The sequence below is a fragment of the Salvia miltiorrhiza genome, chromosome 5, assembly GCF_028751815.1.
Source record: "Salvia miltiorrhiza cultivar Shanhuang (shh) chromosome 5, IMPLAD_Smil_shh, whole genome shotgun sequence".
NCBI classification, from domain to species: domain Eukaryota; kingdom Viridiplantae; phylum Streptophyta; class Magnoliopsida; order Lamiales; family Lamiaceae; genus Salvia; species Salvia miltiorrhiza.
Genome location: NC_080391.1, coordinates 45875195 through 45947283, shown reverse-complemented (window position 1 = coordinate 45947283; position 72089 = coordinate 45875195). Strand labels below are relative to the sequence as shown.

The window sequence follows — 72089 nt, the reverse complement described above, 5'->3', positions numbered from 1 at the left end:
GGCAAGATTGACATATAGCTCTAAGAGCAAGATTTCAATTATTTCCGGCATGAGTCCACTGAGTGCTTTTTGGTACTCAGCCCTGCATGTATTTCTAAATGTGCAGGTCTGGCTTGGCGCGAGGATGGGTGAAGGCTGTTGGAATTGTCAGTTGACCGTGTCCTTCTATGTCTCATGCTTATCTTATTGCTATGACTCTATAAGTTATTAAACTCCCTGCTATATGTCTTCACACATATAGTAACGCATCGCTGCACAACTCTGATGAAACTCTTTATTTAATTTGCTGTTGCCTGTAATATCCCATAAGGGGAAAATACTTCTCAAACCCTTGCCAAGTTTCAACTGCTTATTATGTTTTGTCCAAGCGAGTAATTATTTTAGTCTTAACATCTTTCTTGAAAATGAGTAAAGTTGCAATTGCTTCCGCTAAAACAAGATGTATTTCTATTTCTTTCACCATTTCTTTTATTAGTCGTACGATACTTGGTATACGCTATCACTGGCTATATCGGGCTGCGACAATAAGGGTGCTCGACGGGATGTGTTCCGGAGCATTGGGTCCCAAATGGGAACTTGGCTGGGTTACGCCCTCAGTCCAAGAAAGCGGGAGTAATGGATCCGTCGGTGGCTAAAAGGTCTGGGATCACAGCGAGTAACAGAAAGGGAGTGTGACATGTGCGCACAAATGAAAGAAAATGTTTTAACATGCTTAGAAGTACTTCTTTCAATTTAAAACCTTCTAAGTCATGTCAAGTATGATTGGATAAACTGTCTTTATTAAAATATGAAATGTTTCAGAAAATGCATGCCCACTAAGTACATTAGTACTTAGCCCAAAAATACTTTCAAATGTTTTCAGGTTGGCTGGCCGGTGCTGACGGGACGGAGCTGAGGCTAGAGTTAAATTCCTATGTTAGACTTCCGCTGTAGCAATTACTCATATCAGTCTTTTGTTTTCCCAACTTAAGATCTTCATGTTAAATTTCAAATGATATACCTGACCGAGCTTAGACTCTTCACTACTTAATTTATGCCAATGAATGTCGGTTGTCAGAAGCATGAAACAAAACTTGTGATCCAAAGGGGCATAGCCCGACTTTCTATCCTATTTCGGGTTTTTACAAGGTTGTTCCTTGTTTATTTTTATGAATTATTTATACCTCGATTATATTTATTCATTCAAGAATTGGGGTGTGACAGAATGGTATCAGAGCATGAGTTTTCTTTCATGTTTCTGATAACCATAAGCTTTTGATGTTGAGTCTAGAATAGTATCTCTAGACTTCTAAGAATTTCAATAGCCCTCAGCTCGCCGTCACACTGCCGCAACTAAGGTACGATAATAGTTTCAAAAATATACGTATATGTATTTCAGATGTTATGAAAGTTTTCAAGAAAGTGTGCGCTTCAATGAATGATGCTATGTGAATTGCTTATCGTTTTCCATATGTTATAAGTTATGAATTGCTAATCGCTTTCATATTGTTATCTTGGGTCTCCGACTCATATAACCAAGCTCAGTATCGTGTTTGGGACAACCCGAGCCCTTAACGATAAGATAAGTAAGTATCGTGTTTGGGACAACCCGAGCCCTTAACGATAAGATGAGTTAAAGTCGTGTTTAGGACTTTTGAGCCTTTCACGAATACCAGATGTATTGTCGAGTTAGATTATTTGAATCTTTCCGGCACCAGCAAAGTTTTCATGAAAGGGACTTTAAATGTCCATATATGTTAAGGTTTCAAAAGAAACAAAAGTATGTAAGTATGAATGAATGAGGAAGCTTTATGTTGTCGTTTTAGGCTAGCTGCCTATACAATTAGGGCACGTTTGATAGTTTTATTAAGATAAGCTAAGATAAATAAAATTTAAGATACGTAACATGCATAAAATAAGATTAATAATATATCTTAATGTTTGATAGACCAAAACTAAAATGTAGATAACATGAATCAATTGTTTGGTGATTTATATTAAAATTTAGATTAAGTAATCAAATTACTATTCTACCCTCATATAAATTTAAATAAAATAAATTCAAATTTTTGTTTTAAAAAAGTCAAATTATCTATGGCAAATTGGCAACCACAGAACAATTCTCTATAGTCCCCACACGTGTCTCCAACCCCTACCCCCACACCCCTCACCCCCAACCCCCACCAAATCGGAAACCCCCAAAACAATTACTCCATCTCTCTCTGTAACACCTCCATCCCCTACCCCCCACCTCCATCCCCACGCATGATTTTGTGAATGTCATATTCCTTCTTGATGCAGAGAATTAAGAGGAGTTTAACAAGATAATTGAGGGAGCAACTAGGATTTTGGTCTCTAAAATCAAAGATATTCAATTTTTATACTCCATTTTCTGTTCTTGAATCCCCCAAACCCACCACCAATTCAATTTTATCTTCTTGTATCTCACCCAAATCTTCCAACACAAATCTTCTAACTTTCTGTTCTCGAAATCTGCACCCAAATCTTCCAACACATATGCGTCGAGATCAAGGCCGGTGAGCAGGGGGCGACGGCTGCGACGCGACTGCGACGCTCCACCTCGTCCTCCGCCGCGGCAGCTCCCATAGCTTCAGGCGAGTACTTCTTGAGTTTGCAGCAAAAATTGAGAAACTCGCAAATATGGGGAGAAATTTGATTTTGGTGAATTTTTGAGTCAAAAGTAGAGGGCTTTTTTGGGAGATGGAATTCATTTCAAAAGACTGGAAAACGTATCAGATGGGGGGTGGGGTATACGTAGTCGGGATTTATCCGTGTAAAGAGGTCCGGGCCTTTGCATAATCCCAGGCCGTCTGTGTTACGCGCAAAGCCACCAAACTCCAATGAAAAGCTGTATTAACATGCTAATACAGCAATATACAGGGCATCAAACACGCCCTTAGAATAATGGGTCCTCTTACAAACCGTTTGAGTACCACCCAAGAATGCTTTGAGAATGTTAATCGTGATGGCACCGCTTGATCGATTTAAGTAAAGACTGGTAAGATAGAAATGTTTAACATAGAGATGTTACAACATAGAAGCACTGCCTTAAGACTAAGGATTCACTTGAGCTATTTCAATAGCGGTGAGATTAAGTTTTTCACATAAGAACTTATGTTGCTTATGATTATGATGTTAGTCGTGATAGCTTTGCTAGAACGGCATAGAATGGACTTTCAAGGTATCAATGACTGATGATGAAGTACTTGTTAGTAAGTGTTTTAAGTTAGAAGTTTGACCAGAGCCTTACATGAATAAGAACTTGACATGATTGAGAGCGAAGCTCCCATTTGACTGAGTGATTTGTTTTGTTGGGTCTGGCCAGCCCACATGACTAAGATCTCGGTGATTGTCAATTAAGATTTTTGATCTCAAGGTAGAGCATCATCCCAATATATAGACTCGCACTATATAGTTGTCATAATAGAATATCCTTTTATCACGATAAGTATAGTAGCGATTAGAATTACTCAGTTTGTCATTAGTTTTCAACCATTAGAACGATGCACTAAGTATCAAGCTGTCTTTTGGTAATCAAAGCGATTTTTGGAATCCCAAGCGAAGAACTGGAGCAGGTAGTGAGTATGATGAAGTTTTCAACCAGCTGTCAATATGTGGTCCACATGGTGGACAATAATAAGAAATGCGTAAAGGAGTTCGTAAATGAATCGCGTCATGAGATATTCAATTCCCCTAGTAAACCAGGGAGATATTACGAAGGAACAAGCAATGAACGAGACCCTCACCACCGAGTCACTACAACAAATGGAGAAGGAAAAAGTTCATGCACAAACAAGATATGTACACCACCTCAAGATGGAGGTAAAGAAAAAGGAAATGGAATGAAAGAAATAGAGGAAACTCCGAAATGGAAGGAAAGCAATGGAACTTAAGGTATAACCCGACCCCAGGGCTAGTAGGCTCAAGCTAAGAGAGTGAATGCTTTGGCTAGAGTGCCAGAAGCTACAGCAAGAATAAAGTTGGAACGCCACCACAATGGAATCTTAGAAACCCACATGGAATAACCATTTGGAAATGGGAAAATGAGTTTACATGGCAGAAGGAGTGCCATTAATCCTCGAAGTGAAAGTTACGAAGACAATGAGAAAAGTTTGATGTTAGAATTCCCTAGTCAATCTGAGAAGGTGACTTAGGACGAAGGAAACAATTAAGGAAGTTCAACAGATTTGAGAGTACAAAGATATTTTTCCCAATGAATTACCAAATTTTCACCAGACCTAGTTTCATGCAACATAGTATGTCACTATGTGGAGCACTAATGCAAGATGTCAAAGAAAAGATGATACACTAAGGATGTGTATTGATTATAAGAAGTTGAAACAAGCTCATAAGAATAGATATCCCCTTCCGAGGATAGACGACCTGTTAAATCAGTTGAGAGGAGCCGGTGTGTTTTCCAAGATTGACCTAAGATCTGGTTACCACCAACTCAGGATGAAAAGAGAAGACATCCCAAAGACAGCGTTTCGAACGCGTTATGGACTTTACGAGTTCACAGTGATGCCCGTCGATTTAACGAATGCCCCAGCAGTTTTCATGGACCTAATGAACAGAGTTGTCCATCAGTATCTCGATAGTTTTATCTTAGTGTTTATCGACGACATCCTCGTATACTCTAAGACCGAAGAACAACATGAAGAGCACTTACGCATCGTACTCAAAACCCTGCGCAATGAGAAATGGTTTACCAAATTCAACAAGTGTGAATTTTGGTTAAAAGAAGTTATGTTTCTCGGTCACATAGTGTCGACTGAAGGAATCAAAGTAGACCCCGCCAAGATTGAAGCAGTCAAGGAATAGAAGGCACCATCAAATGTCAATGAGATTAGAAGTTTTATCGGTCCAGCAGGTTACAATATAAGGTTCATCGAAAGATTCTCGAGATTGGCTAGGCCAATGACTCGGCTTTTAAGAAAAGGGACTAAGTATGTTTGGTCCGAAGCTTGTAAACAAAGTTTTAAGTAGCTAAAGACTAGGTTGACTACTGCATCAGTATTAGCAATACCAGGGGAGAATGAAGAATTTGAGGTGTACACTGAAGCCTCGAAACTAGGATTGGGTTGCGTGTTAATGCAAAACAATCAGAAAGTGATAGCATACACGTCTCGTAAATTGAAGCCCCATGAGCTGAACTACCCAACTCATGATTTAGAACTAGCAGCAGTTGTGCACGCACTGAAGATTTGGAGACACTACCTCTATGGAGTTAAGTGTGAGATCTTTACAGATCATAAGAGTTTGAAGTACTTATTCGAGCAAAAGGATTTGAACATGAGACAACGAAGATGGCTCGAATTAGTAAAGGATTACGATTGCACCATCAGTTACCATCCAGGAAAAGCGAATGTAGTAGCTGACGCCTTGAGTCGAAAGACGAAGGCTAAGCTAGGGTATTTCATTACCCAACAGAAGGAGCTGATTCGTGAGTTTGCCTCACTCAGTTTAGAGATTGTTTATCCCCTAGATTCAGTATCGGGTTGTGTAGCTGCGCTGACAGCTAAACCTGATTTGAGAGAAAGAATTGTGCAAGCACAAAAAGAAGATTGGTTCTTGGAGAAGATGCGTCTCGCTGCAAGAACGAATAAAACGAAAGGATTCACTGAAGCAAAGGATAATGCACTTATGGTTGGTGAAAGATTGTGTGTCCCACAATAAGAAGAATTAATGAATGAGATTATGAGCAAGGCTCATGATACTCCATACACTGCACATCCAGGCAGTACAAAGATGCACCAGAATTTAAAGAAAATTTTCTGGTGAACAAGAATGAAAAGAGATATAGAGTCATAGTAGACCGATTATCAAGGTCAGCGCACTTTCTACCAATTCAAATGACAATTGGATTGGAGAAACTTGCAAGGTTATATGTCAAAGAGATAGTACGCCTTCACAGTGTACCTGTATCTATCACGTCAGATCGTGACACCAGATTCACCTCACGTTTCTGGAAAAGTTTACAAGAAGCAATAGGCACTCAGCTGAACTTCAGCACAACGTACCATCCTCAGACTGACGGACAGTCAGAAAGAACGATTCAGATTCTAAAATTTTCGTTGCGAACAATTATCGCAGACAAAGGTAGAAGTTAGGAAGATTTGTTACCTCTCGTAGAATTTGCTTATAACAACACTTATCAAGCAACATTTGGAATAATCTAGATGAGGTCTTGTATGGCCGAAAATGTAGTTCACCACTTTACTAAGATGAAGTGGGTGAAAGAAAGTTGTTAGGTCCTGAACTGGTCCAACAGATGGTTGAGAAGGTCGACCACATCAAGCAAAGAATCAAAGAAGCTCAAGATAGACAAAAGTCTTACGCCGATAAACGCCGATCGGAGTTAGAATTCAATGTTGGGGATCGAGTTTTCCTCAAAGTTTCTCCCTCAAAGGGAGTTATACGTTTCAGAAAGAGGGGCAAGTTACGACCCTGTTATATAGGACTTTTTGAGATCCTAGATAAGTTAGGCCTTTGTAGCCTATAAGTTGGCTCTGCCACCAAGCATTATGGATGTATACAATACGTATTGCATCTCGCAATTAAGAAAACATGTGATTAAGCCAGATAAAGTAGTCCTAGCCAGGACTAAAGTTATGAAGAGAAAACCAGTCCAGATACATGATCGCAAGGTTCAAGTTTTATGAGACAATAATTTTGTTCTCATTATGAAGTGGGACCATCACAGGATGGAAAAGGCCACAAAAGAAATGAATGAAATGAAAGTCAAGTATCCCATGCTAGAATACCAGATATGTAATTTCGGGGACGAAATTTTTTTTTTTAAGGAGGGAGGGATGTAATACCCCGTTTCCTCGAGCTAAGTTTAGAATAATTTTAAACTTAGATTTAAGATGATTCACGCCGGATTGAGAAAAAGAATTTATTTTAATTCCAACAAAAATAATTTACAAAAAAAACATTTGTAAATTTAGTTATTAAATTTATATGCATTGCATATTTATTTAATTTAGCATTCAAGTATTTTCACGAGCTATTTATTTAGCGAACCCTGAAGTATTATTACAATCCCGATATTTTATCCTGAGGGATTTTATTAGTCCAATCAACACTACACCCTACACCATACCTTGTCTTTTTAAACAACCCCCAAAATCAGCTTTAAGCTTTAAGCCATGCCTAAAGGCAGGCTGTCTACACTCTTTCCAGCCACCCTACCAGCCCCAAATTTCACTTTCCAGCCATGCCTAAGGGCAGGCTGTCAAATTTCATTGCTTAAGCACGTTCAAGCCAATTTCAGTTGGCATTCTCAATACCCAAAATTTTCAGACTTTCTTTTCACAGCAAGAATTCAAGTGCAGAGCGGCCATAGCTCGATTCCAGCAACCAAACCAAGTTCCTAAAGGTTCCCTCTTGAACTCTTCGTCTCATTAGCTTTTACAGCTTTAATCAAGCACTTCGTTTGTGCCATTCCAGTAAACCAATATACCCAGCAACACATATGCACAGCACCGCATATAGCATTCTCAGTAATTAAACAAAATGGCATTTCAAATGCATCTACATACACTCTGTTTATATATGTGTGTTTACATACAAGCATGAGTTTGTTTTTAAAAGAAGAAATGATAAAAATGGAGTCTTGAACTTGGGTTGTCTGTCGAGTCTGGGCAGAAAGTCGACGGCGGTGGCTCGGCGCCACTGTCGGTCTGACCGGAGAAGAGAGAAGGTCGGGGGCTGTGAGCGGCTCATCGTCGTTGCTCCGGCGAAGTTTTGAGATAGATAGTCGAAGGCTGAGTCTAGGACTCCGGCGGGCGGCTCTTGCAGCTGCTTGTCGGTGAAGAGTTGAGCGAGAGAGAGTGGTGGTGGTTCGCCACTGTAACAGGCCGAGAGAGAGAGCAGTTGAGGGAGGCGGCGGCGTTGTCGTCGTCGCCCAGGAGGAGAGTGAAAAGGGGGAGGGGATCCGAGGCGGCGGCTTTGCTGCCGTTGCTCTGGATCTGAGAACGGCGGTGGCCATGGCTGTCCTGTGGTCACCGGACTGATTCAGAAGAGAGAAGGGAGCTGGAGCCTGTCGCCGCTTGCTCCGGCGAGCTCCAGCGGCCGTGAAGTCCGAGCAGTTGCGAGGGAGAGAGGCGAGCAGTCGTGAGGGAGAAAGAGAGAGACATGGGAGGGGTTGAGAAGTAAGAGGGCGACGGCGGTCGGGCGGTGGAGGCGGCGCTGCTACCGCTGTCGGAAAAGAAGAGAGGGGGGGAAGAGGGTGCTGCTGCGCCGCTTTGTGTGTCTGAGTGTGTGCGTGTGATTTGGGGAGAGGGAGAATAGTAATAGGGTTGGGGGCTTGTGGGTGTTGGGCTTTGGCTATGGGCCGATTTTATTTAAAGTATTCGGGCCTTTGTTTATTTATTTTTGTGGGCTGCGAATTTTTAAGAAGTTGGCCTTTACATTTAATTATTTTGGGTAGCCCATAATTTAATTAATTAGACTTAATTAGTTTGATTAATTATTTTAAAGAAGATTTGCATAATAATATTATATTATTATTACGTGCATATTTTAAGTGATTACTTATTATATGCTAAGCATGACATGCATTTGCATATGCATTTTTGCAAATAAAAGTACTCATGATTTAAATTGGTTTTCATTATAATTCCAATTATTAAAGAAAGTCGAGTAAGAATATTGTTGGTGTCCTTAACTCAAGAATTTAGTTTTCAATTATTTATTTACTAAATTTTGAAAACCCAGCTAAGTGAATCATAGAATGTTAAGCACTACACCATGACTTAAGATTAGATTCAAGGAGACCTATTAAGAATAGAATTTCTTGTAGGCTTTGTGGACCAAGGGGATTAGCACTGCTTTCCCAAGACAGGTTATGTGATTATGATCTTCAGGCTTTGCCTATCCAGGTGGGCTTACTTTCCAAATGTACAAAGTATGATTGAGTTATTAAGCTCTAAATGTTTCAATGAAATGCAAATTGTTTATTTAATGTAATGAAAACTGTTTATCCAATAAAATGTTTATGTGCACTCTGCTCTGTTTAAGGCTCGCATAAGTTAATCGATCGAGGTTCTCTCTTGACCTAACACGTTATTTGAGAATTGTGTACACCTATTAGTTGACCTGGTGGGTTGATCTCCATCGGGCACTAATCATGTATGAGGCGTTATAAGGGTGCTCGACGGGATGTGTTCCGGAGCATTGGGTCCCAAATGGGAACTTGGCTGGGTTACGCCCTCAGTCCAAGAAAGCGGGAGTAATGGATCCGTCGGTGGCTAAAATGTCCGGGATCACATCGAGTAACAGAAAGGGAGTGTGACATGTGCGCACAAATGAAAGAAAATGTTTTAACATGCTTAGAAGTACTTCTTTCAATTTAAAACCTTATAAGTCATGTCAAGTATGATTGGATAAACTGTCTTATTAAAATATGAAATGTTTCAGAAAATGCATGCCCACTAAGTACATTAGTACTTAGCCCAAAAATACTTTCAAATGTTTTCAGGTTGGCTGGCCGGTGCTGACGGGACGGAGCTGAGGCTAGAGTTAAATTCCTATGTTAGACTTCCGCTGTAGCAATTACTCATATTAGTCTTTTGTTTTCCCAACTTAAGATCTTCATGTTAAATTTCAAATGATATACCTGACCGAGCTTAGACTCTTCACTACTTAATTTATGCCAATGAATGTCGGTTGTCAGAAGCATGAAACAAAACTTGTGATCCAAAGGGGCATAGCCCGACTTTCTATCCTATTTCGGGTTTTTACAAGGTTGTTCCTTGTTTATTTCTATGAATTATTTATACCTCGATTATATTTATTCATTCAAGAATTGGGGTGTGACACATACCATTTTTACAAATTTTCAAAATTCAAATTATTTTTGTATTTTTTTTTAAATTCGTGCTATTTTTACAAATGACTTTAAAGTTCAGGCCATTTTTACAAATGACTACAAAGTTCATGCCATTTTTCTGTATTTTTAAAGTTCGGGTCATTTTTACAAATGAATTTAAAGTTCAGACTATTTTTTTGTATTTTTTAAAGTTCGGGCCATATTTACAAATGATTCAAAAGTTCGGGCCATAAACTACAATGAACCCATTTGGATTTTAAGAGGCACAAATTGAATAATTTAGAAAATTAGTAATCCTAAATTCTTGTAGTGCCACGTAAGATTGTAAATGCATGGGATGAAAGAGATATGTATCCTATTATATAGTAATTGATAGATAGATAGATAGATAGATAAATTGTGATATGGGCTATAAATATTAAGAGTTATATATTCTTTCAGATTTACTTAAATGAAAATATTCATTTATTATAAATTTAAGTTAATTTGAAGGCTTAGCTCACCTGGCCACCGGGTCCTCACTTAAGTGATGAGACCTGGGTTCGATCCCCCTTGGGAGCGAATTTGGTGATTGGAGAGATAAGGTGGGCTTGGTGAATTCTTGGAGTGTTTGGGGAACTAATTGCTAACATCTAACATAACTTTATTCGATCAAAAAAAAAAAAAAGTTAATTTGAAGGCTATAAAGTATAAGATAAAATAATAAATTTTTAATTACTTTTAATTATTATTTTAAATAAGGACTATAAAGAGTATAATGGGCCTATGAATAAAATCACCCATAGCGAATGTGGCTAGGCCTAATTTTTCTGAAAGTGTAAGCCCATACAGGACAGCCTAATCCTTCTGCACGGTTGCTTGTTTAATTTTTTATTTTTAGAGAGGTTAATTGTTTAATTGTTTGAGACTTAAGACCCATAAGCTGGTCTTCAAACACCAAAACAAAATTACAAATGCGTTCTAAGACGGTTTCTAATAAGCTTTTTATGCTTAATTAATATGATAATATCTATCTTTAGGATTATGTTTAGTTTATAATTCGAACTTTGACCCTACAGTAATTTTTTATTATGAATTAAAAATTCGAATGAGAAATTTGACAAAAAATTCGAATGAGAAATCATGGAAATCATAAAAATTTAAAAAATCGAGTTGGAAGTTCGACCACAAATGAATTAATAGTCTGTATCAAATTTTTATCTAACTAAAGCTTACGTGGATTGAAATTTGACAAAAATTCGAATGAGAAATCATGAAAATCATAAAAATTTAAAAAATCGAGTTGGAAGTCCGACCACAAATTCTGATCCACTTCAACTTTAATTGGTCAAAAAATTCGAGCTATTAAATGAACAATGTAGATAAATATTTACTATATTTATATATTTTAAAAAATCGATCAAAAAATCACCATAGGGTTTATATGGAATAAAGTTGTGGTCATTTCATTTTCCAAGAAATTAATACTCCCTATATCTCAACTAGCTTGCTAGATACAAGATTTGAGAGTAATATCTGCTTACTATAGTTATAGGGAATAATATACTCCCTCTGTCCCGTCCAAGATGCTACATATTTTTTTTCGGGTCGTCCCAACGAAGATGTTACATTTCTATATTTGGCAAAAATAAGGAATTTTAAACACTTAATTAACACTAATTAAGTATTTCTCACTACAAAAAAGCGCCGATTTACCGGCAAGATTTACCGGCGGCAGCTCCGCCGCCGGCGATTACCGGCGGCCTTCCGACGGCGGAGCTGCCGACCCGTAGTTTTTGAATATATGGAGTTAATACAGGCGGCAAAATCGCCGCCGGTGATCACCGGCAGCCTCGTCGCCGGTAAAAATATCAGCCGCCGGTTAATGTCAATTAATTTTTTTTTTAATATTTAACAAATAGCGGCGGCATCTGCCGCCGGTGATTAGCGGCGGCAAGATTGCCGCCGGTAAAAAGAGAATGCGGGTCGGGCTTTAGCGGCGGCAATGGGCCGCCGCTAATTTTTAAACCCAAATTCGGGCTTCAAGCCCTAACCCTCTCCAGACCAGATCCCCCCCCCCCCTCCCCTCCAGCCCCCCTGCCCTGCCCTGCCGCTGCACTGCTGCTGCCTGCCGCCTGTTGCCGTCGCCGGTTGCCGCCGTCGCCTCCGTCAAGGTAAGCCCCTCCTTTCCTTCTCTCTCTCTCTCTCTCTCTCTCACCCTCTCACCCTCTCTTCATCTTTCTCCTCCTAATTTCAGGCCAATCCTGCCGCCTCACCGCTCCTGCCACCGCACGGTTCCGCCGTCGACTCCCACGGTACACTCTCGTTTTTAATAGACTTTTATTTATTTGTTTATTTATTTATTATTTATTTGTTTGATTAAAATTAAGTTAACTCTAATTAATTTATAGGATGTTTAAAGTATGACTAATTGAAATTAATTTGCTAATTAGATTAATTTTGAATTGATTTAACTATAATTACTTTATATGATGTTTAAAGTATGATTAATTGAAATTTAAAAAATCGAGTTGTAAGTTCGACCACAAATGAATTAATAGTCTGTATCAAATTTTTATCTAACTAAAGCTTACGTGGATTGAAATTTGACAAAAATTCGAATGAAAATCATAAAAATTTAAAAAATCGAGTTGGAAGTCCGACCACAAATTCTGATCCACTTCAACTTTAATTGGTCAAAAAATTCGAGCTATTAAATGAACAATGTAGATAAATATTTACTATATTTATATATTTTAAAAAATCGATCAAAAAATCACCATAGGGTTTATATGGAATAAAGTTGTGGTCATTTCATTTTCCAAGAAATTAATACTCCCTATATCTCAACTAGCTTGCTAGATACAAGATTTGAGAGTAATATCTGCTTACTATAGTTATAGGGAATAATATACTCCCTCTGTCCCGTCCAAGATGCTACATATTTCTTTTCGGGTCGTCCCAACGAAGATGTTACATTTCTATATTTGGCAAAAATAAGGAATTTTAAACACTTAATTAACACTAATTAAGTATTTCTCACTACAAAAAAGCGCCGATTTACCGGCAAGATTTACCGGCGGCAGCTCCGCCGCCGGCGATTACCGGCTGCCTTCCGACGGCGGAGCTGCCGACCCGTAGTTTTTGAATATATGGAGTTAATACCGGCGGCAAAATCGCCGCCGGTGATCACCGGCAGCCTCGCCGCCGGTAAAAATATCAGCCGCCGGTTAATGTCAATTATTTTTTTTTTAATATTTAACAAATAGCGGCGGCATCTGCCGCCGGTGATTAGCGGCGACAAGATTGCCGCCGGTAAAAAGAGAATGCGGGTCTGGCTTTAGCGGCGGAAATGGGCCGCCGCTAATTTTTAAGCCCAAATTCGGGCTTCAAGCCCTAACCCTCTCCAGACCAGATCCCCCCCCCCCTCCCCTCCAGCCCCCCTGCCCTGCCCTGCCGCTGCACTGCTGCTGCCTGCCGCCTGTTGCCGTCGCCGGTCGCCGGTCGCCGCCGTCGCCTCCGTCAAGGTAAGCCCCTCCTTTCCTTCTCTCTCTCTCTCTCTCTCTCTCTCTCTCTCTCTCTCTCACCCTGTCACAGCCCGCCCTAACTAGGGATAGTTAGGCCGAGTGATCCACGACTAGGGATGGGGTTAAAGAAGAAGGGGAAGAAAAGGGGCGTCATTTATAGCCGTAAAACTTACTCATCTTAATAAAACTCGTCATTTTTATTCATTAATACTCAATTGAAAACAGTCTATGAAAGACTGCATAAAAGTTAATTAATATCATTAATCAAGTTATACATCATATGCAACCATTCTCTTAAGACTCAAAGTATGACATAACATACTATAACATCAACAACATCTTGCAGCGGAAAGTAGCTAGACATATGTATGAAGACATATTCTAGACAGGTTAACTATTTATTAACAACCCTGGAGACTCCGCTCATTGCAGCACCATCATCACATCAGCTCAACCTGCACATTTAGAAAACATATGCAGGGCTGAGTACAAAAGCACTCAGTGGGCACGTATGCCTAGGTATAAAAATACATGCTTCAAAACTATAAATTGTCATGCCATCATAATCAGTACAGCAAGGGAGTTTTTCGCTAAAAAGGCCCAAGCTTACTAAGTTCATTTGTGATTCTTAAAGTTCGTCTGATCAGACTAAGTTCTTTTGTAATCTATCATATCTGAAACTGTGTGCCGGAGAGGTGGCCACCTCTCACGGTCACTTGACCGGCCAACCCGCTAGATGACTCACGGTCACTGGTGTACACTAGTCCTGGCAGGATAGCTATGTAATGCCCCGCTCTTTTAAATATATATTAGATTAAACATGTGCATTAGTTATAAAATTCTTTTAATTATTTATTGTGACTATTTTATTCAGATAATATTATTTCAGCAAAAGTCTGTATAAGAGATACAGAGCTGCGATTTAATATTCAATCATGAATCAATCCAATAATTAAATTATTGGTTTAGCTACACGTTTGAGACCTTGCATTACCAGTTGATTGATTTAATCAATAGTATTAGAAATTTTAGATTTATAACCGATTTCATAAATCGTGTTATTTAAATCGAATTGTTAGAATTATAACTTGAGCTTATGTGAATAATAATTTTATTATTTCACGCTATATGTGTTTAGTATTAAGTCGCGAATTAATTTCGACTTTCACGTATTAAATCTCAAGATTGAGGATTTAATTTATATAAATACGACGAGTATTTATTAAACGAGAATTGGAGAATTATTACAGGAACTATGAGAAATTAGATCACGATAAATAGTCGAATCACTACACTATTACACCAACCCCTCCAACATATATGTAACACCCGGTATTTTCACTACAGTATATGTTATTAATATTATTTTCTATTTTCTATTATTTAAAAGAATAAAGAGAAGTAGAATCACTGAGATGAGATGAGATATTATTAGTCGACTTATTGCTCGACTAATTGAAGTGACGAATGTTATTTAATTATTTATCTATGAGCTTTCTTATTTTAATATTATATAGTGAAGGGATATTTACAAGGTTAGCTTATGAAGGAAGATTTTCTCCTCCTTTTCTTCCAACAAAGTCGTCCCCTTTCCTCTGCCAAACCCTTAGTTTGTTTTTTTTTTAATTTCTTTGATTTCAAGAGGCACTCCAATTATACAAGAGGTTATCCAATAGCGCCACTGCTCGGAGCTTGCTCGACGTGCCGCGACGTCTCATCTCTCCCGACGAAGCGGAAGCTGCCGTTGCTCTGGTTCGATGATGCTGCGTCTTTCTTGGCCGGGAATCGACGCGCCACCGTTGCTCCCTCCTCGGTTCTCTCTCTTTACAACTCAAGGGAGGGTGGGGTCTTCTTCTAGGCTGAGCCCTAGCTGCACTTCCTCGTTAATCGCCATCGCCGTGTTCTGGATTCTAGCAGCGAAAGTTACGCCGCTGCTGTTCCTGGCAATTCCCATCTTCTCGTCGCTCGGCGTCGATCCACGGCTCACCCCCATGGAACAGGGACCGCTGCCTTCCCTTAATCACCTAAAGCTAAGCCCTTCTTCCTCTTTATGTTCTATGGGGTAAATTCAAATGATGTTGTTGTGTACTAGTTAACCCTAGTGGAGTTGTGGCTCTCCTTGCTTGTTCATAAGTGAATTTGGGCATTCTTGAGGTAAGATAGCTAAATATTTGATGCTTATGTAATTGAACTCTTGGGAGCGTGGAATGTGATTATGTGATAAAAATTGGGGGATATTGGGCATGTTACTATGTGTTGAGCCAATTTTGATTTATGAATAAGGGAAGAACTACTTTTAGTATTGATTGGAGAAGTTGTGGTGATTAATTGTGTTATAACTTGCTTGCTTTGTGTTGATGAGTTAAACATGAGTTAAATTTCAAGCTAAAGCATGCTAATGTGTAGTAAGATGATGTAATTGAGTTCCTATGGTTTGTATTTGACAAACGTATGAATTATATGTTAAGTTGAAACAAAGGGGCTTTGCTGTCAGTTTTCGGCTTGACAGGGCAGTATGTTTCGGGGTACTTTTGATGATGTTTTCGTAGTCCAAATAACTTGAAATTTTTACTGTAATAACTTCATCATGTGTAGTCGTTCTCTGCAAAATTTCAGCTAAATCCGAGACCAATAGACATGTCAAACTATTTTCTGAAATGTACTGCACGGAGCAGCAGAGTTCAGCGGCAGATTCTGTCTTTGGTCATATAACTTCTTATCCACTTGAGATATTGTGTTTTTGTAAATTTCTGAGAAATATAGACGTTAATAGCTTTCTAAAGAAGTGAGGTTTATATTTTTCTTTGAAGTGGTTGATTTTATATAATTTTTTCAAAGTTAGGATTCAAATGGGTATGTTTCTTAAACTTGTGATTGGTAGTTAATGGAGATCCTAAACTACTAAACTCAAATTAAGGTTTTATTGTTCTAATTACCTATTAAGGATTATTGATTACTAAGCTTGTTAATATGATAGTTGATGGATATAATTATGTTTATATGATTAATTACTTTGGGATTTTATGTTTTACATGTATGGTTAGTTGTAAACTGATCTCTATGAAATGGATTTGTTTACTTAAAACTTTCTCAAGTAGAGGAATTCCTATAAGATAGGAATATTAGTTTATACTTTCTTAAAGTTCATAAGAGTTAGTATATTGGTTAGTTTAGTTGATTCAACCCTAGCTCTGCAGAAGATTAAAAGTTTATTGGGATGTTATTTATAGCTAATTCTTCTTATCTAGTTATCCAATCTTATTTTAGAATCTTGCTATTATGAAGGTGACAATAGCAATGATAGATAAGTGAGCAAGAGTTCCTACACCGTTAAGCGTATCAGGTGGGCATTACTTTCATATATATCAAATGAGTTTAAATGTTACGTTCAAGCAAGTTATTTCATGACTAAATTAATTGAAGTTATTTCAAATATTGTCTTGCCATAAAATATTTAAATTTCAGTATGATATCTATCTGATGTGACTTTTATTATGCAATCGAATTCGGGTCCTGAGCAGTTGATAGCTATCCTGCCAGGGCTAGTGTACACCAGTGACCGTGAGTCATCTAGCGGGTTGGCCGGTCAAGTGACCGTGAGAGGTGGCCACCTCTCCGGCACACAGTTCCAGATATGATAGACTACAAGAGAACTTAGACTGCAGTCGAACTTTAAGAATCACAACTGAATTTAGTAAGCTTGGGCCTTTTTAGCGAAAAACCCCTTGCTGTACTGCTTATGATGGCATGACAATTTAAATCTTTACGAAGCATGTTATATTTCATAGTAGGCATATGTGCCCACTGAGTATTTTTATACTCAGCCCTGCATGTATTTCTAAATATGCAGGTTGAGCAGCTGATGGAATGGAATGATGTTGAGCGGGTGTTCTTTTGACATTTCAAGAAATGTAACCTTGAGTATACATCTTCATATGTATATCTCACACGTTTTTCCGCTGCAAAACACTTTGATTAGAATAACTCTATGTTATGAAGTTGTGACACGTGTTATTGGATAACCCACCTTAATCAGTTCTCCTTCATGTGTATGTTTTATAAGTATCCAAATGATCATATATGATCCTAGCATCTTATCTATGAGTGACATTCTCATATACCTTAATGTTAAGTAATTGTCCATTTCCATTTCTTATTGTTCACCCCAAGTCATAACCCCGGCTAAATTTGTCATTAAGGGTTGCGGGCTGTGACAGAATGGTATCAGAGCGGTTCGTTCGCTCTGGCCCTAGAAACCTTATTCTAAAGAGTCGAGTCTAGTTTGATTCTTTAGACTTACATGGGTTCATATGGCACCGCTCAACACTCCATTGCATCGTGCTCAATCAAGGAAAGAAGGTAACTGCAGTTTCAACGTTTTAAAGATGTTAATGTTCTAAAATGCTTCATGAATATGTTTATGTGAAGAGCATGTTATGATGGAATGTTGAATGTTTTGCCTTTCATGGCATATTTTTGCAGTCTATGATGTTATGATCAGATGAATGATAGAAAAGTGACATATGTTTTCCCAGAGAACATAGATTGTTATAAGTTGCATGATCACAATTTTAAAAGAACATAGACTACTAGATTAGTAGTATATCTCTACAATCTAGATTCTTAAGGTGATGATGTAGAAGAATGAAAGAGAACTTAGAGCGTTTCAGCTCCCTTAAGAAAATGATGGTTCTTTTGAACTACAAAGAGGATTGAAAAGATATGTACGAGGTAAAGGAAAAGCACAGAATGACGATACGCGACGAATTCAAGGTAAACGTTGCATCAAAGGTTGAACCATAGTCTCTACGTTCAAATGTTCAAGTGCGACGGAATATCAAATCGACTTTTGCTATAGGACAGATTTTAAGAATAGTGTGTTTTGCCTGTGTACGTATGTCTGTGTGTATATGTCTTAAGAGAGGTTTGGGGTTTGAGATCAATAGGATAGAGAACCTTAAGATAAGTTTAGTTGTCATAATGAGCTTATGATTTGTTATGTATAATATGTTCATGGCTCTTCAAGTTCGGGACGATGTTTCCCGTGTGACTGGGAGGTGATGATGTTGGACCTGGCCAGTCCACATGATCCAAATCTCAGTAGACGTCTTTTGGGTTGAAAATCCATGTGTTTCAACTTTCGATTGAAAAGCCAGATGGGCTCTTACTCGAGGTCATTTTGTTCGACCTTGTAGTTAATCATTTCATACCCTCTGGTCAATCTTTTGATTCTCTTGAACAATTTCTACAACACCTTGTCTTGATGTTGTGTTGAGTTTGAGCCTTGCAACTCGTGAGTTGTCATAATAGATCCCCTTGTTTGATAAGACCAAGAAGTGTTAGTCTACCGATGTAGTATACTACCCAAATTATGGCTTCGTATAATTGTGTCTCATTGTAATTAGTTGAGATTATTAGTCTTTGTCCTATAAATGATATCGACCACTCATTATGATAGAAATTCAGAGTTCAAGCTAAGACCGTAATATAGTGTTCGAGTACGAGGACTTAAGTTAATTGGTCTATGATAAGTTTTAAGATAAATTCATAGGAAAGTGTTATTCATGTGATAGGTAACAAGAAATGGGTTGATGACTATTTTAGTCTTTGGAAAAAAGAATACCCCGTAGATGAACCCTAGGAATGAGGTAGGAGCAAAATGAACCGCCGAAAAAGGACGAGGGAACTTATTCTCAAGTAAATCTCGTGTATATAAATTGGAATTAGGAATCCAATTGATATGAGGAGAGACCCGAATCTATTCTAGATCGGAAAGTTAAAGTACTAAGGAATAAGTCGATACCCTTAGTAATAGTTCTTTGGAAGCACTATGATCAAGAAAAGGCGATGTGGGAACTCGATTCTAGCATGAATGAGAAGTACCCAGAATTATTTTCTGTGGTACAAATTTCGTGACGAAATTTCTTTTAAAGTGGATAGTATGTCATACCCCGACTTTTAATCCCTGATTAAGGGCTTAATTATTAATAATTAGGATTCGGCATCCATTTATAATAAAAACTGGTTTGATTTATCTGATGTGATTTAATCATTATATATGTGTTTTAATGTGCTTAGTTAAAGGAAAATTTTTATAAATGTGGTGCATAAGTTTTAATTGGTGAGTTAAGTGTATTTATATGAGCCACATGAATTTTAAATTATGCATGAAGTCATGAATTTTATCTAAATTTGATAGTACATGTAACACCCCGTACTTTTCCCTATGTTGTGAGATAGTGTCTTAACACTATTGAGAATACTGAGATGTCAGAGAGATTGACTGTCCTATTAAGAAAATAGGAATAATGAGTTGGAAATAGAGTCGAGAAAGAAAGAGTGAAAAACCTTGATAAAAAAAAAAAAAAAAAAAGAATCGGTCGGAGAGACGTCTAGTTTGTCTGTGTTTGCCGACTGCTTTGACGTGATATTATGTGAAATTACGTGACTGATTGATTATGTGAGTTTTGTTACGTATGTCATTGTGAGCAAGTTATTATGATTTTTATTTGATGACTTTAGCACTTGGAATTTTAATTAAGTTTTCAAAGCAAGTGCAGTTTATTTTTACCGAGAAATCAAAGAATGCCGGTTTATGAAATTTTTTTCAAACAAAATATTTTCAAATCATTTTTCCTATGATGAGGAATATTATAATTGAGTGAGTGCACTAATATTAGTGCCATATTTATTTTAAATATTGGTCACAAGAGTTTTGTAGCATTGCATTAATTAGTAATTAGTCTTTTATGATTTTGTTAATGTAGCTTAATACATGATTTATTCTAGACTACACAACCTTACACACACATGATTATTTCAATCTAATAAGCATGTGATTAATTTCCTTAGCCTTACTTGAAGTGGACGTGTGGTATGAAGATGAAGGGAAGGGATTAGTATATAGGGGGGGACAAGTATTAAATGGTGAATAGTGTTTGGTCTCCAATCATCCTTCCTAAGCAAGACAAATTCACTTCATTTCCCTCATTTTCTTCACCATTCGGCCACTCTCAATGTCTCTCCCTCTCTTCCGATTTTGCTCCAAAAGATCACCATAGATGAATCACCAAAGCTTCCAAGTTCACATCAAGATCAATTCCTCCACCAAATCAACATAAACACATTTCAATTCTTGAAGATTTCAAGAGGACCGTGGGGTTTGGTTTGAAGAGTGAGAAAGGAAAACTTTGATTTTTGTTTAATCTTGGGTAAGTGATTCTTATTTTTATAGATCTAGATTGTATGATGTTATATGTGAGTATATGATCATGATTGAGCAAGAAAATCACCCAACTTATTTCTATGAAATTTTCGAAAATTAGGGGCTTGAAACCCTACGAAATTTTGTTGTTTGTTTTCTTGAATTGGCTTGAGTTATATGATGATTGATGATTATTGAGTTAATATATATGAATATCTTGATGATTAGCCATGAGATATAGATTTTTCTATTAGGTTAGTTTACCTAAAATTGGGATGTTGAGATCCTATGGATCAATTGATGTATTGATGATGGATTTGAGTTTATGAGATGATCTAGATGATTAATGATGGATGAGATTGAAGCTTGAGGTTGAGAGGTGAAAAAATGAAAAGTGTTAGTTTGAGGAAGAAGATGACATACATGTGTATCTATATGTGATCTTGTTTTATGATGTTGATTGTGCTAATTGGCAACCTAGGATGTTAGATCTATGATTTGATCAATAGGTTATACATGATTAGTGATATTTTCAAAAGAGTTTAGTTTAATAAAAATTAGGACTTTTTGCCTATATGTTATTTAAGTTATTTTGGCTTAAGATATATGTATTTGAGCATGATATTAGTGTATAATTATGTTTGAGTAAGTCTTTTGTTGGCTAAGAAATTTTTGACTTAGTTTAGTTTGTATGAGTTTTTGAGTTTTCATATTTTGAGAAGTCGATGATTGATAAAATGAGGTCTAATTGCTTTATGACCATTATGTGAAAGTTTGTCATGTTTTATTAAGAGTTTTATGATGATACATGAAGTTTCATTAGAGTTTAGTACATGATAAAAGGGAATCTATATGTGTATAATGATTTATATGATGAATGAGATCATGTTTGAATAATTGAGTAATTTTGTGCATGAAAATGAAAAGATAATTTTAATGATGCGTTCATTGAAACGTTTTACTAGAGATTTGAGGTTATGATGTAAGAAGAGAGTCAAGATTTGAGTATGATGAGCATTATAATGTGCCTGAATGTTTGTGAGTGTTATATGTGTTTAAAATGAGCTTTGATGAGTTTCCTTGAAGGAATGTTGAGTTGAGTATTTTAAGAGTTTGAGATGAGATTTTGGTGAATTTCGTAGGCCTACTGACCTACTGTGATCGACGGTTTTTCAATGTCAAAAAGCTTTGAAAATTTTATACCAAGTCTCTACATGAGTCTTGAGAACATCGGTAAAATTTCAAGTCATTTGGACTTCGTTTACTATTTTTATAAAATACAAAAACCGAAACTGCACATTACTACCGAGAGTTTCAGAGAGCAGGGGAAGAGTCATTCATTTCAGTAGCTTCCTGTGTGATCTAGCTTTCCAAAATTTTATGGTATTAACCTTATCGTGTTAGCTAGATATCCACAAAATTTGAGCTCAGTTTGACAACATTTACTATTTTTCAAAAATCCAAGTTTTCGATTGCTCAAAACTGCCGAATATGGTAGACTGTAGTAAAACAGTCATATCTCCTACAATACTTGGAGTTTTTGACTGTATTTTTTTTTATATGAAAATAGACTCGAAGACCTTTCTTTTGGTATGAGTCTCGAGTCCAGGAGGTGTCGGAGTAAGAACAGGTTAGATTTTGAAGTTGAGTCAGTGTAAAAACAGAGCATGTTTTGATAATGTTTGATTGTGTTTTCTTATGTGCCTTATGTGATTGTGTTGTCTATGTGTTTGAATGAGATTAGAAGAGCTTTATAAGAGATAAGAAGTTGACATGATTGGGGGCGAAGCTCCCATTTGACTGAGTGATTCATCGTGCTGGGTCTGGTCAGCCCATATAACTAAGATCTCGGTGATTGTCAATTAGGATTTTGATCCTGAGTAGGGCGTCATCCCAATGTATAGACTCACACTATGTAGTTGTCACAATAAGATCTTATTTTACCACGATAAGCACAGTAATGACTAGAATGACTTAGTTGCTGTCAGTTCTCGAAGTACTAGAAGGTGATATTCTCACAGTTAGAAAGATACACTAAGCATCAACCTATCTTTTGACTGACAGTCGGTATAAACAAAGCAACTTCTGGAATCCCAAGTGGAGAACCAGGGCAGATAACTAGTATGATAGAGTTTTCAACAAAATGTCAGGACGTGCTCCAAATGTGGGGGACACTTATGAGAAACGCGTGAAGGAGTTCGCAAACGAATGGCGTCATGAGATATTCAATTCCCCTACCAAGCCAAAGAAATATTACGTAGGAGCAACCAACGAGCAAGACTCTCACCATCGAATCACTGCTACAAAGGGAGAATGGGAAGACTCCGACACAATCTGGATATACACCACCTCAAGATGTGGTGAAGGAAAGAAAATGGAATGAAGAAAACAACAGAAAATTCGAGAATAGAAAAAGAACTTTAGAATAAGACTTAAGATCCAACCCAGCCTCAGAGCCAACAACATCACACTAGAAGGGTGATTGTTTCGGCTAAAGTGTCAAAAGCTCCATCAATAGGAATGTTCAAAGGAAGCAAGTATTTGTTTTAAACTTCAGAGAACTTGAGCACTATGTCTCATTAGCCCCAAAGTTGAATTACTTGACTTATGACTTAGAACTCGTTGTGGTTGTGCACGTGTTGGAAATTTGGAGATACTATCTCTACGGAGTTAAGTGTGAGGTCCTTATAGCTGACAAGAATTTGAAGTGCTTTTTCGAGCAAAGAGATTTCAATGTAAGACAACAGAGACGATTCGAATTAGTGAAGAATTATGATGGTACCATCAATTGGAAATTAAGATAAGATGTTTCACCACTAAATATAAAGTACTGATTGGTGATTGCCTTATTCGGTTTAGTAATTGTTCACCATCCGGAGACAATATCAAGCTGTGTAGTTGCATCAATAGTTAAGTGTGAATTGCAAGAAAGGATTATGAAAGCACGAAATGAAAATGGATATTGGTGAGAAAATGTGTCTCGCCTCAAGAATAAGAAAAACGAAAGGATTCACGAAAGTCAGGAATAGTGCACTAATGGTTAGTGGAGGATTGTGGATGTATACACTGAATATTACGTCTCGCAGTTAAGAAAGTATGTGATTAAGAACGATGAGATAGTCCAAGCTCAGGGCTTAAGTTATGAAGAGAAATCAGTTTAGTGACTAGATTGCAATGTTCAAGTGTTACGAGGCAATAATATTGTTCTCGTCATGTAGTGGAACCATCACAGGATGGAAAAGGCTACAAAAGAGATGAATGAAACGAGTGACTAGTATCACAAGCTAGAATACCAGGTATGCAAATTTCGGGACGAAATTTATTTTAAGGGGGGTAGTATGTAATGCCCCGCTCTTTTAAATATATATTAGATTAAACATGTGCATTAGTTATAAAATTCTTTTAATTATTTATTGTGACTATTTTATTCAGATAATATTATTTCAGCAAAAGTCTGTATAAGAGATACAGAGCTGCGATTTAATATTCAATCATGAATCAATCCAATAATTAAATTATTGGTTTAGCTACACGTTTGAGACCTTGCATTACCAGTTGATTGATTTAATCAATAGTATTAGAAATTTTAGATTTATAACCGATTTCATAAATCGTGTTATTTAAATCGAATTGTTAGAATTATAACTTGAGCTTATGTGAATAATAATTTTATTATTTCACGCTATATGTGTTTAGTATTAAGTCGCGAATTAATTTCGACTTTCACGTATTAAATCTCAAGATTGAGGATTTAATTTATATAAATACGACGAGTATTTATTAAACGAGAATTGGAGAATTATTACAGGAACTATGAGAAATTAGATCACGATAAATAGTCGAATCACTACACTATTACACCAACCCCTCCAACATATATGTAACACCCGGTATTTTCACTACAGTATATGTTATTAATATTATTTTCTATTTTCTATTATTTAAAAGAATAAAGAGAAGTAGAATCACTGAGATGAGATGAGATATTATTAGTCGACTTATTGCTCGACTAATTGAAGTGACGAATGTTATTTAATTATTTATCTATGAGCTTTCTTATTTTAATATTATATAGTGAAGGGATATTTACAAGGTTAGCTTATGAAGGAAGATTTTCTCCTCCTTTTCTTCCAACAAAGTCGTCCCCTTTCCTCTGCCAAACCCTTAGTTTGTTTTTTTTTTAATTTCTTTGATTTCAAGAGGCACTCCAATTATACAAGAGGTTATCCAATAGCGCCACTGCTCGGAGCTTGCTCGACGTGCCGCGACGTCTCATCTCTCCCGACGAAGCGGAAGCTGCCGTTGCTCTGGTTCGATGATGCTGCGTCTTTCTTGGCCGGGAATCGACGCGCCACCGTTGCTCCCTCCTCGGTTCTCTCTCTTTACAACTCAAGGGAGGGTGGGGTCTTCTTCTAGGCTGAGCCCTAGCTGCACTTCCTCGTTAATCGCCATCGCCGTGTTCTGGATTCTAGCAGCGAAAGTTACGCCGCTGCTGTTCCTGGCAATTCCCATCTTCTCGTCGCTCGGCGTCGATCCACGGCTCACCCCCATGGAACAGGGACCGCTGCCTTCCCTTAATCACCTAAAGCTAAGCCCTTCTTCCTCTTTATGTTCTATGGGGTAAATTCAAATGATGTTGTTGTGTACTAGTTAACCCTAGTGGAGTTGTGGCTCTCCTTGCTTGTTCATAAGTGAATTTGGGCATTCTTGAGGTAAGATAGCTAAATATTTGATGCTTATGTAATTGAACTCTTGGGAGCGTGGAATGTGATTATGTGATAAAAATTGGGGGATATTGGGCATGTTACTATGTGTTGAGCCAATTTTGATTTATGAATAAGGGAAGAACTACTTTTAGTATTGATTGGAGAAGTTGTGGTGATTAATTGTGTTATAACTTGCTTGCTTTGTGTTGATGAGTTAAACATGAGTTAAATTTCAAGCTAAAGCATGCTAATGTGTAGTAAGATGATGTAATTGAGTTCCTATGGTTTGTATTTGACAAACGTATGAATTATATGTTAAGTTGAAACAAAGGGGCTTTGCTGTCAGTTTTCGGCTTGACAGGGCAGTATGTTTCGGGGTACTTTTGATGATGTTTTCGTAGTCCAAATAACTTGAAATTTTTACTGTAATAACTTCATCATGTGTAGTCGTTCTCTGCAAAATTTCAGCTAAATCCGAGACCAATAGACATGTCAAACTATTTTCTGAAATGTACTGCACGGAGCAGCAGAGTTCAGCGGCAGATTCTGTCTTTGGTCATATAACTTCTTATCCACTTGAGATATTGTGTTTTTGTAAATTTCTGAGAAATATAGACGTTAATAGCTTTCTAAAGAAGTGAGGTTTATATTTTTCTTTGAAGTGGTTGATTTTATATAATTTTTTCAAAGTTAGGATTCAAATGGGTATGTTTCTTAAACTTGTGATTGGTAGTTAATGGAGATCCTAAACTACTAAACTCAAATTAAGGTTTTATTGTTCTAATTACCTATTAAGGATTATTGATTACTAAGCTTGTTAATATGATAGTTGATGGATATAATTATGTTTATATGATTAATTACTTTGGGATTTTATGTTTTACATGTATGGTTAGTTGTAAACTGATCTCTATGAAATGGATTTGTTTACTTAAAACTTTCTCAAGTAGAGGAATTCCTATAAGATAGGAATATTAGTTTATACTTTCTTAAAGTTCATAAGAGTTAGTATATTGGTTAGTTTAGTTGATTCAACCCTAGCTCTGCAGAAGATTAAAAGTTTATTGGGATGTTATTTATAGCTAATTCTTCTTATCTAGTTATCCAATCTTATTTTAGAATCTTGCTATTATGAAGGTGACAATAGCAATGATAGATAAGTGAGCAAGAGTTCCTACACCGTTAAGCGTATCAGGTGGGCATTACTTTCATATATATCAAATGAGTTTAAATGTTACGTTCAAGCAAGTTATTTCATGACTAAATTAATTGAAGTTATTTCAAATATTGTCTTGCCATAAAATATTTAAATTTCAGTATGATATCTATCTGATGTGACTTTTATTATGCAATCGAATTCGGGTCCTGAGCAGTTGATAGCTATCCTGCCAGGGCTAGTGTACACCAGTGACCGTGAGTCATCTAGCGGGTTGGCCGGTCAAGTGACCGTGAGAGGTGGCCACCTCTCCGGCACACAGTTCCAGATATGATAGACTACAAGAGAACTTAGACTGCAGTCGAACTTTAAGAATCACAACTGAATTTAGTAAGCTTGGGCCTTTTTAGCGAAAAACCCCTTGCTGTACTGCTTATGATGGCATGACAATTTAAATCTTTACGAAGCATGTTATATTTCATAGTAGGCATATGTGCCCACTGAGTATTTTTATACTCAGCCCTGCATGTATTTCTAAATATGCAGGTTGAGCAGCTGATGGAATGGAATGATGTTGAGCGGGTGTTCTTTTGACATTTCAAGAAATGTAACCTTGAGTATACATCTTCATATGTATATCTCACACGTTTTTCCGCTGCAAAACACTTTGATTAGAATAACTCTATGTTATGAAGTTGTGACACGTGTTATTGGATAACCCACCTTAATCAGTTCTCCTTCATGTGTATGTTTTATAAGTATCCAAATGATCATATATGATCCTAGCATCTTATCTATGAGTGACATTCTCATATACCTTAATGTTAAGTAATTGTCCATTTCCATTTCTTATTGTTCACCCCAAGTCATAACCCCGGCTAAATTTGTCATTAAGGGTTGCGGGCTGTGACAGAATGGTATCAGAGCGGTTCGTTCGCTCTGGCCCTAGAAACCTTATTCTAAAGAGTCGAGTCTAGTTTGATTCTTTAGACTTACATGGGTTCATATGGCACCGCTCAACACTCCATTGCATCGTGTTCAATCAAGGAAAGAAGGTAACTGCAGTTTCAACGTTTTAAAGATGTTAATGTTCTAAAATGCTTCATGAATATGTTTATGTGAAGAGCATGTTATGATGGAATGTTGAATGTTTTGCCTTTCATGGCATATTTTTGCAGTCTATGATGTTATGATCAGATGAATGATAGAAAAGTGACATATGTTTTCCCAGAGAACATAGATTGTTATAAGTTGCATGATCACAATTTTAAAAGAACATAGACTACTAGATTAGTAGTATATCTCTACAATCTAGATTCTTAAGGTGATGATGTAGAAGAATGAAAGAGAACTTAGAGCGTTTCAGCTCCCTTAAGAAAATGATGGTTCTTTTGAACTACAAAGAGGATTGAAAAGATATGTACGAGGTAAAGGAAAAGCACAGAATGACGATACGCGACGAATTCAAGGTAAACGTTGCATCAAAGGTTGAACCATAGTCTCTACGTTCAAATGTTCAAGTGCGACGGAATATCAAATCGACTTTTGCTATAGGACAGATTTTAAGAATAGTGTGTTTTGCCTGTGTACGTATGTCTGTGTGTATATGTCTTAAGAGAGGTTTGGGGTTTGAGATCAATAGGATAGAGAACCTTAAGATAAGTTTAGTTGTCATAATGAGCTTATGATTTGTTATGTATAATATGTTCATGGCTCTTCAAGTTCGGGACGATGTTTCCCGTGTGACTGGGAGGTGATGATGTTGGACCTGGCCAGTCCACATGATCCAAATCTCAGTAGACGTCTTTTGGGTTGAAAATCCATGTGTTTCAACTTTCGATTGAAAAGCCAGATGGGCTCTTACTCGAGGTCATTTTGTTCGACCTTGTAGTTAATCATTTCATACCCTCTGGTCAATCTTTTGATTCTCTTGAACAATTTCTACAACACCTTGTCTTGATGTTGTGTTGAGTTTGAGCCTTGCAACTCGTGAGTTGTCATAATAGATCCCCTTGTTTGATAAGACCAAGAAGTGTTAGTCTACCGATGTAGTATACATCTTCATATGTATATCTCACACGTTTTTCCGCTGCAAAACACTTTGATTAGAATAACTCTATGTTATGAAGTTGTGACACGTGTTATTGGATAACCCACCTTAATCAGTTCTCCTTCATGTGTATGTTTTATAAGTATCCAAATGATCATATATGATCCTAGCATCTTATCTATGAGTGACATTCTCATATACCTTAATGTTAAGTAATTGTCCATTTCCATTTCTTATTGTTCACCCCAAGTCATAACCCCGGCTAAATTTGTCATTAAGGGTTGCGGGCTGTGACAAGCTATCAACTGCTCAGGACCCGAATTCGATTGCATCATTGGCAAAGCCAAAGCAGATAGATATCATACTAAAATTTAAACATTTTATGGCAAGACAATACTTGAAATAACTTTAACTCAAAGATTTTGTCATGAAATAACTTGCTCAAAGGTAGCATTAAACTCGTTTGATAGATATATAAAACTGAAATTAACAGTTAAATCATCTCATGCATTCATTCGTATAAGAGGCCTACGACAAGCAGGGGATCTCTATATACGTATAGTAAAAGTAATGCCCACCTCGTTGTGTCTCTGTATCAATGAGTAACGTCACTCTCTCCCTCAAGTCGTTACTTCCCAAAAGGACCTTCATCGTTATGAAGAATTGGTGAGAAGTTATAAAAGAAACCTCGATTAATAATCTAATCTCTTTTATGAAACATTAGTATCTCTAATGTTCATCTCTCTTGATTGTTAATCAATATAACAATTATTATCTCTCGTCATTACTCATTAATTATAACATCCTTATGTTATAATTAGCAGCGCTTCAATTAAAAGAAATATTTAACACATCGAAAAGTCCACTTTCTTAGCAGATCTATTCGCTCTCATCTCGTCTAATTAACCGATTAGAAAGTTAAACTTTCCATTAGGCATGTATTTGAGTCACGGGTCAACAAGAATTGACTATGCTCAAATTCTAATTTCACTATTTCGGCATGACCTATTCATATATAATGTCAGCCACGAGATTTCAACGCGTGAATCTCACTACGTGAACTCGTCTCTCGACTCAAAACTTAACATCTTGACATCTTTTCAACGCAAACCAAACAATTCAAAATCATCAAAACTCTTTATCAGTAAACTATCATTTATACTCGACACCAATTGTTCGAGTGTCAGATACCAACATTTATGTGCGTTAATCATAACTCTCACAACTCACACCATTTAGTCATATCGTATCATCCATCAAAACAAATATAATCAAGTTGTTTTCTAGAAAGTTTTGCTGTTTTTGTGTCATCTTTAAAAATTCATAACAACCAACTCAATCATCATAAACTCTCATACCAATTGATCTCAAAAACTCCATGAAGTGTAGTTCACTCTAAAAATGGTAGTTAACCAAAAAGGTTAAAGGTTTTTGGAGATATTGCTCTTTTAGTGCAGGCTGTCAAAGATTGACAGTTTCTGCCAATTTTGTTTAGGCCATTAGAAACCAAGGCAAACCTTAATAAAATTCCATCAAATTTAATCATCCAAAACTAAAGGTATCCTTGAAGATTTGGTTAAATTTTCACAAGAGAAAACGTTCATATGATCTGCCAAATAAACAATGAAACTCATACACTTTTACTGTTGGACAAATATGACAGCAGAACAGGGCATTTTTGAAATAATAAACTGCTCTGTTTCAGAGGTCATAAAAATCGAAATCTTATGTTTTTAGAAAAGTATTGAAGTCTAGTTTCGTTTAAAAAAAACGGTGATGCAAAATCCTTCATGGATTAATAGATATAAACGTTTTTGTGAAGTCTACCAATAGTTGACAGATTCTGTCAAGGATTTTTCAAAATATCTTTAAAATAGCAAACATCATCCAAAAGACATGAAATTTTGCAGCGACGAAATACACATATCATAGATAAACATACTAAAATTTCAGAGCCATCAAGCAATGAAAACTCATCGAAACATAAGCTTGAAACTGCTGTAAAATTTTGACAGAATTCCAGTTTTAATTTCGTTCAACAATTATCATCCATAAATTGTAAATCAATTAGCATGCTCATGTGATATCGTAGAACACATATACGCAATAATATTCATTATGCAACGTCTCAAACTTCACGAATTTAAATAATCATACTCTAAAAATTTATACAATTTTCGTGCTTGGAAAAATACGAATTTAATATATATCGATTCTAGCATACTCCTAAGCACAAATATCAAGTCAAAACGATCAAACAAAAATCGAAAGACAAGCTAATATGTGAAAAACGGGGCTGCCCTCATGGGTTTCATAGCTACGGTTCGTTCCGTTCTTACTCCCTTCATTAAACATGCTCAACATCTACCCAAGAACAACATACTAAAATTTCACGACGATCCGACGTCGTTTCAAAATAAAGTCGAGAATCGACGTTTTTCGACGTCGACGAAAATCGAAAAGAAAACCATCAAAACGTAGGTAGAGATCTTACCTACTTAGATACGTGATCGAAAAGATGATCGGCGCTCGTCTCGGTGCTCAAATCGGAAGTCAAAAGCTCTAAGCTAATGTTTTCGTATATTTTCATATATCGATTCGTAAGACCAAGCTCCCTTATTTATAAGCGAAGAAGACAATTCTAAATTGTCTTGTCTTCCTTAGTCAACAATTACGACTAAGGAATTCACACTTGAACTGTCTTACTTAGTATTAGAATATATCAAATATATCCTAATCTAGTCCATAATATCTTTCAGTTTTGGTGGGGTAGCCTTAGATATTTAAGATATTAACCCGTTAGTCGTTAAATATCCCGTTTCGTCTCGTTTTAACGACTAATTACCCACATTCTTCGTTACTCACCCTCTTAACTCCTACTCACTTTCATTACACTCGTAATTCTATATAAATATAGAAAACGCAAGCTCGTTCTCGAAATTCTGATAAACGAGCTCGGTTCGTTTATCGAGAAATCCCGATTTACTATTCACTCGTCGTCCAAAAATAAAAACTTTCATTATTGGACTCGTATCGAAAAATTAAGAATATTTCTCGACGACATGCACGTAAGATTTTGAAAGTCGACAAAAAGACGAAATAGCAGTATTTTACTATTCATCGTCAAAAAGTCAAAATTTTGAAAAACGTCTTAACGGACTCAGATCTCACTTCCGAGTTCATCATTCTCATTCAAATAATTATCTCGAATTATTCAAATACTCAAACTCAAATACGGATATAAAATCTCACATCATTCTCACATCATCGAAAGAACATCTCAACATCTTAAAAAAAATAACAAGAAAACTTCATATAACTCCTCATCTCTTTACAAAGTAAATCAAACAAGGGATCTAAACCCTAATTACTCAAACTCAAGAAATTAAACACGTCATCAAAAGCCCGGGTATTACATACCATCCCCCTTAAAATAAATTTCGTCCCGAAATTTGTACCTCCTGTAAATGTTTCGGGCACTTCTCTCACATCATATCATCAAGCTCTCTTTCCACTTCTTTCTAACTATAACGTCTCCACTGGACTTTAACCAGTGCAATCGATTTATTTCTCAATTGTCGAATCTTATGATTTAGCATCATCTGAGGTCTCTCTCTTCATAACTCAAGTCTGGTTCTAAGATCATTTCTTCTTAGTAAACCACATGGTTTGGGTCGGAAATATGTATCCTCTCAATTGTGACACGTGAAACACGTTATGCACATTTCCAAAGCTAGGTGGCAAAGCCAACCTATACGCTATTGGACCTATCTTTTGCAATATCTCGTAAGGACTTATAACTCTGGGTCTAAGCTGTCCTTTAACTCCAAATCTATTCATCCCCTTTGAGGGTGAAACCTTCAAGAAAACTTTGTCTCTTATCTCGAAACTTTGTCTCACATCTTATAGGTAAACTCAATTAGTGGCAACATATTCTCCCGATTTACTCCTCTATCAAGGATAGTAGTTCCTATAATATCTTCTATCGCCTGCTATGATAACATTCATCCTTGTACCCAACTCTTTCTGTAACTCATCCAAAAACGTGATGTAAATTTTTTTTTTTTTTTCTGAGGTGATCTACACCGGTACTCAATGCAATCTTATAATCTCACGAACGTACAATTGTGATAACTTATCTGGTCCATACGCGATTAGGATCGGTATGAAATGTGCAGATTTCGTTAGTCGATCTACAATCACCCAAATTGCTGTATTTCCTCTTTGACTTTTGGGTAAAGCTGTCACAAAATCCATCGCTATGTGATCCCATTTCCACTCGGGAATCTCCAACGGTTTTAACTTCCCATAGGGTCGTTGGTGTAATGCTTTCACTTGCTGACAAGCTAAGCATCGCTCTACAAACGAAGCTATGTCTCATTTCATTCAGTCCCACAAAAATCTATTTTTTTTACAACCTGATACATCTTTGTGCCTCCTGGGTGGGCGGTGTAAGGCGTGTTATGAGTCTCACTCATGATCGTATTCTTAAGTTCATCATCGCGGGGAATGCATCTTCTCCCCTCAAATAAGATAGCATTGTCTGATTTTTTTTTTTATTATTTTGTAACTCTTGAGATCTCCTGCTCTTATCCTTTCTCGTAACTTGTTCATTGTCTCATCTTTCCTTGTGCTTCAATCACCATTTTCCTCAAACTAGGCATCGTCGCAACAATACTTGCTATCGTCCCTGGTGGTTTTATCATCTCTATCCTCATCTTGTCAAAGTCCTTTATAAGCTCATCCTCTCTCGTGAGAATACATCCTAACTTTGACGAGACCTTTCGGCTCAATGCATCGGCTACTACATTGGCCTTGCCAGGGTGATAGTTAATGTCGCAGTTAACATCCTTTACTAATTCGAGCCATCTCATTTGCCTCATGTTAATATCCTTATGCTTGAAAAAGTATTTCAAAGTTTTGTGGTCCGTGAAAATCTCACATCTAACTCCGTAGAGATGATGTCTCCAATTTTTTTTTTCAGGGCATGCACAACGGCTGCAAGCTCTAAATCATGCGTTGGATAATTTATCTCGTGGGGTCTAAGTTATCGTGATGCATAGACTATAACTCTTTCTTCTTGCATCAAAACACATCCTAGCCCACTCTCTAACGCATCTGCGTAGATGGTATACTCTTTATCCATTTCTAGGACTATCAGCACTGGTGCTGTAGTCAATTTCCTTTAAGCTCTTAAAAACTCTCTTTACACTCCTCTTTCCAATTGTACTTAGCTTCTTTTCTCGGTCTTGCTATCGTGGAAAATCCTTCAATAAACCTCTTCTAGTATCCTGCTAAGCCTAAAAAGCTGCGAATCTCGTTAGGCGTAGTTGGTGATCTCCACTCATGTACAGCTTGTACCTTGGCGGGGTCAACTTTAATTCCTTCAGATGATACAATATGTCCTAGAAAAGTTACTTCGTTCAACCAAAACTCGCACTTGGTGAATTTGGCAAAAACTTCTCAACTCTTAGCGTTTCCAACATCGTTCTCAAATGTTTTGGCGCTCCTGCTCATTCTTCGAATAGATGGGAATATCATCTATGAAAACTAGGACAAATTTATCCAGTTATTGATGAAAACTTGATTCATGTGATCCATGAAAACTACTGGTGCTTTTGTCAAACCGAATGGCATAACTACGAACTCATAGTGCTCATACCTCATTTGAAAAGCTGTCTTAGGTGTATCCTTCTGTCAAAATTTGAACTGGTGGTAATATGATCTCAAGTCAACTTTCAAGAAAAAGCTCGCTCCTCGTAATTGATTAAACAAGTCATCTATCATTTGGTAAAGGATATTTGTTCTTGAGTGTCAATTTATTCAGCTCTCGATAATCTATGCACATTCTCAACGTGCCATCCTTCTTTTTGACAAAAAGGACTGGTGCTCCCCACAGGGATACACTAGGTCTAATAAAACCTAACTCAAGCAATTCTTGTAGCTGGATCTTCAGCTCTTGTAGCTCCTTAGGCGCCATTTTATAGGGTGCCTTCGACACTAGTGCTGATCCAGGTTCTAGGTCGATAGTGAACTCCAACTGTCTTGTTGGTGGCAATCCTGGTAAGACCTCGGGAAATACATCTCTATATTCTCTTACCACTGCTACATCCTCAAAGTTTTTTTTTTTTTTTTTTTTACTTGATTCTCCTTCATCATTCAAGTAAACTAGGTAAGCTTGTGCTCCTTTCTTCTTTACCAATTTCGACGCCTGAAGTGCCGAAACGATTGGAACTCTATTCTTTCTATCAATGCCGTGAAAACATGTCTGTTCCTTCCCAGGTGGTTGGAAAGTTATCTGTCTTTTCTTACAATCAATCGGGGCAAAGTTCTCTGCTAACCAGTCCATCCTTAGAATAATGTCTACGTTCCACATAGGCATTAAGTGCAAGGTTCTTGTTTTCATCTTTAGTGATCCTAACTCAAGCTCTAAGTTAGAAATCATGTGAGAAACTGTAGTAGCTCTTCCTACAGGAGTGATTACTCTCAACTCGGGACTAGCTCGTTTTGGTTCGAGTTTGAAGGTAACATGCTTCAAATACTTAAAGAATGTGAGGCTCCTGTATTAAACAGGATTCTAACTGATGCATCCAATAACTTGCCCAATACTACCTTAAAGTCCTGCCTTAAACCGGCACATAAAACTCAGACATCTCATCATCAGTATCCATCTTCTGATGAGCAAATCGTGATAGCTCACAGAATTCTCGGTTATACTCTACAACCGATTTCTTTCCTTGCATCAAACTTCGATAGTCAGCCTCTTGCTGCTTACTGTACTCCTTGGTACATATTTCTCAAGAGTAGCCTTGAATTGTTCTCAGGTGTAGTTTACCAGTTGCTCGGGTGTTAAAGTCCTCTGACGTGCCTCTCACTAGTCTTATACATCAAAAGAATCTACTAGGATAACTCAAAAGTTGTAAGGGTTCAACCCTAGAATGACATCAAAACAAATTGTTCAAGAGACTCAAATGAATGACCAGATGGTAGAATGAAGTAACTACCAGGTCGAACAAAAATGACCTAGAGTAAGAACCCATCTGGCTTTTCAACCGAAAGTTAAAACACGTGGGTTTATAAACCCAAAACACGTCTACTGAGATTTGGATCATGTGGACTGGCCAGGTCCAACATAATCACTCCCCAGTCACACGGGATATACTATCCCGAACTTGGAAATTCTGTGTCTTCTAAACCCTCAACATACTATACATAACAAAACTTAAGTTCACACCAGCAAGCTAAAAGCTTAAACTCAGGGTCCTATGTTCTAGACTCTTGTTTCGAAAGTTCAATATTTTTTTACTCTCCTCTCATGTTGCGGTGGTGGTGGCGGAGTATTATCCCGCCTATCCTTCACATCACACTCTTGATGACATCTTTGAGGCATTTTTGAAATCACAAAAGGAAAACTCAACTCGACCAACGCTCTAAGCATCCTCAAAACTCAAGTTCAATTTACTAACTCAACTTTAAGGAAACCCTCACGGTCACCTTAACATTTATCTGTAAGGCAATAAGCACTCACGAAATGCTAACAAAAAGACCACTCTGGTCAACCTAATATATCCATCAGTAGAATGCCTCTTTTTAGAGGGCTTACATAAAGGGGTTATTTAAACCCTACAAAAACCATAGTATCTATCGTAATGTCCCTTCTAAATCGACACCATTAATAGTACTATGTCTCGGTCTGGACCTCCTACGGTAATTGCTACCAGTTAACTCATCTAGTTGCTACTTTAGCACACTAGGAACATCCATCTATTTAACATCAGTAGGGTACTATATTCGCATGCTTATCTATCAGCATGTCAAAAGCTCAAGTATCAGTATCTTCTAAGTAAGTTATATAGATCGCAATGTAATTGAAACTAATAAAAAAACAAGGGTGTACCGCTCATACTCTCAAGATCATCCTTAGCTCTAGTCTACATCGACTTCTCTTCTCATCCTCATCAACTCTAGCCCTCCTCGGCTACTTCTCATCCTCATTATCGTTTATCATTTATCATCTTTGGTAACTGATACTCAAAGATCGACTCGATATCTACTACACTCTTCTAGAGTCCCTGGTAGAAAACAGGCATCCAGTCAGTAGATCCGCATAGAAAATCTGGGCATCTGTAATAAATCCCATCTCCTGTGGGTCCAGCACTCAAGACGACACGTCCCATCATATTGAGAGGCTTTCTTCCTTGCTCAATCCTACCACTCGATTGGTAGCACGGGGACTAGGTGCACGATGCCATCCAGTCTAGTAACAACTATAAGGCTTTCATCCTTTCATAGTCTATGAACATGTGTTTGAAAATCTGCTAGGGTATCTCTGTACCACATACTGTACGCCTCGTCCTTGTATCCGATCTTTCCTGAGTTCGATCTCACAGCAGTCCACTTTCGTGCAGTGCCAACAGTCCTGGCCAACCTATAAGGAGAACTTAAAGGTGACTCTAGGAACTAACTCTACTTGGCTCCAGCAACAGAAATAAACAAAACATAACTTAGCAAAACTCCTACTAAGTAGTACTGTTCTCTTAAAACTCAAGCTCAAAACATCTAAATTCTCGTCTCGTCCCATCTTTACATAGTAGGTAACCTCTCTAAACAATGATATTAGATCCCTCAATCTAAATCATCGTGACTCAGTAAGACAACTCAACAATTCTCTCTCAAAGCCATCTCCAAAGACTATGGCTCATGATACCTCCTCAAGTACCATTAAGGTTGCGTGAGCAAAACTCGCGTCATAAAACATCTCAAACATATCGTACAATATCTCATTGCAGCATGTTAATAACTCATCATTAATCATGCTATTATACTCAAGCTCATAACTCAAACTCATAACTCATACAAACAAGTACTTAAAGCAATTGCTAATTCTCTCAAGCTTTAGCTCTAAGTTCTCATTTCATCCTTCTACTTAGTAGAAAATCTCTCTTAACAATGACATTAGATTCCTTCATCTAAATCATTGTGACTTATCACAACTGCTCAAACAATTCTCATCACAAAACATCTCAAATACATCACATCATAACTCATAATTATGCATCCTCAATCATATAACATCATATGATATAAACGCTCTCATGATTCATCATGTAACGTCAACATATGCTCTTACAACATAATAACTCATTATTAATCATGTTGTAATCCTCAAACTCAAACTATGCATCTTCAAAGTATAACATCATAACTCATCATATAACCTCAACAACATGCTCTTCAAAATTTAACGTCAAACAAACTTTGAAATTTTACATACCTCGTTGAGCCTGGTGTGATGGTGCGCTGAGCTCACGGTTGTTAATAACTATTAGTCTAGTGACTCATTCTAGACTAAACTCAAGACTTCTAATTCAGAGCTTTCCTTCGCTCTGATACCACTCTGTCACAGCCCGCCCTAACTAGGGATAGTTAGGCCGAGTGATCCACGACTAGGGATGGGGTTAAAGAAGAAGGGGAAGAAAAGGGGCGTCATTTATAGCCGTAAAACTTACTCATCTTAATAAAACTCGTCATTTTTATTCATTAATACTCAATTGAAAACAGTCTATGAAAGACTGCATAAAAGTTAATTAATATCATTAATCAAGTTATACATCATATGCAACCATTCTCTTAAGACTCAAAGTATGACATAACATACTATAACATCAACAACATCTTGCAGCGGAAAGTAGCTAGACATATGTATGAAGACATATTCTAGACAGGTTAACTATTTATTAACAACCCTGGAGACTCCGCTCATTGCAGCACCATCATCACATCAGCTCAACCTGCACATTTAGAAAACATATGCAGGGCTGAGTACAAAAGCACTCAGTGGGCACGTATGCCTAGGTATAAAAATACATGCTTCAAAACTATAAATTGTCATGCCATCATAATCAGTACAGCAAGGGAGTTTTTCGCTAAAAAGGCCCAAGCTTACTAAGTTCATTTGTGATTCTTAAAGTTCGTCTGATCAGACTAAGTTCTTTTGTAATCTATCATATCTGAAACTGTGTGCCGGAGAGGTGGCCACCTCTCACGGTCACTTGACCGGCCAACCCGCTAGATGACTCACGGTCACTGGTGTACACTAGTCCTGGCAGGATAGCTATCAACTGCTCAGGACCCGAATTCGATTGCATCATTGGCAAAGCCAAAGCAGATAGATATCATACTAAAATTTAAACATTTTATGGCAAGACAATACTTGAAATAACTTTAACTCAAAGATTTTGTCATGAAATAACTTGCTCAAAGGTAGCATTAAACTCGTTTGATAGATATATAAAACTGAAATTAACAGTTAAATCATCTCATGCATTCATTCGTATAAGAGGCCTACGACAAGCAGGGGATCTCTATATACGTATAGTAAAAGTAATGCCCACCTCGTTGTGTCTCTGTATCAATGAGTAACGTCACTCTCTCCCTCAAGTCGTTACTTCCCAAAAGGACCTTCATCGTTATGAAGAATTGGTGAGAAGTTATAAAAGAAACCTCGATTAATAATCTAATCTCTTTTATGAAACATTAGTATCTCTAATGTTCATCTCTCTTGATTGTTAATCAATATAACAATTATTATCTCTCGTCATTACTCATTAATTATAACATCCTTATGTTATAATTAGCAGCGCTTCAATTAAAAGAAATATTTAACACATCGAAAAGTCCACTTTCTTAGCAGATCTATTCGCTCTCATTTCGTCTAATTAACCGATTAGAAAGTTAAACTTTCCATTAGGCATGTATTTGAGTCACGGGTCAACAAGAATTGACTATGCTCAAATTCTAATTTCACTATTTCGGCATGACCTATTCATATATAATGTCAGCCACGAGATTTCAACGCGTGAATCTCACTACGTGAACTCGTCTCTCGACTCAAAACTTAACATCTTGACATCTTTTCAACGCAAACCAAACAATTCAAAATCATCAAAACTCTTTATCAGTAAACTATCATTTATACTCGACACCAATTGTTCGAGTGTCAGATACCAACATTTATGTGCGTTAATCATAACTCTCACAACTCACACCATTTAGTCATATCGTATCATCCATCAAAACAAATATAATCAAGTTGTTTTCTAGAAAGTTTTGCTGTTTTTGTGTCATCTTTAAAAATTCATAACAACCAACTCAATCATCATAAACTCTCATACCAATTGATCTCAAAAACTCCATGAAGTGTAGTTCACTCTAAAAATGGTAGTTAACCAAAAAGGTTAAAGGTTTTTGGAGATATTGCTCTTTTAGTGCAGGCTGTCAAAGATTGACAGTTTCTGCCAATTTTGTTTAGGCCATTAGAAACCAAGGCAAACCTTAATAAAATTCCATCAAATTTAATCATCCAAAACTAAAGGTATCCTTGAAGATTTGGTTAAATTTTCACAAGAGAAAACGTTCATATGATCTGCCAAATAAACAATGAAACTCATACACTTTTACTGTTGGACAAATATGACAGCAGAACAGGGCATTTTTGAAATAATAAACTGCTCTGTTTCAGAGGTCATAAAAATCGAAATCTTATGTTTTTAGAAAAGTATTGAAGTCTAGTTTCGTTTAAAAAAAACGGTGATGCAAAATCCTTCATGGATTAATAGATATAAACGTTTTTGTGAAGTCTACCAATAGTTGACAGATTCTGTCAAGGATTTTTCAAAATATCTTTAAAATAGCAAACATCATCCAAAAGACATGAAATTTTGCAGCGACGAAATACACATATCATAGATAAACATACTAAAATTTCAGAGCCATCAAGCAATGAAAACTCATCGAAACATAAGCTTGAAACTGCTGTAAAATTTTGACAGAATTCCAGTTTTAATTTCGTTCAACAATTATCATCCATAAATTGTAAATCAATTAGCATGCTCATGTGATATCGTAGAACACATATACGCAATAATATTCATTATGCAACGTCTCAAACTTCACGAATTTAAATAATCATACTCTAAAAATTTATACAATTTTCGTGCTTGGAAAAATACGAATTTAATATATATCGATTCTAGCATACTCCTAAGCACAAATATCAAGTCAAAACGATCAAACAAAAATCGAAAGACAAGCTAATATGTGAAAAACGGGGCTGCCCTCATGGGTTTCATAGCTACGGTTCGTTCCGTTCTTACTCCCTTCATTAAACATGCTCAACATCTACCCAAGAACAACATACTAAAATTTCACGATGTAACACCCCGCCTATTTATATTAAATTTAGAATTATTTTGAACTTAGATTAAGATGCTTTATGCCGGAGAAATGAAAATGAGTTTATTCCAACAAAATTATTTTCAAAAGCTTTTATAAAATTTAGTCTTTTGAATTTATGTGCATTGCATAAATTGAATTATATGAATGTGATTAATTCTATATGCTAATATTATTTTTAATACTACATGATTTAATTTAAGTCTAAGTTAGGCTTTAATTATTTTGAATGTGTTGGGCCTCGACAAATATTATTTTGGGCCCTAGTTCCTTGTTAATAATTAAGCCCAAGATTCATTTTTTTTAAAAAGAGAAGCCCAATTGCTGCCAAGTACAGCAGACCACCATGCGCCCACTCTTTGACTCCTTCAACCACCACGCGTGCTCACTCTTTTGCACGCTCCCTACCATTTTTGACTCCTTCACCCACGCTTCTTACCTTAACATGTTCATCCTACTCCCTTAAATATTCCCCCTTATTCATCTAGTTCCTCACCCCAGCAACGAAGTTCAAACAAACAAGATCACCGCATAACATATCAGAATTCATTCAATCAAGGTTTTACCTTCTAAACTCCAACTTATTCCCTCTGCATAAATGACAATACGATGCATCCTATCTATGTATGCTGTTTTACTTCTACAACTTAACAAACCAACAAGCATGAGTAGCAGCCCCATAACTGAAGATACAAGCTTTATATATATATCTGCATATATACATACATATATGATGCATGTTTGAGATAAAAGGAGAAGAAGTTGAGTTTGAAACTTTGATTTTTATTCCTTGTTTTTAAACTGCGATGCTTGAGTCGGGCCGCTGCCTCGAGTCGAGTAGAGTCTGGGCGGCGACGGTGGCTGCAAAGAGCAGTTGCTGTCGACCGGAATTGAGCAGGATGAAGGGGTAGATGGGTGGTAGCAGCGGCCATTTCTGCGGTCTGACAGAAGGCGAGACCGGAGGCGGAGGCGCAGCCTGTAGCTGCGTCGTCGTCGGAGAGAGATGAGGGAGGCTGGGCTTGGCGGCGGTGGTGCCGCTGCTGCCCAGCCAAGGACGGACGGAGGGGAGTGACAGAGAGGAAGTTTCAGAGGGCGTTCGGCGGCGGCAGTGGGCTTCGTCTGCTGTTGTTCGCTGATCTGTTTCGAGGGACGTCAGGCGGCGGCGGTAGACCTTGTCAGCTGCTGCGGCCGCCGATTTAGAGAGGGGGGCGGTCGGCGGCAGCTTTCCTGCTGTAGTCGCCGGACTGATTCAGCGAGAGAAAGGTGAGAGGGTGGTGCGGCGTTGGTAGGAGACGAGGGAGAAGGGAGTCAGGGAGCGGCGTGGCCGGCGGCGGCTATGGAAGCCGGAGAGGAAGAGGGAGGCGCAGCAGCTGCTGCTGCGCCGTGCGTGTGTGTGTGAGGTGTGTGTGCGTGAGTTGTGTTTAAAGTGAAGAAGAAAGGGTTTGGAAGTTGGGCTTGAGCCTTGGGCCGACTTTAGTTTTTCTGTTGGGCCGATTTTTTTCTTTCAGTTGGGCCAGTGTTTAATTAAATGGTTGGAACTCATTTTATTTAAACTTGGGCTGCCATTTTTTTTATTTTTGGGCTGCGAATCTTAAAACAAAAACATGGGCTTCCATTTAATTGTTAGACTTCTTTAATTGATTTATCAATTTAATTCTTTAATTTGGGTTTAAATTAATTATTTTTGAAAAAGTTTGCATAATAGTATTTTCTTATTATGTGCATATGTTAAATATATTTATTTAATTATGTGAGTTAAAGCATGAATTAATTTTTGCATCAAACATTTTACATAGAATCATTTATGATTAAATTGGTTTTATTATTAAAAATCGAATAAGGATATTGTTGGTGTCCTTGACTCATGAATTTATTTTCTTAAATATTTAATTATTAAAATATGAAAACCCGGCTAAGTGAATCATAGGATGATAAGCACTTCACTATGACTTAAGATTAGATTCGGGAGACCTATTAAGATTATAGATTTCTTGTAGGCTTTGTGGATCGTGAGGACTAGCACTGCTATACCAATTCAGAGTTAAGAATAAACGACAGGCTTTGCCTATTCAGGTGGGCTTATTTACCAAATGTATGGTTTAGCTATTGAGCTTAAATGTTTCAATGAAATAAAAACTGTTTATCCGATAAAATATTTTGTGCACTCTGCTCTGTTTAAAGCTCGCAACTATGAATCGATCGAGGTTCTCTCTTGACCTAACACGTTATTTGAGAATTGTGTACACCTCTTAGCTGACTCGGTGGGTTGATCTCCATTCGGGCACTAATCATGTATGAGGCGTTATAAGGGTGCTCGACGGGATGTGTTCCGGAGCATTGGGTCCCAAATGGGAACTTGACTGGGTTACGCCCTCAGTTCAAGTAAAGCAGGAGTAATGGATCCGTCGGTGGCTAAAAGGTCCGGGATCACAGCGAGTAACGGAAAGGGAGTGTGACAATTGCGCGCAATACAATAAAATGTTTTAACATGCTTAGAAGTTATTTCAATTTAAAACCTTCTAAGTCATGTCAAGTATAATTGGATAAACTGCTCTTATGATTATGAAATGTTTATAAAATGCTAGCCCACTAAGTACATTAGTACTTAGCCCAAAATTACTTTCAAATGTTTTCAGGTTGATTGGTCGGTGCTGACGGGGCAGAGCTGAGGCTAGGGTTCAACTCCGTATTTTGTCTTCCGCTGTTGCATTAGCTCTTATTTGTCTTATGTTTCTCTATCTTAAAAACTTTTATGTTAAATTCTAAATTATGTTTCTTATCGAGCTTAGACTCTCAACTCTAGCACTATGTTATTTAATATTGGTTATCAGAAGCATGAAACCAAACTTGTGATCCTAAGATTTAGAATGTTATTAATTGATTACTATCAGTTGATTTATGTCTTTCTTCACTCAAAGGGCGTTGCCCGACTTCTTATCCTATTATTTGAATTTCACAAGGTCATTCCCTTGTTCATTTCTATGATTTTAGTCGCACCCCGATTATAGTTTATTCCTTCAAGAATTGGGGTGTGACAGAATGGTATCAGAGCATAAGTTTTCTTTCATGTCTCTGATAACCGTAAGCTTCTAATGTCGAGTCTAGAATAGTACCTCTAGGCTTCTAAGAAAATTTGTTGACCCTCAGCTCGCCGTCACACTGCCGCAACAAAAGGTACGACTTAAAAATTTCAATGATTTTAAATGCTTACAAAGTTTTTAAGAAGTGCGCGCTTTCAATGTATGATGTTATATGAATTGCTTATTGCTTTCATATCGTATTTTGAGCCTTTAACTCATATAACCAATGTATGTATGTATGTCGTGTTTGGGACTACCCGAGCCCTTAACGAATCAATGAATTTATGGTCGAGTTAGATTTCATTAATCTTTCCGGCTTAAGAAAAATTTTATGAAAGGGGCATTTATTGTCCATATGTTTAAAGGTTTCAAAAGAAACAAATGATTAAATGAATGAAAAGTTTTATGTTATCGTGTTAGGTCCACTGCCTGTACGATATGAATGATGAGTCTCTTACAAACCGTTTGAGTACTACCCAAGGATACTTTAGAAATGTTAGTCGTGAAAGCTCCGCTTGATCGATTTAAGTAAGAAATGATAAGATAGCAACGTTTAACATAGATATGTTACAACGTAGAAGAAATGTCATGAGATTAAGGTTTCACTTAAGTTATTCCACTTAAGTTTAGATTAGTTCCCACATAGAACTAGTCTTTCACATGGTTACACTATAGAAGCGATATATCTCGTGTATATCTATATATGTATGTATGTATGTATGTATGTATGCCGAATGAGTCTCTTCGTCTGCTGATTCTCGTCCGTCAATCAGAATGGAAGGTGCACCAAGAGGACGTGGTAGAGGGCGCGGACGTGGCCGTGGGCGCGGTAGGGGATTTGTACCCGAAGAGCCTATTCCACAAGTAGCACCAAATCGCACAGCCGAGGAAAAGTTTCGCAAGGAAAAACCTCCAACGTTTGATGGATTGGGCGAACCTGCGGATGCCGAGAAATGGGTTAGGGCAATAGAACGGATCTTCAACTACATCCGTTGTGATGATGAGGATAAAGTGGCGTGCGCAACTTATCAGTTGGTGGACGAAGCTGACTTTTGGTGGGAGTCAGTGAGGCGGACAATGACTGACGAACAGTGGGAGAATTTCACATGGGAAGAATTCAAGGCTGAATTATATGAGAAGTATATACCAGGATGTTACCGACAGAAGAAACAGAATGAGTTTTGGAATCTGAGACAGAAAACGGGAACTGTGACCGAGTACGACAGGGCATTCAATCAGCTATCAAGATATGCTCCGACGTTGGTGGACAGTGATGAGAAACGCGCAGAGAAGTTCAGAAACGGACTGCGTCACGAGATAGCGATTTCCCTAGCAAGTCAAGGAGGTCTCACATACGCGCAGACATTGAGCAGGGCTCTTACTATTGAGTCATTGTTGCCTAGGGAAAAAGGAAAATCCCTCGAGCAGTCTGGATTTGTACCATCTCAAGATGGTAGTAAGGGAAAGAGAAAATGGAATGAAGGAACTGGTGGAAACATTGGAAATGGGAAGAAACCATGGGTGGCGAATCAAAATCAGAACCAACATCAAAATCCACAACCTCAAGCAATGGTTCAAACTCCTTGCCCAAAGTGTCAAAAACTCCACCCGGGAGAATGTCTGAAAGGAATGAACGTCTGCTATAACTGCGGGGAGGCCGGGCATTATGTCTCGACGTGTCCAAAGAAGGGAGGAAGAGCACCACAACAACAAAATCCCGGGAACCAACAGCGACAAAACCAAGGTCCTAGAGGAAATCAGGGGCAACCACAATACGCTAGGGCCTATGCCATTAACCAACACCAAGCAGCGGGAGATCACGGAAACCTGGCAGGTACCATAATGTTTTCGACGTGTCGATTATAACTCTAGTCAATATTGGAGTATCCTATTCTTCCATTTCATATGCTGCTTGTAAGAAATTAGAATTTACGCTACAATCATCAGTAACAACGTTAGAAGTTAGTACAACTGACGATGAAAGACTGCTACTAAGGACGTCACCGCGAACTCAGAGCTCGATATAGGCGCCGAAACATTTAGACATACTTACATGTTATTTCTATGATAGAAATTGACGCAATCCTCGAAATTGGTTGACTTACTCAAGTCAGCGCCACGATACTTTTAACAAGAGAAAGATCCCTCTTCAATCTTCAGGAGAGGACGAGACAAGTTTCCACGACATAACGACGTACCGGAGTTTGAGGAAAATTTTCTAGTTTGCTAAACGATGTCGCGCTGTTAGGGAATTAAGTACGTATATGATTTAGTGCCGCACAAGAGTTGAGTGGAATGAAAGTCTAGTATCCAAACTAGATAACCCAGATATGCAATTTCGAGGACGAAATTTTTATAAGGAGGGAGGAATGTAACACCCCGCCTATTTATATTAAATTTAGAATTATTTTGAACTTAGATTAAGATGCTTTATGCCGGAGAAATGAAAATGAGTTTATTCCAACAAAATTATTTTCAAAAGCTTTTATAAAATTTAGTCTTTTGAATTTATGTGCATTGCATAAATTGAATTATATGAATGTGATTAATTCTATATGCTAATATTATTTTTAATACTACATGATTTAATTTAAGTCTAAGTTAGGCTTTAATTATTTTGAATGTGTTGGGCCTCGACAAATATTATTTTGGGCCCTAGTTCCTTGTTAATAATTAAGCCCAAGATTCATTTTTTTTAAAAAGAGAAGCCCAATTGCTGCCAAGTACAGCAGACCACCATGCGCCCACTCTTTGACTCCTTCAACCACCACGCGTGCTCACTCTTTTGCACGCTCCCTACCATTTTTGACTCCTTCACCCACGCTTCTTACCTTAACATGTTCATCCTACTCCCTTAAATATTCCCCCTTATTCATCTAGTTCCTCACCCCAGCAACGAAGTTCAAACAAACAAGATCACCGCATAACATATCAGAATTCATTCAATCAAGGTTTTACCTTCTAAACTCCAACTTATTCCCTCTGCATAAATGACAATACGATGCATCCTATCTATGTATGCTGTTTTACTTCTACAACTTAACAAACCAACAAGCATGAGTAGCAGCCCCATAACTGAAGATACAAGCTTTATATATATATCTGCATATATACATACATATATGATGCATGTTTGAGATAAAAGGAGAAGAAGTTGAGTTTGAAACTTTGATTTTTATTCCTTGTTTTTAAACTGCGATGCTTGAGTCGGGCCGCTGCCTCGAGTCGAGTAGAGTCTGGGCGGCGACGGTGGCTGCAAAGAGCAGTTGCTGTCGACCGGAATTGAGCAGGATGAAGGGGTAGATGGGTGGTAGCAGCGGCCATTTCTGCGGTCTGACAGAAGGCGAGACCGGAGGCGGAGGCGCAGCCTGTAGCTGCGTCGTCGTCGGAGAGAGATGAGGGAGGCTGGGCTTGGCGGCGGTGGTGCCGCTGCTGCCCAGCCAAGGACGGACGGAGGGGAGTGACAGAGAGGAAGTTTCAGAGGGCGTTCGGCGGCGGCAGTGGGCTTCGTCTGCTGTTGTTCGCTGATCTGTTTCGAGGGACGTCAGGCGGCGGCGGTAGACCTTGTCAGCTGCTGCGGCCGCCGATTTAGAGAGGGGGGCGGTCGGCGGCAGCTTTCCTGCTGTAGTCGCCGGACTGATTCAGCGAGAGAAAGGTGAGAGGGTGGTGCGGCGTTGGTAGGAGACGAGGGAGAAGGGAGTCAGGGAGCGGCGTGGCCGGCGGCGGCTATGGAAGCCGGAGAGGAAGAGGGAGGCGCAGCAGCTGCTGCTGCGCCGTGCGTGTGTGTGTGAGGTGTGTGTGCGTGAGTTGTGTTTAAAGTGAAGAAGAAAGGGTTTGGAAGTTGGGCTTGAGCCTTGGGCCGACTTTAGTTTTTCTGTTGGGCCGATTTTTTCTTTCAGTTGGGCCAGTGTTTAATTAAATGGTTGGAACTCATTTTATTTAAACTTGGGCTGCCATTTTTTTTATTTTTGGGCTGCGAATCTTAAAACAAAAACATGGGCTTCCATTTAATTGTTAGACTTCTTTAATTGATTTATCAATTTAATTCTTTAATTTGGGTTTAAATTAATTATTTTTGAAAAAGTTTGCATAATAGTATTTTCTTATTATGTGCATATGTTAAATATATTTATTTAATTATGTGAGTTAAAGCATGAATTAATTTTTGCATCAAACATTTTACATAGAATCATTTATGATTAAATTGGTTTTATTATTAAAAATCGAATAAGGATATTGTTGGTGTCCTTGACTCATGAATTTATTTTCTTAAATATTTAATTATTAAAATATGAAAACCCGGCTAAGTGAATCATAGGATGATAAGCACTTCACTATGACTTAAGATTAGATTCGGGAGACCTATTAAGATTATAGATTTCTTGTAGGCTTTGTGGATCGTGAGGACTAGCACTGCTATACCAATTCAGAGTTAAGAATAAACGACAGGCTTTGCCTATTCAGGTGGGCTTATTTACCAAATGTATGGTTTAGCTATTGAGCTTAAATGTTTCAATGAAATAAAAACTGTTTATCCGATAAAATATTTTGTGCACTCTGCTCTGTTTAAAGCTCGCAACTATGAATCGATCGAGGTTCTCTCTTGACCTAACACGTTATTTGAGAATTGTGTACACCTCTTAGCTGACTCGGTGGGTTGATCTCCATTCGGGCACTAATCATGTATGAGGCGTTATAAGGGTGCTCGACGGGATGTGTTCCGGAGCATTGGGTCCCAAATGGGAACTTGACTGGGTTACGCCCTCAGTTCAAGTAAAGCAGGAGTAATGGATCCGTCGGTGGCTAAAAGGTCCGGGATCACAGCGAGTAACGGAAAGGGAGTGTGACAATTGCGCGCAATACAATAAAATGTTTTAACATGCTTAGAAGTTATTTCAATTTAAAACCTTCTAAGTCATGTCAAGTATAATTGGATAAACTGCTCTTATGATTATGAAATGTTTATAAAATGCTAGCCCACTAAGTACATTAGTACTTAGCCCAAAATTACTTTCAAATGTTTTCAGGTTGATTGGTCGGTGCTGACGGGGCAGAGCTGAGGCTAGGGTTCAACTCCGTATTTTGTCTTCCGCTGTTGCATTAGCTCTTATTTGTCTTATGTTTCTCTATCTTAAAAACTTTTATGTTAAATTCTAAATTATGTTTCTTATCGAGCTTAGACTCTCAACTCTAGCACTATGTTATTTAATATTGGTTATCAGAAGCATGAAACCAAACTTGTGATCCTAAGATTTAGAATGTTATTAATTGATTACTATCAGTTGATTTATGTCTTTCTTCACTCAAAGGGCGTTGCCCGACTTCTTATCCTATTATTTGAATTTCACAAGGTCATTCCCTTGTTCATTTCTATGATTTTAGTCGCACCCCGATTATAGTTTATTCCTTCAAGAATTGGGGTGTGACACACGACGATCCGACGTCGTTTCAAAATAAAGTCGAGAATCGACGTTTTTCGACGTCGACGAAAATCGAAAAGAAAACCATCAAAACGTAGGTAGAGATCTTACCTACTTAGATACGTGATCGAAAAGATGATCGGCGCTCGTCTCGGTGCTCAAATCGGAAGTCAAAAGCTCTAAGCTAATGTTTTCGTATATTTTCATATATCGATTCGTAAGACCAAGCTCCCTTATTTATAAGCGAAGAAGACAATTCTAAATTGTCTTGTCTTCCTTAGTCAACAATTACGACTAAGGAATTCACACTTGAACTGTCTTACTTAGTATTAGAATATATCAAATATATCCTAATCTAGTCCATAATATCTTTCAGTTTTGGTGGGGTAGCCTTAGATATTTAAGATATTAACCCGTTAGTCGTTAAATATCCCGTTTCGTCTCGTTTTAACGACTAATTACCCACATTCTTCGTTACTCACCCTCTTAACTCCTACTCACTTTCATTACACTCGTAATTCTATATAAATATAGAAAACGCAAGCTCGTTCTCGAAATTCTGATAAACGAGCTCGGTTCGTTTATCGAGAAATCCCGATTTACTATTCACTCGTCGTCCAAAAATAAAAACTTTCATTATTGGACTCGTATCGAAAAATTAAGAATATTTCTCGACGACATGCACGTAAGATTTTGAAAGTCGACAAAAAGACGAAATAGCAGTATTTTACTATTCATCGTCAAAAAGTCAAAATTTTGAAAAACGTCTTAACGGACTCAGATCTCACTTCCGAGTTCATCATTCTCATTCAAATAATTATCTCGAATTATTCAAATACTCAAACTCAAATACGGATATAAAATCTCACATCATTCTCACATCATCGAAAGAACATCTCAACATCTTAAAAAAAATAACAAGAAAACTTCATATAACTCCTCATCTCTTTACAAAGTAAATCAAACAAGGGATCTAAACCCTAATTACTCAAACTCAAGAAATTAAACACGTCATCAAAAGCTCGGGTATTACACACCCTCTCTTCATCTTTCTCCTCCTAATTTCAGGCCAATCCTGCCGCCTCACCGCTCCTGCCACCGCACGGTTCCGCCGTCGACTCCCACGGTACACTCTCGTTTTTAATAGACTTTTATTTATTTGTTTATTTATTTATTATTTATTTGTTTGATTAAAATTAACTTAACTCTAATTAATTTATAGGATGTTTAAAGTATGACTAATTGAAATTAATTTGCTAATTAGATTAATTTTGAATTGATTTAACTATAATTACTTTATATGATGTTTAAAGTATGATTAATTGAAATTTAAAAAATCGAGTTGTAAGTTCGACCACAAATGAATTAATAGTCTGTATCAAATTTTTATCTAACTAAAGCTTACGTGGATTGAAATTTGACAAAAATTCGAATGAAAATCATAAAAATTTAAAAAATCGAGTTGGAAGTCCGACCACAAATTCTGATCCACTTCAACTTTAATTGGTCAAAAAATTCGAGCTATTAAATGAACAATGTAGATAAATATTTACTATATTTATATATTTTAAAAAATCGATCAAAAAATAACCATAGGGTTTATATGGAATAAAGTTGTGGTCATTTCATTTTCCAAGAAATTAATACTCCCTATATCTCAACTAGCTTGCTAGATACAAGTAGGGGTGAGCAAAATACCCGAAATCCGAATATCCGATCCGATCCAATCCGAAATTTAAACTTTGGTTCGGATTAATCGGATCTTTGGATCGGATCGGATTGAATTTTAAGAAAATTTCGGATATTCGGATCGGATCGGATCAGTACTTTTCAAATCCGAACTAATCCGAAATCCGAATTGTATTTAATATATATATATATATATATATATATATATTGAATATGTTAATTTATATATATATAAATTTTGAATTATTGAATATGTTAAAAAGTAAAACCTAAACCCTAATTTCCTAACTAAATCAGCGCCGCACACACAGCCACAACTCCACTCCACCACCGCGTCTGACTCCCATCGCTCTCCAGCCTCCACCACCGCGCGTTCCGCGCCGACGCCGTCCCACCCCGCCGGCCACCACCCCACCTACTCTTCGCCTGCAATCCCCCACCACGCCACCTCCGCGCTTGCAATCCCCCAGAGCAGCTCGAAGCTCGAGCGCAGAGCGCCGCAGATCTGCGCCTCTCTTCCCGACGGCCGACGCCCTCCACCTCTGACCTCAGAGTTTCAGACGCCCTCCCCAGAGCACCTCATCGGCGCGTCATTCCTTCAGGCTGCAGGTAGGTTCGACTTTAGTTTTTAGTGAACCTCAAGAATGTTGAAAATTGATGCTTAATTATGACTTATGACTTATGACTTATGAGTTATGATTGTGTTCGAATTTTGTTGATGTGTTCGAATTTTTCAGCCTTATGAATTGGTGCAGTTGTTTCAATTTTGTTCGAATGAATTGGTGCAGCCTTATGAATTGTGTTCGAATTTTTCAGCCTTATGAATTGGTGCAGTTGTTTCAATTTTGTTAGAATGAATTGGTGTAGCCTTATGAATTGTGTTCGAATTTTTCAGCATAGATTCTTCAGTTGGATTTTCGGATTGTTAGGCGTATGTATTTCGGATTTCTTGTCATTTTGGATTTTCGGATTTTCGAATTTTGCTTATATTTCGGATTTTTTTCGGCTTGGATCGGATTTTATCCGAAAACTTCGGATTCGGATCAACGGATTATATGGTTCGGATTGGATTTTATTTTCTTCAAACTTCGGATTTTCGGATCGGATCGGATCAGGCAAAAATCCGATCCGTAATCCGAATGCTCACCCCTGGATACAAGATTTGAGAGTAATATCTGCTTACTATAGTTATAGGGAATAATATACTCCCTCTGTCTCGTCCAAGATGCTACATATTTCTTTTCGGGTCGTCCCAATGAAGATGTTACATTTCTATATTTGGCAAAAATAAGGAATTTTAAACACTTAATTAACACCCTATAATTTTTGAAAATCCTACATTTCTATATTTGGCCCAACTTCCTTCACGAATCGCACCCTATAATTTTTGAAAATCCGTATCCCCGTACCCGAATCGTATCGCTCCCGCCGCCGCCCCCTTGCACCTGTGCAACCTAGATTATTACACATTTAAAATATTAATCTACAATTCCTTAAATCCTGTGCCGAAAAACAAATGTAGCGTCTTGGCCGGGACGGAGGGAGTAATTTTTTTTACGTGAATCACTCATATACTAGTGTTTTATTAGAATATATATAATTGGTATACATTGTGCATTTGTTTACATGAAAAACCTTCTCATAAAATAAAGATGTAATGGTCTTATAAGTGTTTTATTAAAGTATGATAATATTCTACACCGTGCGAACGCCCACATAAAAAATCATGTAATAAAGATTTATGATAAATACATACTATAATATTATGGAATGGACCTTGCTATTTGGATCAATTTGATCCGGATCAACTTCAAAAATTAATTAGAGTTCAACATAAAAAGACATTTTTACCCTTTATGTATTTTTCATTTTAATATATTAATTAAATATGTATATATGTTATTGGGAACATTAATTTCATTAAATAACTTTGTAATTTCAATAAGAAGTTTGACTAGTTTATAATGTATTTTGTAAACACACATGAATCTATTTATTTTGATGACATACATGAATGTATTATTATTATTATTATTATTATTATTATTATTATTATTATTATTATTATTATTATTATTATTATTATTATTATTATTATTATTATTTGTGTTAATTAAGATGCTTTACTTTAATTTATTTTAAAGCTAAGAATTAACATACAAATTTGATTGGAAGAGTTGCAAATTCGAAGTTTGATTTTTAAATACAAGTGACTGATCTCTTCATGCCATACTATTGCGCGAAAAAAAAAAAAAAAAAATCTTCCTTCTACCACCTTTATTCTCGGTATAGAATAAGAAAAAGTAACTAGTACCACTCTTTCATACCACCTTAATTCATAATTTTTTATTTATTAACAATAAATAAAGAGTCAAAAAATTTAAAAATATGTTACGTATATAAAATAAAAATAAATTCGTGTAAATCAAATTGTCACCTCCTCTACAATTGCTACAATTGAAATATATATTTATCTTATTCACTAATATATATGAATAACGACTTACATCTAGTGATTGTCAACATAATTTAAAATATATATTTCTTGAAGTTTTCTCTTAATAATTTAAAATATGTTAATGCATTCAAAAGTTTTCTCTTAAAATATAAGAATAATGACTTACCTATAGTGATTGTATTAGTGTTGGGAATCTTGTGGAATATCCTAACCCTTGTTTGATGATATCAAAATTCATAGGACTTATATGTAATAGACTAGAATCGTTTTGAACTCAAGTGTTAGAGTTCGTTTCTAGTTTAGTTGCGGTGTCGAAGACTGAAGACTGAAGACTGAAGAACGAAGACTGAAGACTGAAGACTGCAGTTACCAACTGAAGTATCAATTGAAGAATCAGTTGAAGAGTGATTATTTAATACGCGCAAAGGACTGATACTAAAGTCAAGTATCAGTTGAACATTCCTCCTATGACTGATCTTCCAACGTTCAGAGGAAGCCACGTACGCACAAGTACAGACGCATTAAATGCAGAGATCTCAGAATATCTTATCTCTGCAGAGGTCATTCCTATCTGGTGGTTACTTTTCAGAGATGTCACATCTCCTGTCCATCAAAGAGAGCCGTTTCCACACAGACAAGGAACCTCGAAGATTGAAGCCTCAGCCCAAATTCGAATTGCTCTCCAACGGAAGAAATCTTGAGGACGATTTACGCCAACGGATCTATTCAAGAGTTCTCCTACAAATAGCGCTCGAGGATCACTTCAACCTTGACCGATTCAACGACATAAGCTGAAGTTCTGCCGAAATTGCTACTCAGCCTAAAGCTTAACCGCCCCAAAGCTTGAATCGAAGAAGAGAATTCCAAAGCCAAAATCAGTCACTGCTGATTACATACATTCTCTTAGACCCTAGGTATCTGTTTACCCAGAAGCCAAAGGTCAAACTTGCTTCAAAGAACTTGTTCTTTGTAAGTATAGTTGGCACTCGTTCAAACCTCCCCCCCCATAAGAGTGTTTGAGTGGTTCGGAGTTCAGGAAGGTACTCTGAACTCTGAGTGAAAAGTCTGAGCACGAGGTGTGCTTAGCAGGGAAATCCTACGCGAGGTGTGTGGGTGCTGAAGAAGGATTTTCTTCAGTTTACGGTTGTGTGCACCAGGCAAGCACACGGGTATGGTTTGCAGTGCACCAGTGAAGCACTTGCGGAGTGGATTGTTGGTCTGATCAACCAGCCGTGGATGTAGGAAAGGGTTTTTCCGAACCACGTAAAAGTCTCTATGTTGTTTACAGCTTTCAGTTTTACATTCTTACTTGTGCTATTTCTATTGATAAAACTGAACACTGACTAACAGCAAAGAGAAACCTTAATCCAACTATCTGCTCCACCGAGGCTATTACAAAACGAAGTTTAATTTCCGCTGCGTATGATATCAATCTGACTGAACTATCCTCTGATAGTAAGGAAGAGTGATATCATCTCTATCTTAGCAAACACGATTGAAGCCCTTACTTGGATCAGTTAAGTTCCAGCAACTTAACTGATAACTCATTACTGAAGAGCTTTCAGTATCAGTCGTCAACCCTGTTGGTCAAAACTGATTTCAGTAAAACATGAGTCCTTGTTTGCATGTAAAGTTTCGTTTTGATCTCTGACTGAGATCCCTCTGATTGAGGTCAGTAGATTATTGTAAAAATAGCCTATAGGTGTATTCCCCCCCCATACACCTATTCGAGACCCCCCGGACCTAACAATTAGTTTTGTATTTTTTAATATCATAACTTGACGAAAATAAACTATACTTTATTAAATATAAATAATTTATAATTATTAATATTTGTTAACTATAAATAAAGACTACACTATTTTGTCAATGGCAGAGGGTTCAAGATTTCGTACATCGTCCTTGCATATATAACACATGCACACATGAGTCGATCCACTGACTTTAAGATTGGATGAGAAACGTCTTATCAATTGAACTGCGTTTCATTATAATTTATATACTATTTTTTTAAAGAATTACTTTTATATTTTTTATTTATGTAATCTCTCAAAAATATAATATATATTTATTTAAAAATAATTAATTTCTAAATTTTTAAATTTTTTAAACATCTAATCAAGTGTCAAAATTTTTGTAGTAGCACAGTCGTTCTTGAATATATAAACGAGTTTTTGGATTTCACAACACAAGAACCTATTATTCGATCAACAATTGAAGTAAGACAGGAACATTTAATTAGATTGAATTGCGCTTTATTATCATATATATATGATTTCTTTACAAGAATATATATATATATATATATATATATATATATATATATGTATAGATATCTATATATATAACTATATATATAAATGGTGTATACTTTTAAACTTATTTTTTCATGGATAAATTTATAAATTATATAGATAGTTATCTTCCAAATATATTCACCAAAACTAATCAAATATAGTAAAAATATTCTATGATTGAGAGTGAATAAATTATAATTGGCACTTAACAATTATACTTAAAATTAGTAAACTCAATGTAACACCCTGATTTTTTCATAAAATAATGTTAGATTATTTTCTAGAATATTTGGTGGAATTTGAAGGAATTTAGGATTTATTTGAACTTAAAATAAATTAGATCTTAAGATAATGTGGCGTTACTCATTTCTCATTATATTTAAAATTTGCACTGATATTTCATTGAGCATTTCATGAAATGAGCTCAACTACATTGTATTACTATATTATTCTTACATGCACTTGAATTTATATTTATCTAATAGCTATTATAGAGTACAAATAGAATTGTATATATAGATATTTACGAGAAAGATCTATGGAAAAGTAAATGTTTGTAAGGAAATGAGAAGCAATCTCAGTCGTTGATCATATTTAATCTAATGGTCAGCTTTCGTTCGTTTAACGTTCAACGAGAATTGTGTTGAACTTATACAGAGTTCAAACCCCCAAACCCCAAACGTTCAACAAAATTATTGGTATGTTCAACCGCATGTTCATGACATGTTCAATGCTTCTCAATTCTCTACTTATATATCATTCTCCATGGAACTTATATATATATATAGAGAAGGGTTAAAATAAGAGCATTTCTTACGATATAAAATAAGAATCACTTTCAGCCCTTAGATCATCAAGATCTACGGTTGATTCGTAATCCTGTTAGATGGATTTATGGTCCTGAGTTCGAATCCCAAAGGTAGCAAAAATTTATTTTTCACAAATCATACATTTATACACTGAATTCATACGTGTTCTACATAAAATTCATACATTAAAAATTGCTCTTATTTCTTATTTTAAGATGTTCTCTCACGTTAGCCCACCCCTATATATATATATATATATATATATATATATATATATATATATATATATATATATATATATAGGCTAAGGTTCAATGAAGAAGGTCTAAATGTAAAAAAGAAGAGAGAAGTAATCTCATCCCTTCAAATTCAATCATCGGACGTTCCATAGTTTATCAAGACATTAACTCTATTTTTGGACGAAAAGGTCATAATTGTAATTGAATTTTAAATGATAACTGCCGAATGTATAATTATACGCTATTTAAGAGATTCTGTTCCATTTATATTTGGTAAATATTAACTCAACAAGCACAGCATTAAAAAAATTAATTTATTAAAAAAAAAACAATCTATTCCATTAAACATTGCAATCAGTATGTTAATTTGAACATCCAATATAACATTTGATTCTCAAGAATAATTTGTGATGTTCAATAATATGTGGTGTAAAGTTCAGAATGAATCATCATATAAGTTCATCATTATACATATCTCTTTTTGATTTTTGAAAGTTATGATGCACTTTTTATTATATAATCAATTTAAACCAAGAAATATAATTTAATTAAATCAAACAGACGTACATAATTAGTTATTTTCAATGGAAAATGTAGCATCTCAACATAGTTATCTCAAACCCATCGAATTTTAAAGTATGCTTCGTGGTTTCCTTATAAAATTTTATTATTATAATAAAATGTACCTAATTATTAGGTACATTTTATTATTATTATTATAATTATAATAATAATAATAATAATAATAATAATAATTATTATTATTATTATTATTATTATTATTATTATGAATTTTGAATATGAAATGTCGAGTTTTGGTGAATAAAACTCTGGATTTTTGGCTAACAATATTTGGGGAAGAGGAGTGGTTCATTAAATTTACAAGGATGTTCATGAAATTATAGACCATATGCATTTTGCAAGTTCGCAAGTTCATTAAAAAGAATAGTGAACACAAACTGTGAGAAAGATAATTTTGTGGGATTTGATTTTACCACAGATTATGGGAGAAAATAAATATATTTTTTTAAAACATCGTACTATGTTATTACAAAAAAAATAAAATTGACTTTTGGGCAAATAAGCTACTAAAATTCTGTGAATCCTTGACAACTACAAATCGTACTATGGTATTTACTTATTAGTTTATGGGTTGTTTTGACTTTCTGGGATCGATTTTGAAGGCATGTTCATAAAATTGTAAACCTTGTTCATGTTAAATCTTTGATAGTTTCAAGAGATTTAGAGCATAAGGTTATCCATATATCACTAATATGTGTTGTTATTGTTCATGAAATTTATAAGGATGTTCATGAAACTATAGTTCATGTGCATTTTCAAGTTCCCAAGTTCATTAAAAAGAATTACAATTATCATGAATTTTGAATATGAAATGTCGACTTTTGGTGAATAAAACTCTGGGTTTTTGGCTAAAAATATTTGGGGAAGAGGAGTGGTTCATTAAATTTATAAGGATGTTCATGAAATTATAGACCATATGCATTTTGCAAGTTCGCGAGTTCATTAAAAAGAATAGTGAACACAAACTGGGAGAAAGATAATTTTGCGAGATTTGATTTTACCACAGATTGTGGGAGAAAATAAATATATTTTTTTTAAACATCGTACTATGTTATTACAAAAAAATAAAATTGACTTTTGGGCAAATAAGCAACTAAAATTCTGTGAATCCTTGACAACTACAAATCGTACTATGGTATTTACTTATTAGTTTATGGCACATCATAAATTATATTCATGAATATATTTATGATGTGTAATTGATATATTATTTATCGAACACGAATAATAACATATAGACATATATGATTAATTCTCCAGTTATATGTTCCATGAAGAAATATATATTAGTATATAATGGATAAATATTGAACATGGCAGTAGAAACTGTTGAACATATCAATAATATGGGGGTTTTAGGCATTCGAACAATATATAAGTTCAATAAAATTCTCGTTGAATGTTGAAACGAACGCTTCCCGTTAGATTAGATAAGATCAACGGTTTAGATTTCTTATCTTTTCTTTGCAAAAAAATTCTTTTCCATTGAACCTTCTACAGTTGTAACATTATGAACACACAAAAACTTATTAAGATAGATTACACTGTCCAATGAACAATATGATGAATACTAAATCAATAAATGTAATCTAAATATTCGCTAATCATAAGCTATAACGTTGAACATATTTCTCGTGATTAAGTTACATAAAGCACGTATCACTCGAAAATAAATATATATTTAGTGAAGTCCAATATATCGAACATAAATATAATTCACATAAATCACAACCCGTTCGAAAATAAATCACTATCGAACGTATCGCACATATCAATCGAAAATAAATATGCCAGCATTAATCGTTGAACATATATACTCATTAATTATTCGTTCATATGAAGGTTTGGGTCCAAAGTTCGTCGACGGGAATCAAGACTCTCAAAAACTTCTTACAAAATCCTTCAACAATATCAGCAAAGAATAAGTTGAATTCTATAGCAAAATAATCTTTAAATAAAAAGTGATGAATGGTTCGGCGGGATTTAGTCATGATTATCACGAATTTAATCATCTACAAGAATGGGAAGTGAGGATTTCGCGGGATATGATATCCCGACTGAGTTTGATGAATTTCGTTTTTACAGATTTGACCTTTTTAATATAAATCATAATTGTTTGGGGTTATTTAATTAGAATAAAATTAGCACAGTGATATAATCCTATTCGTCCATTTCGCACAGATTGATGGTTGAGATTCATTCCTCTTTCTTCGTCTAAGGAGTGCTTTATTATGGAATGCAACCCTATATATATATATATATATATATATATATATATATATATATATATATATATATATATATATACTCATATTCTTCGTAATTATTCATAATTTCTTTGGAGATTACAATAGGCTCAATCTCACACAAATTTTTTCTCATATTAATTTTTTTTTTACTTATAGAAAATATTCAAATTTTATTACGTATGTGATATACATATACATATGCATAATCCAAACTGAAAAATTAACCGATATCATGATAATAATATATAAGTATTTTGATTTTTAAATTGAAATATGTTTTATAGTGAGTGGGGGTGTTCAAATAAAAATATGTTATAAAATAATATTACTAATATGCCTGATGATTAGCTCGTTAATCTTCACATTTCACACCTAATGATGAGTATCAAAATTCCTATGTTTTTTATTCTTAAAAACAATCCTCAACACTAAAACAAGGAGTCACCTAAATTATAAAGTGAGACATTGTGAAAGTGGCGATTTTTTTATTTTTTATTTTTTATTTTAATTATGAAAGAAACGAAATATAAGAGGTTTACTATGTTCAATGAATTCACTTAATTACATAGATTTAAGGAGATGAAACATTTAATTTTATGTTCATGTATTTAATTTATGGCCTAGAAAAATGAAAAGACATTGAATTTATATTCATAGTATATTAAATATAGTATTTTAAAATAATAAACTTTAATTAGGGACATTTAAGGTACAACATATTTTCAGTAAAAAAAATATGACTTTTGTACCCCTACTGATCCGGATCAATTTGATCCGTAGAGATTTATCCTTATGGAATATAATAACTAGAAGCTCCGAATTGTCATTGTTAAAGAATGTAGCAAATCTGTGTAAAAGAATGAAAGGAATCTCACGGGCCATAACCTCGAACTACTCTTTACATTAAGAGCTATATGTCATTTTCTGGATAAGATTTTTCCTTTCAGTTTCTTGTGTTATTAAAAAGGACAAATATTCTCTCAAAAATTTTATTAACATAATTAATAATAAGGACAAATGGGAAGGACCACATGTGAGAAATTCTTGAAGGTCATGAACTGTGGTGGTTGAACGTGATTAAGCAAAAGAAAATTTTATTTCTCAAGATTAAGACTGTTCAATTTGTCAAAACTATATTATATCTCATTAAATACATAAACACGTAAACTATATTTCTTACAATGACACTACAAGTGGAATTGCACATGGGATCCTGAATTCCATTTTTTTTTTGTTTTTTTACTTTCAATTTATTGTGTTCTAGTTTAATTTTAAAAAGGGGTATTGGCCAATAAATACATTAACTTTCCCAATTTTCTAGAATATAACATCACTTTTAGTTTTTGCTCCATAATACACCACTTTTATGATTCTTCTAGTTTCTCCCATGACTATTTTCTGAAATTCTAAAACTACCCCAAAATAATCAAAATTGCAGAATAACCCCAACATATACAAACCAAGACAAAATACCTTTATTATGATTTTTAAAACAGTTTAATAATTAATCAGGCCCAACATGCTTCCGTAACACTTCGAAATAAATCTTAAATTTAACCAACATTATACCTTTGTCGACTGGTCTTCTTCAGGAATCGGTCTTGTTGCGTTTTACGGCTCGTCTGCCCACCCGGCACGCACCAACCACACACTCGCAAGAGATGGTTGCAACCCTTTTCCTTCACTAAGTGCCGACTAAATAATATGTTGGAAAAATAAAGAAAATATTTTTACTCAACCCGGAATAGTTGGACAAAAACTAAGCGTTTATAGAGGAATTATATAAAAATTAATTTATTTCATATTATAATCCCCAACGGAGGAGACTAACTTGTTTTAGCTACTCATGGTAGCCAATACTTGTGTACATAAAAATAAAAAGGAACTAAAACTAAAACGAAAAACTTTGAAAACTAAAATTTAAAATACAAAGATAATTTTTTTTCTAGAGAGAGGAAGTGTTGTGTGAAAATGTTGTGATTTTCGGATGCCCTTCTTCTCTCCAGCTCTCGTGATTTTATAGAGGTCTGATACCCTCTATTATTGCTTGGTGGTTGGCCTCGGATGCTATCTTTGTGGCCAGCTTGCTTGAAATTGACAGCCACCTTCTTTTGTTGGCCATTCTTGCTGACACTTGTTGGTGTTGTCACATGTGCTGGGCCCTTGCTTTATCGCTTTGTGATAATGCTGGTAGGGGCCGGCTGCTTTCTTTCCACTCACATTTGTCCTGGAGCGCTGAGTGGTCTTCCTGTTATTCCACCCACTTTTGTCGTTTCTTTTGTGGGTGCGATCCTTGCTGTGAATCACATGATTCACTCTGCTCTGTCGGCCACCTTACTTTTTTGGTGCCCGAGGGGTCCTCCCCTTTGGAGTCTGATGCTTGTCGTGTTCATCAGACCGGAACCTCCTTCTGTCAGGTTTCGGGAAGAAACCTTTTCCGAATTCTGGCTCCTTCTGCGACGAACATTGATCGCAGATTTTCTCGATCCATTGGCCCGAATGAGCCATGTTGCAGAATTTGCGACGAGTCTCTTTGCTCCCCGCAATCTTGTTATCCCATATTGTTTGCCTCTTTTTCTCGAAAGATTTTTCGGCAAACTCGGTTGTTGTTCCCGTCATCGTGTTAACCAGGAACGTTCCCAGATCTGAACTCTGAAAGAATTTAAACCTGGACTTCATTTTGTCCATCTCTGTGAGACAGACCCAAAGACCCCATGCTCGTCTCGTGGAGATTTGATCCTCCGTAAATGTTGAGGCGATTGGGACTTGAAAATCAGGAACTTTGATCCGGTTCAAGGCTCCTGTATCTGGTCTCCGAAGTTTGATGAAATGGAAGGCTTCGTAGACTCCTTTTCCAACAGGTTCTGGTGCTGCGCTGAAGAAGTACAGTTCCAGAACATCTCCCCTTTTAAGGGACTCGTTGTTCTCCCAGGCTTCAAACACCGTTCTCTGGATCCACTTGGGTAGACCCTTGATTTCGTTGAAGGCTGGAGAGGTGGTATAAACTGAGGCCAAAGCCCCAAACTCATACCATTCCTTGATGTGATTTGGATTGGCTCCTGGAGTTGTCCAAATCCTAGGGTATCTCCCTGCAACATCAACCCGGCAATTTCCCGGATTAATGCCCTTTCTCGTGATGAGTTTCTCCCATCTGTCTTGATAAATCTGCCAAGAAGGAGAAATATCAATAAAATTAGTATCAACCTTAAGTTGGCCAGTCATCGGCCTAAGATTGATCTCTCCCTCTTTTTCCCCAGAGGTGGAGGGTTGACATGTTGATTCAGGGAGTGACCCCTTAACAACATCTTTTCCTCGAGCGTCCGGCTGTAAAGCCATTTTCTCAGGACTTGTGCTAGGGGTACTTGAATCCCCTGCTACAGGTAATCCGCCCTGTACGGAAAGCATTGCTTTAGCCCGGTTTTCACGGACAACGCGCAAGAGCGGCTTGCTGAGTACTTCCTGAAGATTGAACATCTTCATGAAGCAATCATCGATTTGGTTGGATACTTGGGCTTCGTCAGCCGCTTGTATCTTTCCAGCTTGTTTAGTGTGTAGTACACACTTCTGCCATTCTTGTTGTAGCAGCTCTAGACTTGCAAAGAGCTGCCCCTGTATTGCCTCGATGGCCTCCACTTCAGGGAGCTCCATCCCTTGTAAGGAAATCTGCAAGAACATTCTGATCAGATTTCAAAACGACAATATCATAATCATAATATTGACATTCGGCTTGCCATCTAAGCAGTCTAGATTTTTCAGGCTTAGATTCAATCTTTTTTGTTAAGAAAGCTTTAACGTTAGTGTTATCTACTTTCAAAACAAATTTCTTAGCAAGTAAGAAAAGAGGCCATTTTTTAAACGCCTTTCGCACTGCAAAGAATTCCTTTTCGTTGATGTGCCATCGCACAGCTTCGTCGTCGGAGAAAAGACCGCTACAGTATCTGCAAGGTTCTTCTCCATAGGGGGTGATCTTTGTAAGCACTGCTGCCCACCAGTAATCACTCGCGTCGGTGTAGAGGACCAAATCATCCTCGTCTTGTGGTATTGAAAGCTTCGGGAGATTTTTGCAAATCTCTTTCAACCTCTTCATACCCTCCCGATGTTCTTCTTTCCATATGAATGGAACCTCTTTCTTCAGTAAAGGACTGAAGATTTTCCTGTGCTCTGCAAGATTTTTGATAAACATTCCTGCAAAGTTAACAACTCCTAGAAAGCTTTGGAGCTGCTTCTTTTCTTTGAGATTCTCCGGAAATCCCTGGACTTTTTCCACAATATGATTTTGTAGAATTATCCCAGATTCATCGATCTCAATTCCCAGAAATTCCATCTTCTGGGTGGCTATGACTGCCTTCTTTTCTGACAGCACTAGTCCTTCTTGTTGACAGACATCCGCAAAGATCTCCAGATGCTTGACATGTTCATGAATGTTTTTTGATGCAATGAGGATGTCATCAATATAAACAAACATAAACGAAGAATAATCTTTGAAGAGATTATCCATCTTCCTTTGGAATATCTGAGGCGCGTTGGCTAGCCCCATTGGCATGACATTCCATACATAATGTCCTTGTGGAGTTGAGAAGGCTGTGAACTTCTTACTCTCTTCCTCCATGCGAATCTGGTAAAAACCTGATTTGCAATCGAACTTTGAGAATACCCTTGCACTTCGGATGCAGTTAATGAGGTGTTCTCTGCTTGGGATAAAATATCCATCAAACTCAAGAATGTCATTAATCCCTTTGTAATTAATGACCAATCTTGGTTTTCCTCGCTTGATTTCCCCATGATTTCTCACCAGAAATCCCGGACTGCTGTAGGGTGATCTTCCTCCTTCGATTAGTTTTAAATCAAGGTGTTCCTTGATTATACTCATCATATCCTGTTGATCTTGAGGATTCATCAGGATAGGTTTGAACCTTACGAACTCATACTCCTTTCCAGTTTTAACTTTCAAGGTTGCTCTGAGCTGGTTCTTGTCCCACCATGCCAAAGGATCCTCGTGGTAACACTTCTGGATTCTCCTTTTGACGTCGGCAATAGACACCTGTTCTTCTTCCCTAATATCTTGGTGTGATATCAGGGATACTTTGAGGATTTGAATTTCTTCCTTAGAAAGATTTGGGAATCCTTCAGTTCTGCATTTGAGCAAAACTTCTCCGAATCTCCTTTGATCCTTCATTTGAGGTCTCCGGAGTCTGCCATCATCACCACGCTTGCTGCGAAATTTGATTGGCATCGAGCGATGAAAAGCTCCATTGAGCCTTTGCACAATGATTTTGTGGTCACAATTGGTTGTGAACACTAACCTCCTGGCCTCATTGTCTTGTATATACCGCTTAAAGCTTTGCAGAAAATTATTTCCGAATAATATATCTGCTCCGGTATCATGGAAATAAATTGGTGGAGTTTTGACCTTGTACCAAGGTGTCTGTCCTGCTCCGCCGATCAATATTTTCGTCTGTTTTACTCCCTTTGATAAGAGTAAAATTTTCTTGGAGAAATCCCTTCCTGCAATTCGAGGTAGATCTTCTTCCACTTCTGTCGGAAAGACTCCTCGCTTTGCTGTACAGATTCCTGCTCCTGAATCCACATAAGCAGCAAAATATTCTGCTTTGTATTTCTCGTATAACATCCCTACAGAGATGTATATTGAGAATGGGCTGGTCATTGGATCGTCACTTTTTGGCGTCCAATGGTGATCTCCATTTCTCCACTAATATCTTCGGCCGGAACCAGCTGGATTTCCACCTGGTTGCTTGTGATCTCAATTGGAAGCGTCGTTTCTTGGCTTGTGACGCCAAAATAGACATGATGCTTCCTCTTGGTTGGAATCAAGCTATTTAAAACTCGATTCAATCTTTCATTGGAAAACCCTTGATAGGTTTGAACCTCTTCGGTTTCCTTCTTGAGTTTTTTCACGAGCTGCTTCACCACTTCCTTTTGTGGAATCAAGAAATGGCTAGTAAATCCATTCTGATCCTCCTGCTGGGAGTGATAAACCTCGTGCTCTTCTTTAGTCTGACTCGTCTCCGGTTGATCCATCGGTCATCTCCGAATCCTCAGAACTAAAAACCTCTTCTTGCTCATATATACTCTCATCAGAGGATATATCTTCGAATTGATACACGGGTATCAATTTCTGGTGGTAGATAGCATCTTCGATATCCGGTGTGGATTCGAATCTCCTTATCTGCCTTTTCTCGTTGTCTGGGCAATTAGTTGAAATATGCCCCTTTGCACCGCACGACCAGCAGTTGCAATCTTTGAAACTTTCATTTGATTTGGCCTGAGTGCGCCTGAAAGTTTTTCTAGCCGGGATTCTCTTTTGATTTGAGAATCGGTTTCTTGAAGGTCCGCTCCGTTGGCCTGACTTGTAAGAGCGTGCCTTCTGTCTGGTCCACATAGTTCTTGGCTTCCAAGAACTCCTTCTGGACTTTCTTTCATAGGGTTGGTACCTATGTTTCTTTCGGCTTTTCCTTTGATACAGCAACTCAGCACCAATCTCTGTTGGAAGATCAATGTTGTCGCACATCAATGGAGATTTCTTGTTGAGTCTTCTCAATCTCTTAAGATTCCTCTGGTCCGCCGCCTTTTGGCACCATTCGGACAGCTTCTTGTGAACATAAGACATCCTTCTCGAAGCACTGTCCAGTGGATATCCTCCTGGTGAAACATACTCATTGATGAGCATTTCCCTCCATGGACTTGGAAGCTTTGGAAAGAAAAGATCCATGGCCGTCTGATCTTCCACTTCCCCCATATGGACATATAGGGTATACAGACGCAGAAATTCATTGAGAGCTTTGGGCTCTAGCACCATCAATCTTAGATTGTAAAGTGCCTGTTGATACTTCTTGCGCTTCTCCTCTGCGGATCCTTCGAAAAAACCCATTCCCAAGAAATGGATTTTGATCTGCTTAGTAATTTCCTTTATGACGTCATATAAGGACGTGCTACTAAACATTTCTTCCCTGGTTGGAACTTTAAGTCCTTCCCAGTATAGTTTTGCCATGCCTGCTAAGCTTGCTTCGAAGACTCTGGCAAATTCTTTTTTATCGTAATCAATTGTGGCAATCACGACTTTTAGTGATGAAGCCCATTCGTCGATGAGATCCTCCCATTCTTTGAAACTGGCTTCGTCAAGGTTGAGAATCAATCCGTATGGATGGATTGGTTCTAGTGTGACCTTTCCTACAGGAGTATCCTGCATCTTAGGCCTCCGTCGTTTGGTTCGTTGGAACTGGCTCGCATCATCTTGAGCCGATCCCTTTGTCGACGTTTCTTCTTGAGGCTCCCTTTTGGGAACTTCATCTCCTTGGTTCATCTTTAGATCCACCATATTGAGGTTAGCAAAAGATTCTGCTAATTCTTGTAGATCTTCTAATCCGATCCTGTCAAGGCTATCCATGATATTTGCCTTTCATGATTCGGATTATATCCTCCGGCAGCAACTCTTTGGGTGTTGCATCGAATAGAGATGTAGACGTCGGGTCTTTAGACCATTGATTCCGAATTTTTCCGGAACATGGTTTTCGCCTTTCGATCTCCTCCATTCTTTTCTGGATATCACGCAAGATGGTTAATATTTCATCTTGTTTGAGTGATATTCTGCTCAGCACCATCGGTAGATCGTATAGCTTGACGCCATAATATTCCACCGTCTTTTGGATCTCCCGCAAGTTGTCGTTGTCGGAAGAGCTTGGCTCGATCTTTTGGTAGCCTGGATGGACTACTCCTGCTTTGTCTTTTGGTTCCATTAGTCGTGTGACCAATGGGCCTCGTCTCTCCTTTGTTCAATGGCCATTCTAGCAGTGGCCATTCTCATGAGTTGCTCATGATAACCTTGGATGCTCGCGATGATATCGCGAATCAGCTCGATATCTTCTCCTCGTCGTAGGTTGTTAACGAGGACTCGATTGTTCCATCTGAGATCGCTTATGAAGTGATCGGTTTCTATCTCCAGATTTTGGAGAGAGTTCCTGTAGTGTACACATCTCGGACACTCGTCCGGATCCATAAACTTAAATTGGAGTCTCCTCCCACATGGGTTAATAATAAAATAAACTAAAAATTATATAATTCCTCTATAAAAACCCGCTCTGATACCATTTTAACGGCCCGTCTCTGGATCGAGAGGTTCCCATCAAAAGCACCTATCAGTTTGCCATCCCAATGCACCAACCCAGAGCACGAGTGTTTATCAAATGTGATGGGCTCGAAAATTCGATTTGGGTGACTTACAAGGGACACCTCCTACGGAGAGCTACGCTTCGGGAACGACCTCACGCGGTAGAGGCTCGGAGTTTTTTATAGGCTCTGATACAATTTTAAACAAGGATCTTTTAAACTGTTTTTTGCTCGAAAGTACGTGGCGTTGTCTCACAGTCCAGACCCAGATTACCAGGTAATCTATCGGGCACGAGGAAAGTTTCCAGCCGATATACCATTCAAGCCTAATCTTATACATGTTTTAGGTATAAATTGTCTTTTAGTCAAAAGTTTTAGGGGTCAAAGTACAAAGAATTTTATAATGGGGTTATTTTTGAATATTCCAAACTTTGGCCATGGGAGATTCCAGAAAAAATTGAAAGGTGATGAATTATGGGGCAAAATCTAAAGGTGGTGTTATAAACTAGAATTTGGTCATAGTTCATGTATTTAGGGGCAATAACCCCTTTTAAAAATATTAGTATATCATTATATATCTAAATACATGGCCGTAACTAAGCAGAGGCATAACAAATCATTGCCTAAGGTCCCAAATTTTGAGGGGCCTATTTTTTTTTAATGTATATATATATATATATATATATATATATATATATATATATATAGGGTCCAATTCAATAAAAAAGAATCCCTTAGATTAAGAAGAAAGAATAAATCTTGTTCATTGATTCCAACTGATCCAACGCGGCATATTTTATTAATTATTGCTTTTTGATTGATATATATATATATATATATATATATATATATATATATTACAGTAAATTATTTAAAAATTCGAAAAGGACATATTGGTCACTCTTGCAAATCACGTTTAAGGTAAGATTAACTAATTATCATATCCCTCATTTTTAGCAACAAATTGTAAAAGAATATCTCATTAGATATTTCAACGAATTATGCTTCCGTTCGTCGAAATACTCCATGGATCAAAAGGAAGAAGAAGGTAATTTTTTTACCTTAATTGTTAAATGACAAATTTTATGATTTTTTTTGGTGCTGTGATATTTGGCTTCATCATCATATGTTGTTGACAATTAATTCAATATTTGGCGGAAAACTTCATGGATCAATCTAAAGAAGAAGACAATTTTTTGATTTAATTCTTAAATGACAAATGTTGCTCGCCGAGTGGTTTTTCGGTCGTCGTTTCGCGATGGTGTTCGGTCATGGAGGCTCTCGGCTTAGCCATCTGTGTGCGTGGAAGAATGGACTACACGATAGTGGTTTCTCGGCTCTATGTTATAGTAGGGAGAGAGAGAAACAGAGGCAGTAAATCGGCTGGTTGCTACATCGGGAATACGATGTTGGTTGCCGAAGGATGTTGCGGCCGTTGGTTGGGGAAATGGAGAGAATATTTCGGCTTTTCGATTCGTGATAGTGATAGCCTGAAGATGAAGGAACGGCTACGTGTTGACGGCTCACAGTCTAGTCGCCGGTCGGCGCAGAAATGAGCCGGCGAAGGGAGCCCACTTAAGCTCCTGTTCGATTAGTCATTACACTATAAAATAAGTTGAATAAAAATCCATTAAAGTTCATTACAGTAATGGATAAGTTCAACAAAATATGAACCAGGTTCGACGAGACTGGAATATAAATAGTTATTTTGAATATCCAAGTTTTATATTGGTGACGTAAAAGCTTAATATTTTGCAGGGGAATGTAAAGTGCTAACTAAACTTACACGATATTATAATGAACATCTTCAAAATTGTAATGAACTTACACTACGTATTTTAATGAACATCTTCAAAATTATAATGAACTTACACACAACGTATTCTAATGATCATCTTCAAACTTGTAATGAACTTACACGAAGAAGCAGCAGAATAATAAAAAACCAATACTGACTGTCGATTTAATATTATTAGAACAAAAAATAAAATAGAACACCGTAAGATAATATTGATATACACGAAAATCTGCCATAGATTGAGAGATTTGATATCCCTTAATTATAGTAAGAATTGGCTAGCGTGTATATGAGTTTTACAATTGTATCCTTATAATATAATTCACACGCGACTGAAATATGAACTAGGTTCGACGAGACTGAAATATAAAGTTCATTACAGTAATGAATAAGTTCAACAAAATATGAACTAGGTTCGACGAGACTGAAATATAAATAGTTATTTTGAATATAAATCAATAAGCACTTAGGATTATTGTTTTATGATACAACGTTCAATAAACTGCACCATTAAGTTCGTTGTAGATTGTTATATTGCTCGCCGAATGATTTTTCGATAGTCGTTTCGCGATGGTGTTCGGCCATGGAGGCTCTCGGCTTAGCCGTTTGTGTGCGTGGAAGAATGGACTACACGATAGTGGTTTCTCGGCTCTCCGTTACAGTAGAGAGAGAGAAATAGAGGCCGTAAAATGGTCGGTTGCCACATCGGGAATACGACGTTGGTTGCCGAAGGATGTTGCGGCCGTTGGTTGGGGAGATGGAGATAGTATTTCGGCTTTTCGATTCGTGATAGTGGTAGCCTGAAGATGAAGGAACGGCTACGTGTTAACGGCTCACGGCCTAGTGGTCGGTCGACGCATAAACGAGCCGGATAAATATCCTGTGGTTTGATGGACTCGTTGCATGGAGAGAAGTGAAGTTCAAAATTCGTAATCGTTGAATATTCTGAAAATTTCGAGTAAGGTTCATTACAGAAGCGAAAAAAGTCAACAAAATAGGAGAAAAGTTCGACAAAGTTGTGAACGATAAATGAAAAATGTACATAAAATTATTGTCATTCACGATTCTGAGACATGCAAAAAACAACTAAAAAAAAAACATAAATGATGGATCGATAATATCTGTGTTCCTTCAACAACACAACAAATTAAACTACAGCATCAAACAAAATAGGAATGTTATATATCATGTTGATCTTCTCTAAACATACCTTGACTATCCATTGAATCTCCAGTATTACAATAGGATTCTAACATGATACTGAGAAATCTCTTGAAAGCAAAGTGTGATTAACAAATCTGTTGCGGCGACAATATTGAAACGTGTTAATACCTAGGTTTTACATAAAGTGATTAAAAGATATACTCTTAATCCATAACTTCCAAAAATACAAAAATTCTATCCCATCAAATTAGCTACATAAATTGTATTGTGAATATTCAAAAGTCTATAGTACCCTTAAACTAAATATAAACGGCAAATGGATTGAATGCCTTGAAACCGTTGGATCTTAATATTTCAAAGGCTATGATTAATTCTCACTTCTCAAATTATTTGTACTTCACAATTGAACTCTTGCATATATATATATATATATATATATATATATTACTATTATATTTTTACATTAATTAATCTCATGTGGATTTCATCGTGCTATGGATCAAGCTAAAGAAATAGTAAATAAATTGAATAAAAGTAAATAAACTTTTGTCTCTAAAATTGCAAGACGTATTGCATTTATTTAAAAGTACAAAAAAATTATCTATTTTGGAGCATTTATTTTGATATGACATACTATTAATTTTTTATATTATTTTACTTACAATTCCTAAAAGTTGGTGATTTTTATATTTTGCTAAATATTAAATATTATATTGATATTGTAAAAAAATGTTACATTATAGAGGCTTTAATATTTTAAAATTTTTGATTAAGGCCCGTGAGACATAAGTATGACCCTGTCCAAATAGTCTGTATTGTTTTTATAGCATATACTCTCTCCCATCCCACGAATCTTGGCACGTTTGGTTTCGGCTCAAAAATTAAAGAATTGTAGATTAGTGTTTTAAGTGTATAGGTAATAAAGTATAAAAGTGATAAAGTAGAAGAAAGAATGTAAGAGCATCCACAATGGGGTTCCTTGATAGCCTACTTGATAGTGTTTGTGTTATTGAGTAGGTAGTGCTGCATTGGGGTTCCTTGATAGCCTACTTGATAATATTAGTTTTGATTTTATGTTTTTCATTTAAATTTTATTGCATAATTTTAATAACACAATTTATTTCAAATTTAAATTGCATTAATTATAAAATCCTAAATATTACATAAAACTTAAATAAAATAAAAACAATTCATAAAAATTAACTACTCTGGCCTTAGAGGTCCGAAACGTGCCCAAAGGTGCTCAATCAAATCATATCGGAGCTGAGCATGTAGTTGTCTATCTCGGAGAAGGCTATCCCTTCGCACATATTCCTCGAAGGACACCGGTGTTTCTCCAGCACTCTCCGTCGAACCACTGCTAGACGCCCCGTCATCATCTCTCCAGTTGGCAGCCCCTTCACCTTCGTGCTCCACAATCATGTTGTGGAGAATGATGCAACACAACATGATGTCCTTCAGGTGCTCTACGTACCAATTGCACGCTGGA

The 72089-nt window shown here is 36.8% G+C and overlaps 1 protein-coding gene and 6 long non-coding RNA genes across 7 annotated transcripts in view; all 7 read left to right on the top strand.

Moving 5' to 3' along the window:
- LOC131024585 (uncharacterized) overlaps positions 1 to 1073 on the top strand; it is a 4569-nt gene extending 3496 nt beyond the window's left edge. The window contains exon 2 of the long non-coding RNA XR_009101938.1: positions 863 to 1073. This is a non-coding gene — a long non-coding RNA (uncharacterized LOC131024585). The remainder of the gene's footprint in view (positions 1 to 862) is intronic.
- Positions 1074 to 7076: 6003 nt separating this feature from the next.
- LOC131024591 (uncharacterized) lies at positions 7077 to 9771 on the top strand. The gene is made up of 2 exons (XR_009101943.1): positions 7077 to 7381; positions 8807 to 9771. It is a non-coding gene; the product is annotated as an uncharacterized LOC131024591 (long non-coding RNA).
- Positions 9772 to 14340: 4569 nt separating this feature from the next.
- LOC131024538 (uncharacterized) lies at positions 14341 to 17488 on the top strand. Its single transcript, XR_009101900.1, has 2 exons — positions 14341 to 16684; positions 17192 to 17488. It is a non-coding gene; the product is annotated as an uncharacterized LOC131024538 (long non-coding RNA).
- Positions 17489 to 24102: 6614 nt separating this feature from the next.
- On the top strand, positions 24103 to 27218 carry LOC131024539 (uncharacterized). Its single transcript, XR_009101901.1, has 2 exons — positions 24103 to 26446; positions 26954 to 27218. It is a non-coding gene; the product is annotated as an uncharacterized LOC131024539 (long non-coding RNA).
- Positions 27219 to 42609: 15391 nt separating this feature from the next.
- Positions 42610 to 43602, top strand: LOC131024537 (uncharacterized). The gene is made up of 2 exons (XR_009101899.1): positions 42610 to 42764; positions 43328 to 43602. It is a non-coding gene; the product is annotated as an uncharacterized LOC131024537 (long non-coding RNA).
- A 943-nt stretch (positions 43603 to 44545) lies between these two features.
- LOC131026001 (uncharacterized) lies at positions 44546 to 45637 on the top strand. Its single transcript, XM_057955782.1, has one exon. It carries the CDS (start codon positions 44546 to 44548, stop codon positions 45635 to 45637), a length of 1092 nt encoding a protein of 363 aa, XP_057811765.1.
- Positions 45638 to 48080: 2443 nt separating this feature from the next.
- On the top strand, positions 48081 to 49073 carry LOC131024536 (uncharacterized). The gene is made up of 2 exons (XR_009101898.1): positions 48081 to 48235; positions 48799 to 49073. It is a non-coding gene; the product is annotated as an uncharacterized LOC131024536 (long non-coding RNA).
- Positions 49074 to 72089: the final 23016 nt, after the last annotated feature.

What these genes read in the sequence shown, in the direction of transcription:
- LOC131026001 (XM_057955782.1), top strand. Translation starts at nt 44,546, where the DNA reads ATGGAAGGTGCACCAAGAGGACGTGGTAGAGGGCGCGGACGTGGCCGT.